The 67723-nt window shown below is 48.8% G+C and overlaps 6 protein-coding genes across 13 annotated transcripts; 3 read left to right on the top strand and 3 right to left on the bottom strand.

Annotated features, from left to right (window-relative positions):
• Positions 1-2949: 2949 nt before the first annotated feature.
• PSMD13 (proteasome 26S subunit, non-ATPase 13) lies at positions 2950-11409 on the bottom strand. Its single transcript, XM_072639592.1, has 13 exons — positions 11278-11409; positions 11107-11185; positions 8448-8482; positions 8312-8367; positions 8112-8155; positions 7818-7904; positions 7033-7204; positions 4378-4457; positions 4167-4292; positions 3960-4022; positions 3791-3871; positions 3595-3711; positions 2950-3326 (listed from the first exon to the last, which is right to left on the bottom strand). Exons 1-13 carry the CDS (start codon positions 11370-11372, stop codon positions 3231-3233), a joined length of 1131 nt encoding a protein of 376 aa, XP_072495693.1. The 5' UTR covers positions 11373-11409; the 3' UTR covers positions 2950-3230.
• A 185-nt stretch (positions 11410-11594) lies between these two features.
• SIRT3 (sirtuin 3) lies at positions 11595-33117 on the top strand. 7 transcript variants are annotated; one of them, XR_011973839.1, is made up of 9 exons: positions 11595-11709; positions 13074-13257; positions 20171-20323; positions 20445-20677; positions 22760-22860; positions 24041-24202; positions 31403-31612; positions 32666-32760; positions 32932-33117. XR_011973839.1 is itself a non-coding variant. In XM_072639589.1 (8 exons), exons 1-8 carry the CDS (start codon positions 11628-11630, stop codon positions 32941-32943), a joined length of 1137 nt encoding a protein of 378 aa, XP_072495690.1. In that variant the 5' UTR covers positions 11595-11627; the 3' UTR covers positions 32944-33117. The 7 variants fall into 7 exon arrangements, 5 of the variants coding, with proteins under 5 accessions (XP_072495690.1, XP_072495688.1, XP_072495689.1 ...); XR_011973840.1 differs by lacking the exon at positions 32666-32760 and having other exon boundaries at positions 24041-24218; XM_072639589.1 differs by lacking the exon at positions 32666-32760.
• Positions 33118-33720: 603 nt separating this feature from the next.
• On the top strand, positions 33721-34767 carry BET1L (Bet1 golgi vesicular membrane trafficking protein like). Its single transcript, XM_072639595.1, has 4 exons — positions 33721-33855; positions 33993-34105; positions 34231-34287; positions 34391-34767. The coding sequence occupies exons 1-4, from the start codon at positions 33837-33839 to the stop codon at positions 34556-34558; spliced, it is 357 nt and encodes a 118-aa protein (XP_072495696.1). The 5' UTR covers positions 33721-33836; the 3' UTR covers positions 34559-34767.
• Positions 34768-39544: 4777 nt separating this feature from the next.
• On the bottom strand, positions 39545-50917 carry CIMAP1A (ciliary microtubule associated protein 1A). Of its 2 annotated transcripts, XM_072639594.1 has the most exons (7): positions 50763-50917; positions 49702-49826; positions 49112-49312; positions 48789-48890; positions 40474-40595; positions 39823-39963; positions 39545-39721 (listed from the first exon to the last, which is right to left on the bottom strand). In XM_072639594.1, exons 2-7 carry the CDS (start codon positions 49808-49810, stop codon positions 39632-39634), a joined length of 765 nt encoding a protein of 254 aa, XP_072495695.1. In that variant the 5' UTR covers positions 49811-49826; positions 50763-50917; the 3' UTR covers positions 39545-39631. The 2 variants fall into 2 exon arrangements, with proteins under 2 accessions (XP_072495695.1, XP_072495694.1); XM_072639593.1 differs by having other exon boundaries at positions 39629-39963.
• A 1791-nt stretch (positions 50918-52708) lies between these two features.
• On the bottom strand, positions 52709-53831 carry SCGB1C1 (secretoglobin family 1C member 1). Its single transcript, XM_072639596.1, has 3 exons — positions 53688-53831; positions 53259-53449; positions 52709-52945 (listed from the first exon to the last, which is right to left on the bottom strand). Exons 1-3 carry the CDS (start codon positions 53746-53748, stop codon positions 52910-52912), a joined length of 288 nt encoding a protein of 95 aa, XP_072495697.1. The 5' UTR covers positions 53749-53831; the 3' UTR covers positions 52709-52909.
• A 12114-nt stretch (positions 53832-65945) lies between these two features.
• Positions 65946-66809, top strand: LOC140522561 (myeloid-associated differentiation marker-like). The gene has a single exon (XM_072637962.1). The coding sequence runs from the start codon at positions 65946-65948 to the stop codon at positions 66807-66809; it is 864 nt and encodes a 287-aa protein (XP_072494063.1).
• Positions 66810-67723: the final 914 nt, after the last annotated feature.

Here is a 67723-nt window from a genome sequence, read left to right on the forward strand (position 1 = left end):
GCGAGCCTGGCCCTGGTCTAGCCCCCATTCTCCTTACGGAAGACATGCCAAAGGGGAGGAGAGAGGGCCAACACCCACTCAGCTCTAGCGCTAATGGATAGTGGCTTGGCGGCTCTTTCACACCCGACTGCGATCCCCCGCTCAGGCAGACGTAATCTTCTAATTGGAAGGCTGAGCCCGGGAGGTGGCCAGACCCTGAGGGAGCGGGCGTGACTCAGATTGTGGGTTTGGACTGTGTTCTCAAGCCAGAAGGGGGCTACGCCCCTGAGGCCCTGACCCTTTCCTTCCCTCAGCCACTGGGCAGAGACCAGAACAGTCCCTTTGTGGTCCAGGCATTGGCTCAGGGTCCTCAAAACAGCCAAGAATCAGGGCCTGAGGAACGTTCCTGGGGGCACCTGGACCTCAGCCCCTTCAGATGATGCCTCCGGGGGTCTCTGTGCTCTAGGCCACCTGGGAGATCTTGCATGTACATTCGTACATAATGTTCACAATTCTCTGGACATGCCGTCTTCCTCCTCTGGAAGGCAGGGATCTCTCTGATGCGTCTCCAGCACCCTGCACAGGGTGTGGAAGGCTTGCGCCACTCTTGGGGATGACAGTGTCTCCTTCTTGACCATGGGGCTGAGTAAACGTCCAGAGTCAGACTGTCACTTGAACTCGGCCATCCTGTCCTCCCGGGTGGACCTAAGCACTGGCCTTCCCCAGTGCAAGTGAATGATACCCACTGAGGGAGGAATGACCAGGGGGAAGGTCCATTCCACGCCTGACCTCACCGGGGAGGAGAGGGTCTGGCTCGCAAATGGGCAGCCAGGCATCCTAAAGTCGCACCTTCCAGTGAATCTGCTTCCCTTCTCCAATGTAGTCTTGTTCTCTATTAAAGGGTTCCATGTTTCTGGATTACTGCTTGAAGGGGCAGCCCTGATTTTACCGGAGGAAACTGAGGCCCAGGACATTTAGTAACTTGACAAGGACAAATGGGTGGTAAACTGTGAAGCTGGCCTTTGACTCCCAGGGAGAGGCTGTGTGACCCTGGGAGAGTCACTGATCCTCTCAGGCTGTTTCTGTCAAATTAGGGGACTGAATTTCTAGGGTCACCCTGAGCTCTAAATCTACACTCCTGATAGATGGAAATTTTAGGGAACGAGGTCAGAGCCAGGATTCCCCTGCTCCCATTCCCAAATTTCCCATTTTCATCTCAGGCAATGCTGTGGGTCTGGGCCTCAAGTCCCCAGAGCCCACTACAGTCTGAGGGCCAGGGGCCTAAGGTGGGCCCTCCTTCGGTGGTGGGGGAAAGGCGACTCCTCTTGGTGTCCTGTAGCCAGGAGGCTGCTATGCCTGGCATTTCCTGCCTCTTAGGCTTTTGTGACAGGGACAGCTGCTGCTTTCTGGCAGCAGGCTGCAGCGAGCACTACCCTCTGAGTGAAGGTCAGACAGGCAAGGAGCCTTTTCCTACGTGGGACGGAGCAGAGCCCACCGAGGACCATGCTGAGCCTGACAAGGGCCCCAAGGCTGCTCCAGGTCTCCCTGAGGAACCAGCTGGTTCCCAGGGCTCACATCACTGGCCGGCCAGCCAGGGATCCGACCAGCACTGCAGTAAGTGACCCCAAGAGGGAGTTGAGGCCCCAGGAAGGTCAGTCGGACAATGCTGAGAGATAGGCCCCGGGAAACTTGAGAGGGTTGGGCTCAAAAACCAAGGGCTCTGTGGCCAGGGTGGCTGTCCTAAAGCCTCCTTTCTCAGTTAGAAAGGGAGTAAACTTTGGTCTGCTGTTTAGAAGGGTTATTTGCACCTATGTCCCAGATCCTAAGGTCATCCCCTGACATTCAATCACCAGCTGGGGGGAGGGTGTGTGGACGGGGCCCCCAGAGAATGCTGAGAGTGAGCTGACATTCTGCTCCCCTCTTGAAGAATCTCCCACGGGTGCCTGGGGCCCAGATAGCTGGTCTCTCCCCAAACCTCACTGCTGATCTGCTCCATTCCTCGGTTTCACCAGAGGCTGGGACAGCAGCAGGAGTCTGAGCCGTCTCCTGCTCATTGGTCTTCCTGCCCCATCTATCTAATGGTGCCGCCACCATGGACACCACTGCAGACATGCCTGGGGAGGCAGCCCTGAGGCCCTCCTCCACCCCCTCCCTGTTTATCAGGATTTACCTGGGCTGACCAGAGGGACTGTCCTCTGACTTTGACTAGTCCTGCAGCATCCTCCTTGGCTTCTGGGCCGTCTTGCTCTTTGGAAGGTCACAGGTTATTTTCTGGGGTGGGGGCTATGTGTAGGAGGCCTGGCTGTGGGGGAACCTTGGAAGGGAGGGGAAGGCAGGATATGGGGAAAGGAGTTGGCCACCTCCCGGGGACCACGCTGAGAGCTGGTTCTTTTCCCAAGCAGCTAGTGAGGCAGCAGACTAACTCCGAGGCAGGAGGACCTGACCTAGGGCAAATCCTGCCTGACACCGCTACCTGCTTCAGCTTCCCCCAACTGAATAACAGGGGTCATAACAGCACCCAAATCTCAGGTTGTTTTGAAGATCAAACAGGATGTCTGAACAGTGTCTGGCATACAGCAAGTGCCTAATCAATGCACTATCTCTCCTCCTCCCCCAGGAGCAGGTGGCCGCCCTGACGATTTTCTTCCTCACTTTCTTCACTCCTTCAGGATGGATACTGTCAAACCTCCACGACTACAAGAGAAGTTAGGGGTAACACAAGTGCCCTGCAACAAGCCCCTACTGATGCCAGACCCCCCCAGCTGCCTCCAGGAGACCCCTCTGAGATCCACTTATTAAAAGTTATCTCCTGCCAAAAGCCGCCTCTCTGATTCTTCTGACCAGTGAGGAACCCCTTCGCAGGTCCCTGGGGCTGTGCCCCACATTCCTCAGTGGTGGCCACGGTTCCCCCTGGGCTTACCAGCCCGCAGCAGGCCAGAGAGCCCCCCTGAACTCAGAGCTGGGCTCAGAGAGGGAGGGTAGAGATCTTTATTTCAGCAATATTCTTGTACCACACCCTAAAACAGACCTGTACAGGTCAGACTCAAGGGGAGAGAAAAACCAACATGCACTGCCTGGAGGGCCCCAAGCTCCCGCCTTTGGGATGGGGTGGATGGACATAGTGGGGACCCCATATCTCATCTAGGACACTTCCCCCAGATCCCAGATGGTAGGTGCTGCTCCAGAATGGCCCAGGATGCAGGCAAGTCTTTCCCTCACACACTGATGAGAACTGCGCCTGCCCAGAGCACCTAGGTCAGGATGTCATGGGCCTGGCGCTCCACCAGCATCTCCATGCTCTTCACATCTGCGCACCAGAACTCCAGGCGGTCTTTCATGCCCTTGATCTGTGGGGGGCAAGCCAGAGCATGGTCACCCTCACCAGGGCCCCCTGCCTGGGCAGCCACTTCCACACTGGTACTTCCCCTGCTGAGTGATTTTCCTCCTCTCCCTTACCTCACTGTTTCTTCTGTTTCTACTCGAGTAATAAATGAGGAGGGGAACCCCCAGGAAGGTGCTTGGAGAAAAGGGGGCTTTCCTCACCTTCCCCACAACCCTGTGGGTCCCTGAAAGCTGGCAGGGCTCACAGGTTCGGGGGTGAAGGTGGTGCCGTACCTGCTGCAGATCCAGCACTCGAGGCTGCACCCAGGTCATGTGTACCCGCTTGTCCACCTCATCAATGCTGCCTTTCACTAGACCCACTGACAGGGCCTTCATCACTAGCAGTTCCACCTACATGGGGACAGCCAAGAATGGGTCAGTGGGGTGGGAGTTGGGGGGTTGGCCCTTGGACCCACGGGCAGGAGCTCACCTCGTTCACCTTCACCTTGGCACTCTGGGCGATCTCCTCAAAGGTTAGCTGCCGGTGGTTGGCCGGGCGTGTGAAAGTCATCTGAAATGCCAAGCTGGGGATGACCACTTCTTCCTAGAACCCCAGCCCACAAGGGGGAACCCTCTGTCCCAGGGGCACCCACACTCACCTCCATGAGGCAGAGCAGCTGAATTTTCTGCAGGAGGAGGGCCTCGTTGGCAGCCAGATCCGGCTGTATGGGGGAAAAGCAGATGAGTGGCCACTCTGCCCACTCTGAAGCCAGAGAAAGCCAACAACAGATAAGGGCAGCTGGCAGTCACTGGAGACCCCCTCCCTTGACCCCCTGGTGGGTGGCGCTCCAGGCCTGGGGTCTCACCTGCTGGCCCCAGGCAGGCTTCAAGGTCTGGAACCTCTCAACGTTCCCGCTGTTGAAGGCGTAAAGTGTGTCGATCAGCCACTGCCTGTCCGTGTTCCTCAGGGAGTCCAGCACAGGGTGCATGAGCTGTGGGCCAAGCAGAGGTGGCTTCAGCCCAAAGAACGCTCGGCTCCTCCCCACAGGATTCGCTACTGGCTCTGGGCCAACTCACCAATTCCCCAAAGTTGTAGACACCTTCCCCGAGAAGTCCTGCCAGGCCTAAGGTAAAAGCTCTCTCCTGCTGCTCGGACACTGCGGTGACAAAAGATCTCTGGTCACATGGCTGCAGGCTGAGGGCCAAACAGACTGCCTGTGGGTGATGCCCAACCCCCTCTGTCCGCTGCACCTCTGACCAGCTCTCCCATCTGTTTCCTTCCATGTTCCACTCCCCACACCTTCCTCCAGGGAAGACCATGGCCCATCCTCTGATACACCTCCTTTTCCAGGAAGCCTTCCCTGATACTAAGTAAGTAACAACAGTTCCCATGTTGGTACCTCTCTGACAAAGTATTGAGATTGCCTCAATGATGCTAACCCTAACCTCCACAGGACTCTGTTCTCCAGTGACTAGTGTCTGCTGTACTTCTGAGGCAAAAGGAGCCTCACTCCTTGAGGGTGGGAAGAGAACCTCAGACTACGGAAGGTAGCCCCATCCCTTGGGCCATGACCAGACAGATCCAAGCCAGGGATCCTGCCAAGCCCACTGAAAACAACCCCATTGGGAGGTGGCACTTCAGGGGCTGCAACTCCGCAAGGAAGATTAGAGAGGAGGACCACAGCCCAAGGAGATGGCAGCAAGCACTTTTTTATAAGATGGGGGCCTGGGTTGAGGAGCAGATAAGAGACTGGAGATGAGAAAAGAAGACAGGGAGAAAACAGGTTGGAGGAGGTGGCTTGGTCTTGGGAAGGAGAAGGCCCCTCTGGCCCTCTGAGCCAAGGAGGAGGGAAGGGATAGGAAGAAAGGGCAGATAGAGGGAGGCCCTGGTGCATGGTGGGGAAGTGGGTAAGCGTAGGAGACATGCTCTCAATGCTGCCCCAGCTATTTCCTTCAGAAAGACAGAAAGGTTGATGAGCAGCAGGAAAGGCTTAGGGAGCAGAGCACCCAGAACCTGTGGGCAGAGGCTCAGCAGTCAGAAGAATAAGAAGCCAAAGACGCCATTGACTCAGCTTGGGATTAGGGAAGAGATAAGATGCTGTCCAAGGCCTGACGAACTCCAGACAAACTGCTGACAGACACCCCTGGTGGGAAATGGATGAAGTAAAGGATGCCAACACAAGATCAAGGTTTTCTGTCCAAGACTAACTTCCATAAAGCAACTACCAAACAGAGGAAGAGAGGAAACCCCTTCATGAAATGCCAGGCTTTGTGCCAGGTGCTCTACGAGTTTGTGACCTCTGACCCACCATAGCCCTGGGAGGTTGGGCCATTCTAATCATCATCACCTCCATTTTACAGTTTAGGAAACAGAGAAACCCAGAGGCTTGGTGCCCAGGCTAGGAAGCTTCTGAGGCAGAATCTGAACTCAGATTCTCCTGGCTCCAGGTCCTCTCCTGTCGTCATGCTGACCACACAAAGCCCCAACATAACAGAGCCTCCTAAATGAGATCCCCTACTGTGCACAAAAATTCAACCTCATGATCCACACAAGAAAAACCAAGTGGATGAAGACTGCCAATTACTCTGACTGGAACTTGCAGCTGGAAAGGCTGCTTATCAGGCTGCCTTGCCAGATCAAAGACCAAACTACAGAGGACAACTGAAAGAAGACAAGATTGCTCCTGGGAAACATGGCAGAACTTTTTGTTTCATCCCTAGCCCCTGCTGGGGATACACTATGGCTGTGAATTTGACCTCTGGAGAATCAAATCTACATGCTGGGGGCAGATGACCCAAAGTGCCACAGGAAGCCTTCAGGTCTTAACTTCCTGTGGCTGTTCATTATCTCCCCATTAGACTGTGGGCCCCTTGAAGTCAGGGGTATCCCCAGGGTTTGGCCCAGTGCTTGGCACTTAGTAGGCACTTAATCTAATGCTTTTCGACTGGACTTGATGCAGGGCAAGAACACAAGTCATCACTGGGGAGACTGCCCAGAACACAGAGTGACCCACAGACAACAGGCTGTGACCTGACAGCCAAAGGGAGGCTGAAGAGCTAGGAGGTCACAGAGATCCTTTGAGAGTCTCTGCAGATGTGGACCACATTCCTATCTAACCTGACGCCTCAAGGGATAATATCTTTTCTAAATGTTCTCTTGCCCTCAGCACCCAGCACAAATAAAAAGCCATTTTAGGGTTAGGGAATGAAGGACTGTTGAATTGCACTTGCCCCAAATTCTCTCCAGGTTTCATGGTTTCTCTCCTACTTTTCTTCTCCTGGTTCTCGATCCAGCTCCCTTCCTGCCCTCGCCCTACCCAATGAAGGGCACCTTTTTGATTCCAACCCCCCCAACAGCAGCCTCCTTATCTCCTTAGCTGTGTGAGCAGCCCTTCTCTCTCTGGAGAAGAAACAAGGGCATCCCTACTGTGGTCTTGGGTGTTCTCAGATCTAGATCACAGGTCCAGAAGGATCCTTAGAGGCTGAGAAGCAGGAAGCAGCAGAGTTGGGGCCCAAGCCTTTAGCCTGTAGAGGGTGAACAGCCAGGCTTCTTATCCCTCTCCTGCCATTCCTGAAGCTGTGGAGGTGCCTCGAGCAGCCTTCTTCCTCACTGGCTCAGTTTCTGACCACCTGACCGCCCTCCATTTTCAGATGAATTCACTGCCCCAGACACTTGAGTAGGAGACACAGTGAGTGTGCCCGCCACCACCCAGCAACCTCACGTTGGGTTACCTGGCAGGTCCTTTACATCAATACAGCCCAGAAAGCGCAGGGCATCCTTGTAGTAGGATGCATGGTTTCCAATGGTCTGATAGTACTTGCTGGAAAGGTCATAGAAACGACTGTGTACAGATGTCACACCCGGAAGGTTATTAAGTAGCTCTTCCACGTCTTCAATTGTCTCCTGCACATGGATAGGAAGCCACCTTAGAGTGTCCTGGGTACATGGCTGTCGGACATTCCTTCCCCCAATCCCAGGAACGAAAGAAAAGAGCCCCAGGACCATGGGGGCAGAGGATACCAGACAGGCCAGCAAATGCCTCCTCTGCTTGCTGGACATGGCTGAGTCTTCTGTTTCCTTTGGGGCTAAAGCTCTGCCTTCCCCTAAGAAGGGGTAGCCCTGTCTATCTTATCTAAGGTCTGGAGATAATGAGGTCGTGTGGCCTGGAATGGACACACACGCTCCACCTCTTCACTGACTTACGTGTCATTACTCTAAAGGGAGCAAACAGATTGTTCAATCCCACCCCAAATGTGACCTAAGGCTCTTGTGCCAAGTCCTGATCAATCTGGGAGTCTCTGGGTGTTAGCTCCCAATCCTCTGCTCTCCTAACACAACAAGAATGGTTAAGCATCTGGTTTCCTTTGCCAGTCAGCTGGCTGTTAGACGCTGACTGTGCTCCAGATCAACTGGGGAAGGGGATGGGGCAGATGGATGAGCTTCTTAAGTCTCCAGGTCAAACAACCTCTCCAAGCTAGGACCCCTCAGGCACCAACAACTGGTCCCCTGCCCTCACCTTGGTCACCTGGAGGTCTCCAATGTTCAGTTTGAGAGCACCTATGGCAGTTTTACACAGGATTACTGCCTCATCACTGCTTTTTACCTGAAGTTGCCAAAAGGAGAAAGAGAAAGATCAGAAACCAGAGAAGCGGGTGACAAAAACTGAGAAACTACCAGGAAAAAGCTCCTGCCTTCCTACAGTCTCCATGTGCACAAGGCAACACAATTAGGAGTGAACCAGGGAGCCGTGGGCAGCCCAAGTGGGGGGCTGCTCTAGCAAGGAAAGGTGCAGCTAAAATGGCAAACCTACCTTTTCCCTAGTCTTTTCCAGAAACGTAAGAGCAACATTAGGATCTGGAGTAAATAAAAAGGTATGAAGTCAGAAGAGGCACCAATGGGCACATCAGGCCGGCATGAGGCTCTTTAAATTGGTAACGTAGTAAGGCCCATGAACTTGGCCTACAGTATCTTTACCCTTTGGGGTTCCTTCTTTGTGAAATTAATGCTCACCTGTCATCTGTCTAACTACATGGAGAATGATTTCCACCAAGGACAGAGGATTCACCCTGAAATGGAAAGATCACCTGGATTTAAAATTTCAACAATGTGCAAATGCAGAAGGTAAGTGATAAACAAGAGTATGTACCTGTGCTCAAACTCACTGATGAAGTTTTCATAGAGCTGCAGGAATAAAGAAATGGAATCCATTAAATCAGGCCAATTCCACCCTGAATTATCCTGCAGACCCCTCCTGAGCCAAATCTAGTTCTTATTCTCAAGTTCGGGGTGGGAAAGACACTAGAGACATGGCCCAGGAGATGCACAATGCCACACAACCAGACAGTTCCTAAACAAAAATTTGAGCTAGCAGTGCCATCCTGAATGGCCTCAATATGAGACTCCCCCCTCCCCCCCACCGAGGAACAGTGGCGTCCTTACGTTTCAGGGGGTGGTGTGTGGCCAGGGCTGATCCCAGGCATGCTTGGGAACTATGGCCGACCTTTGGGACTCTCTCCATTTGTTGACTGTACAAGCATTTTATGCAAGGACACAGTAGGAAGAATCTTGGGAGCAGCAAACGTGAGGCGACAGGCAGATGTGTTCCCTCAAAAGCCACCATAGTACCAAGTCAGAGGCAACCATGACAACAGAAATGTCCAAATTGTAAGGAGGGAGAGGAAACATGCTAGACTATTCTGAAAGGCTGAGGAGGAGCCAGGAGGAAGTGTGCATTCTGTGATGTCTGTGTACGGGGGACATGGGATTCTGTGGGTAAAAAAGCACCCAGTTGGGATATCAGTTATCCTTCTGCTGGAACCCCACTGTGATCGGCAGGGGCTTCATACCCAACACTCACACCACGCACATGGCAAGAATTAGATCAGCGAACACGTCAAGGGCAACATTTTCTCAGTGTCTAGGGAGACTGAAGGAGCTCAGCCCTACAAAGGGGCTGAGTAAAGCCGAGTGGTGAGAGAAGGAGGCTGGAGTCAAGGGAAAGGAGCCATGGTCACCTCCAGGCCTGGATGAGACCCAGATGGGATTGTTAGCTTGGGGGAGCATATTCCCCACTACATACGCACTGCATGAGTGGTATCCTTGCCAGGTTCTTATACAGACACCTCTGGTGTTACTTTCTGCGTCAGAAACCTAAATGACTGCTAGCAAACGAAAGAACGCTTCTGTGTTATCCCTAACCCTGCAAAGACAGGACAGAGGGAGGGCTAGGAGCAGCATATGTTAGCCCAACCAACCCCTTGCTTTTACATCGGTCTCCTGCAAGGATCAATTCCAAATCTTCGGATGCATTCCTGCTTTAACATGTGAAATTACATTACGAAACACGCACCAAATCCAGAAACTTAAGACTTTCTGTTCCTCCTAACGATTTTTTAGTGAATTTCAGATTTATTAACGCCTCTTAAGGAGCTGCTGCTTAAAATAAGCAATACAGCTTGTGAGCCCTGAATTAAAACAAAGCAAAGCAAAAGCCAACATTCAGAGAAACTGGAGCTAGTAAAGGAACCCAGAAAGCCAAAGCTTCTCCAGAGAGAGTTTGAAGGGACAGAGACGAGAAATAAAAGCAAGAGGATGTTTCACAGAAAGAAACCTTAATACTTGAGGCCCTACGGAGTCCAGAACTGGCTACCTGTTTGGAAGAGGTAGATCGCCAAGTGCCCAAGAAGCTCAGCACAGTGCCCAACAGATGGGCACAAAAGGGCAGGAAGCTCCCACGAGACCGAGGGAGATCAGCTGAACTACGGGCAAATACGATATCAGGCGTCTGAGCTAAAACCACCCAAGCTGTAATTATCCGATGATGTCATCGGTGCCCAGGAAAGGAGTTCTGGCTCGGCTGGCCGCATCTGAAAAAGCCTTCGTACACACCAGGAAAAGCTCTCAAAGGCTGACCAACGGACCGGACAACCAAGTGCGCCTCGCTGCGGACGGGCAGGACGCGGTCCGGACAAAAAAGCCGTCCCAAGGGCTAGCGGACCTGCAGGGCAGCCAGCAGCGCCCGCCGGCCAAGGCCACCCGCGCCCCTCGGGGGGCACCGCCAGAGTCGGGGCGCACCGGCCAAGGCCACCCGCGCCCCTCGGGGGGCACTGCCCACCGGCCAAGGCCACCCGCGCCCCTCGGGGGGCACTGCCCACCGGCCAAGGCCACCCGCGCCCCTCGGGGGGCACTGCCCACCGGCCAAGGCCACCCGCGCCCCTCGGGGGGCACCGCCAGAGTCGGGGCCCGCCGGCCAAGGCCACCCGCGCCCCTCGGGGGGCCCTGCCAGAGTCGGGGCCCGTGGGGGGAAGGAGAGCGACGCACCCGGGAACGGGAGCAGGAGACGGCCACCAGCCCAGCGGGAGACGGGCCGGAAAGACCCTCGGGTCCGCCAGAGAACAGGGATGGGTGCGCGCCCAGAGGGGCCGCGTGTCTGAAGCCGGGAGCAGCCTGGCACGTCCCTGGCACATCCCTTACACCGCGTGCCACGGAGGGACGTCAGAGGTCAGAGGGCACGGAGGATAAAGGGGCCAAAAGGCTGGAGAGCTCTCACACGCACCAAAGAAACGCAATCAGAACTAAAGGGACCCAAGTGGGGAAGGAGCCTCTGATAAGGGCTACTGCCCGAGAGAGACGAGCGACGGAGGCAGCGCGGAGCTGCCAACACGCAGGGGAAGGAACTGTTCCCGAAGCCGTCCGAGCTCAAGGACAGAGGGCAGGGATGACCCCGCGCTGCCAAGGACGGAGAGGCTGCCAGGCCCCGGCCCCGCAGGGACCCCCAGGACTTGGGGAGCCGGCCCCCCGCTCACCTTGATGAGCCCGTCGCCCTGGGCGAAGCAGGGATCCTGCACGAAGTCCAGGATCTGGAGCGTGAGCTGGTGCCATAACCTGGGAGACAAGAGGACCCTCAGCGCCCCCCGGGGGGGAGGGGAGCGGGCAGGATCCCGGGCCGGCCCCTCCCCCTCCCCCGCGCCCCTCACTTCTTGGTGTAGAGCTCCTCCAGGCGGTGCCACACGGCGGCCTGGCCGGGCCCGGCGCTCTGGCTCTGCTGCAGGAAGCCCGGCACGTCCTTCATAGCGACGGCGGATCCGGGACGGACGCGGAGAACGCGCGCGGGACTCCGGAGCAGCGACCGGCGCCGACGGAGGGGCCGACGGAAACGCACACTCACTTCCGGTGTCCGCACACTCACTTCCGGCGCACACCCGCACACGTCCGGCGTCTGCACGCTCACTTCCGGCAGGGCGCACGCGCCCTCACCCACTTCCGGCCCCGGTGCAGGTCGGGAGCGGCGCTCGCTTCCTCCGTCCTCCCCGAGGGAGTCGGGGCGATGGGGCCGGGCTGCGCCGCCGCCTGGACCGCCCTGGGTGCGGCGCTGGGGCCCGCGCGAGGAAGGGCCGCGGCAGCGCGCGGTGAGCGTCCCGACGTGCGTGCGCGTGCCCGAGGCCGGACCCCGGCGGGGGCGGAGGAGGGGCTCCAGTGACCTCTGCGGGCTGGGCGCGCGCCTGGGGTGGGGGCTGGGCGGGTGAGCTGCCGGGCCCGGCCCCCAGGGGTGCGGGACGTCCCGGGCCGAGGAAATGGGCGAAGGGGGCGCTGAGGCGGGCTTGGGTGCGTGTGTTCGGACCCCGATTCCGAAGTCGCGTTTCTGTCTAGCCCCCAATCTCTTATCTCGGGCAGTGTCCCTCCCGCCCCGGCAGGAACCATGCCTGCCCCCTGCTGTGCGCTGGGTCGTGGGACGTTCCTGCGTGCCTGAGCCCCCTTTCCATCACTCCTTCCTGCCAGGACATCGATGAGAGAAGCCTGATTGACCCTGGTCAGCCCTGACCTCGGTTGGCGGCCTGAAGCCGCACCTGCACGTGGCCCCTCTTTGCTCATTCCCCGCTGCCTGCCCGGCGGATACCCAGAGGGCGTTTTCTCCGAAGAACTGACCACTTCTTAAGCGCTCCCTGGCCCGGCCAGACCTAGCGGACATGCTGGGCACCCGTCTGACTACGCAGTGACCCGTGCAAACTTCGTGCCTCCTCTAAGTGGCAGGTTCCCTAGGGACCTTGCCCGCCGAGAGGCGCGCTAACGAGCGTCTGTGCCTCCCGCCCTAAGATCGCCGGAGTCCGGGGAATCCTCCCCAGACCGGGCTGCCGGGGCTCCGCGCCTCCGGTCCCTTCGCCGGGGAGATGGTTAGAAGGGAACTGTGTCCAAGATCTTTTGTTCCTTCGGAGCCCAGATATCCCCAGGACGCCGCCTGCTCTCCCACCCGGAGAACCATTCCCTATGACAAAGTGTTTTTAAAGGAGGAGAAGGAAGAGTCAGTGAAGCAAAAACGCTGAAAACGTGGGGAAATGCATGCCGGGTTCCCCGCCTCTGCGCCAGTGGGCGTGGGTGTGGGGAGAGGGGTCTTCTCTTCCTCAGGGTCGTGGGGCGGTCCTGGCTCCGCCTCCCTTCGTGCCAGGCTTTCCGTCTGCGTTCATTCGGGCATGTGCCACGATTTGTTCAGCCAGTCCCTAGTTGATGGGTGTCTATTACCCAAAGGGCTGCCGCCAACGTCTGGGTTCATGTGGGACTTTCTTCTTATCAACAGCCTCCTGAGATATAGACCGGCTCCTGAAATCCCTGGATCAAAGGGATAATGGACATTTCCAAACTGCATTCCAAAATGGTTGTAACAATTCAAAGCCTCACCGAGGGCGCTAATGTGCCAGTCTTCTCACAACCCTGTCACCACTGAGTAGTCTGTTGAATGCTGTCAACAGCTGGACTTTTCCTATCCTTGTTTCCTTAGGGTGGAGGTATCTCTGCCTGTGTGGACAGCCCTCTGTCTTCAGAGTTTGGGGGAGTCTCCGAGCTCTCCACAGATCCAGCTGCATCTCTCTGTGGGAGCAGGTGTTACCAGAGAAGATCCTGAGAGGGGAAGCTGTGAATGTGTCCAGCTCTTGGCAACAAAAGTTAGGTGGTCATTTCTGCAGGTACCCTGGGTGCCAGGGGGTGAGGGAACATAAGAGCTTTGAGTTTGGGAAATAGTGTCAGAGAGCAGGTTTTAAGGAGGGATGCAAATCCTTGTGCATAATAACTTAATAAGGGCTTATTAATTAAAGTTAGAAGGACGAGAAGAAGGAATTGTGGGAGACATCCGGGTCTTGGGAGATACATGGAATCATGATATCACAGAGTTGAAGGAGACTTTTAATATGGGGCTGATTTCCTAAACTGGGGAGAGCCAAAACAGAAAGGAAATCATAGACTAATTTCCCTAATGAATATAGATGCAAAAATTTTAAATAAAATATTAGCAAAGAGATTATAGCAACTTATCTCAAGGATAACACACCTGGTCGTAACCAGGTAGACTTTCTACCAGGAATGCAGGGCTGGTTCAACATTGGGAAAACTATCAGCATAATTGACCATATCAACCACAAAACTAACAGAAATCATATGATTAGCGCAATAGATGCAGAAAAAGCTTTCGACAAAATACAGCACCCATTCCTATTAAAAACTAGAGAACATAGGAGTAAATGGAGTCTTCCTTAAAATGGTAGGTAGCATCTACCTAAAACCACCAGCAAGTATTGCATGTAATGGGGATAAGCTAGAAGCATTTCCCAAAAGATCAGGGGTGAAAAAAGGATGTCCATTATCGCGGTTTTTCAATATTGTACTAGAAATGTTGGTTTTAGCAATAAGAGAAGAACAAGAAATTGAAGGAATTAGAACAGGCGAAGAAGAAACAAAGCTATCACTCTTTGCAGATGATATGATGGTATACTTAGAGAATCCTAGAGAAACAAGTAAAAAATTACTTGAAGAATGGACAATTTTAGCAAAGTTGCACAATGTAAAATAAACCCACATAGAATCATATATGTAACTAACAGAAACCAGTAGCAAGAGATAGAGAAGTTCCATTTAAAGTTATTGTAGACGTTACAAAATATTTGAGAATCTACCTGCCAAAACAATCCCAGGAACTGTATGAGCAGAATTATAAAAGACTTTTCACACAAATAAAGTCAGATCTAAATAATTGGAAAAATATCAGTTGCTCATAGGGAGGCTGAGCTAATATAATTTAAACGATAATTCTACCAAAATTAAATTACTTATTCAGTGCCATGCCAGTCAAACTACCAAAAATTATTTTATGGTGCTAGAAATAACAATCATAAAATTCATCTGAAAGAAGAAAAGATCCAGAATATCAAGGAAATTAATGAAAAGAAATGCAAGGGAAGATGGCCTAGCTTTACCAGATCTTAAATTGTATTATAAAGAAGCAGTCATCCAAACTACTTGGTACTAGGTAAGAAATAGAGTGGTGGATCAGTGGAATAGGTTAAGTATGCAAGACACAACAGTCAATGACTATAGTAATCTATTTGATAAATCCAAAGACTTCAGCTTCTGGAATAAGAACTCGCTAACAAAAACTACTGGAAAATAGTATGGCAAAAACTAGGCATAGACCAACATCTTACACCCTATATCAAGATGAAATCAAAATGGGCACTTGATTTAGTTATAAAAACTGATTCCATAAACAAACTCGGAAAGCAAGGAATAGTTTCCCTGTCAGATCTACAGAGAAGGGAGGAATTTACTACCAAACGAGATAGAGAAGATTATGAAATGTAAATTGGGTGATCTTGATTACATTAAATTGAAAAATTTTTGCACAAACAAAGCCAGTGCAACCAAGATTAGAAGGGAAGCAGAAAGCTGGGAAAGAATTTTTACAACCAGTGTCTGTGATAAAGGTCTCATTTCTAAAATATGTAGAGAACTGAATCAAATTTATAAGAACACAAGTCATTCCCCACTTGATAAATGATCAAAGGATAAAAACAGGAAGTTTTCAAAGGAAGAAATTAAAGCCATCTAGTTATATGAAAAATGACTATTCTAAATCATTGATTAGAGAAATGTAAATCAAAACAACTCTGAGGTACCACACCACACCTATCAGATAGGCTAACATGACAAAACAGAAAAATGATAAATGTTGGAGAAGATGTGGGATAATTGGAACACTAATGCATTGCTGGTGGAGTTGTGAACTATGCCTAAAGGGCTATCAAACTGTGCATAGTCTTTGATTCAGCAATCCCACTACTAGGTCTGTATCACAAAGAGATCAAAGGAAAAGGAAAAGGTCCTATTTGTATAACAGCTTTTATAGCAGCTCTTTTTGTTGTGGTGAAGAATTGAAAATTCAGGATATGCCCATCAACTGTGGAATGGCTGAAGAAGTTGTGGCATGTGAATGTAATGGAATACTATTGTAATATAAGAAATGGTGTGCAAGCAGACTTCAGAAAAATCTGGAAAGACGTAGATGAACTGAAGCTGAGTGAAGTGAGCAGAGCCAGAAGAACATTGTACATAGTAACAGCCACATTATGTGGATGTCTGACTTTGATAGACTTAGCTCTTCTCAGCAACGCAAGGATCTAAGACAGCTCCAAAAGACTCACAATGGAAAATGCTATCCACGTCAGAGAAAGAACTTTGGAGTCTGAATGCAGATGGAAGCAAACTATTTGCTCTCCTTTTGTTTCTTCTTCCTCGTGGTTCCACCCATTAGTTCTAATTCTACTTTACATCATGCCTAATGTGAAAATATGTTTAATATGAATGTATTTTTAGAGCCTATATTAGATTGCATGCTATTGTGGGGAGAGGTGGGGAGAGGATAGGAGAGAAAATTCAAAACTCAAAATCTTATGGAAGTGAATGCTGAAAACTAAAAGTAAATTAATTAATTACACAATAAAAAAAAAGATTAAAAAAAGAGACTTTTAAGACCCGACCTGAAGCATAAATTCTATCTAAAGTATTTCCAATGAGTGGTGGGTTCAGCTTGAGAAAAACAATCAGCCTACCATATTAAACATCCTAAACCACAGGATCATCCCAATAGATGCAGACAAAGTACAGCACTCATTTATACTAAAAACCCTATAAAGTGTAGGGATACAGGGGCATTTATAAAATGTATCCATCTGTAACCAAAAGCAAGCATAGACGTGTTCCCAGTATATACAGAAATGAAGGAAGAATGTCTACTCTCCCCACTATTATTTCATGTAATTCTAGACATCCTAGCAATAGCCGTAAGAGAAGAGGAAGAAATCAAAGGCATAAAGAGACGTAAAAAAAAGAAAAGTGCTTATTTGCTCATAACATTGTTTACTTAGAAAATCCTAGAGAATCCCTAAAGATACTAATTGAGATGACATCTTTGATAGAATTATAACGCATCTTCAAAAATCAGCAATGTTTCTTTTTAAAAGTAGCATCCAAGAGGCAAGAATAGGAAGGGACATCTCATTTCAAGTGGCTACAAAATGTGAAGACTACAGATCCACTTGCATAGTGCTTAAGTAAAGAACAACTTAAAGAGCGAGTGGAATAGTCAGTGTTCATGACTGGGCCATGCCAATATGATAAAAGTTACAGTACTAACCAAGTTCATTTACACTTGTAATACTAGGCCAATCAAATTACCAAGGGGATACTAACGCTTGAAATAATAACAAAATTATTTTGGAAAAATAAAATACCCAGATTATCAAGGGAAATGATGAAAAGTCCAGGGACAAAGGGAGTAATAGCCTTTCTTCCATACCTCAGACTATATTAAAGAGTAACAGTCTTCAAAACCACGTGGTATTGGCAAAAAAAAAAAAAAATAGAGATACGGAACAGATCAGACAATCAGAAACAATAGGAACTCAATAACTCAGTGTTAGAAAGAGCAAAAACCATAAAATACTTGATCAAGAACTGCCTGTTGGATAAAAACTACTGAGAAAACAGAATTATGTTTGGTCGTTCAGACTTTGCCTCAAGGTCTATTCATCTAATCCAGTCAGCATTTGTTCAGTGCCTACAAAGGGAGCTAAAAGAGCCAGGCTGGGCTGGGCGGGACTGCTGTTCCTCTAGTTTCTGGCTGTCTCCATCAGACTCAGTGTCAGCAAAGCTGCCTCCAGCCTCCCTCTGGTTGTGCTGTTCTGGGCTGCCTGGGCGTTCTGACATGGGCTCCTCTCCTCCTCCCTCTTAGCTTCCTTTCTCCTTTGGGTGCTGTGAGAGGGAAGGTTTGATTTGCCCATGAGCACCTTTCTGTGAGGCTGCGAGTCTCCTTTTCTTTTCATAACCCTTTTTCTTTCAGCTTTTTTAATTTAGCATTTCAATTTATGACTTATTTTCAAGATTCTTTTCTCTTTTAATTTTGAGTTCCAAATTCTCTCCCTCTTTCCCACCATCTTCCATATCCACTGAGAAGGCAAGCAAATGATATCAAGTATATATGTGAAATAACGCAAAACATTTCAGTATCAGCCATATCTAAAAAAAAAAGCCCAAAAATTAAAATGGGAAAATCACACTTCCTTCTGCACTCAGAGTTCCTTCCTTCTCTCTCTGCGGGTGGGTAGCACTTTTTTCATCATGAGCCCCTTGAAATTATCTTGGAGCATTCTATCGATCAGGGTAGCCAACATCTTTCAGTTGACCTTTAGTAGAGCCTTGCTGTTACTGCACGCAGTGATCTCCTGGTTCTTCTCACTTTACCTTGCATCAGTTCGTATAGGTCTTGCCATGTTTTTCTGAAGCAACCCCCCCCCCCCCCCCGCCCCGCTTGCCATCTAGTATTCCCTCACAATCATATACCGCAACGTCTTCAGCCATTCCCCAATTGATGGGCATCCCCTTAACGTCCAGTTCTTTGCCACCACAAAAAGAGCTGCCACGCATGGTACAGGGGAAGAATACTAGCTCTAAAGTTGGAGGACCTGGGTTTAGAGACTGCCTCTGACCTTTTTATTGTTATTATTGTCATCATGATTGTTAATAACAATAACAGCTAGCATCTGTATAGCACTTGGAGGCTTGCAAAGTACTTTACAAACGTTATCTCTGTTTGACCATCGTGACAAACCTGGGAGGTAGGTGCTCTTATTATCTCCATCTTATAGATAAGGAAACTAGAGCACAGAGAGAGAAGCTGTACAGCTAGCGAGTGTCTGCGGCAGGGTCCGAATCCACCTTTTCCTGACTCTCCTTAATACTTTATTCACTGCTTTACCTAGGTGCCTTCCTTAACAAAATGTATCACTCCAGGAAAGTAATTTAATTTCCATGGGCCTGAGTTCACCTCAATTGTAAAATAAGGAGGTTGGATCAGATGGGTTCTGGAATCCATCCCTAGATCTGTGGTCCTATAATCTGTTAAAGGAGACTAAAAATAAAAGTATAATAATGCAAAAAAACAAAAAAAACCCAAAAGTTTTTGTACAAATAGGACCTTATCCTTTGATCTCTGGGATACAGACCTAGTAGTGGTATTGCAGGATGCCTTTTGGGTATAATTCCAAATTGTTCTCTAGAATGGTCAGATCAGTTCACAACTCCACCAACGATGCATTAGCGTTCCAATTTTCCCATGTCTCCAAAATTTATCATTTTCCTGTTTTGCCATGTTAGCTAATCTGGTAGGTGTGATGTGGTACCTCAGAGTTGTTTTAATTTGTATTTCTCTAATCAATAGTGATTTAGAGCATTTTTTTCATATGACTATAGATAACTTTAATTTCTTCCTCTGAAAACATCCTGTTCATATCCTTTGGTCATTTATCAATTGGGGAATGACCCATAATCTTATAAATTTGACTGAGCTCTGTACTTGGTATGTATTTAAGACATAAGATCTTCATCAGAGAAACTTGCTATAAACATTTTTGGTATTATGCCATTGTCCATGGAACCTTAAATCTGTTTGTTTACTTTTGTTTTGTCTGAGATCAGGGTTGCTGCTCCTGTCTTTTTTACTTCAGCTAAAGCATATTAGATCCTAATGCACTGATGACAGTTATCAACTGGCCTAGCCATCCTGAAAAACAATTTGAAGGGATGGCGGAAAAGTTACTAAAATATGCTTGCATATCCTTTGCCCCAGTTCCTAGTCTGATGCCCCAAAGAAACTAAGGGAAAGGGCCTATGTGTACAAAAAGCATAGCAGTCCTATTCACAGCCATCCAGAGCTGGAAAGTGAGCTGATGCTCTCCCACTGGGGGAATCGCTAAATAGATTGTGGTACATGAATGTAATAAATCCTAAGAAATGATGAAAAATACAGCTTCAGAGGAAACTAGGAAAAGGTCTGTGAGCTGATGTAAAGTGAAGTGAGCAGGGCTAGGAGAATAATTTATTTATTGACAACATTATAGAGAAAAGCAATTTTGAAAAATTTTAGAACTCTGATTAACGCAATGATGAATCATGAGTCCAAAAAAGTTGAAATAATTCAGTCATCTCCTGACGAGAGAAGTGGTGAACAAATGTATAAAAATACATCCATTTTCAGAGAGGTCAATGTGGGAATTTGTTTTCCTGGACTTTGCAGCTAGGTTTTGAGGGCTTCCTATTTATTTTTAAACTTCCTGATTTGGCTGTGGGGGTTAGTCAATGAATAGGTTTATTAAGTGCCTACTATGGCACTGTGCTTACCAGAAGATGTACAAAAAAAGACCAGAGACAGTCTGCCTTCGAGAAGCTCACAGTCTCATGGGGAGGCATCTGTGGAATTCTGTTCTACTATAACCCATGGAAATGACTGCCCCATCCAGGCAGGCGGGAACCTTCTGTCCCTTGCATCTGTTTACCCATCCATGAGCCCTGGTCTGGAAGAGAGGACAGACAGGCTATATCGTGAGGGTCACATATAGTGAGGGTCACATAGCCACCAACCTTGGAAAAGTCGGGCAAGACTGTTGGAGATGGAGGTTGGTGGGGGAGAGAGAAGGGGGGAATGTATGGCATGAGCTCTCATTTTGTTGCTCCCAGCTCCCGGGGTGAGAAATGCGATTGCTTCTTTGCTAGGTCCTTTGGTGGCCGTGGAACTGGAGGTGGCCATGGAGGAGAGAAACTCTCCTTGCAGGACATAGCAGAAATGATCCAGACCAAAGCCTGCCAGAGGGTGGTGGTCATGGTGGGTGCTGGGATCAGCACCCCCAGTGGGATCCCGGACTTCAGGTAAGGAATGCCTTCGCCCTCCTTTCGCCCTGCCTCCTTCCTTCCCTGGCTTTCACCTGGGGCCCTCTGCCTCTGGGTGGGGGTCTTGCTATGGGAGACTGAGGCTCTTTTCCCTCCTCAGGTCTCCAGGGAGTGGCCTCTATAGCAACTTGGAACAGTATGACCTTCCCTACCCTGAAGCCATATTTGAACTGGACTACTTTTCCCACAACCCCAAGCCTTTCTTTACTTTGGCTAAAGAGCTCTATCCTGGTAACTACAAACCCAACCTGGCCCACTACTTCCTTCGCCTGCTTCATGACAAGGGGCTGCTTCTGCGGCTCTACACTCAGAACATCGATGGGCTTGAGAGAGGTGAGTGTGGGTCTTCCCAGTGCTCTCCAGGCAGCTTTTCTCTTGGCTCAGTGTGGTCTTTACAGAAGGGCCTGACCCCTCGTCCATTCCCTGGTTTTCTTCTCTGTTGTGTACCCAAGACAGGAACAGTGAATGGTTAATGGGATCTGGCAGAGGGAAAAAAACTCAGGGCCCAGTTACTTCTCAATTCTCATGGACAGACTTAGGAATTCTGGAAAAAGAGAAATCCCCCAAAAGAGCCATTGAGACTGTGGCCAGACTGTGAGTGAAATCACTGGTAAAGATGGCCTCTGGGCCTCCACATCCTTTGTGGGAAGTTCCCTAGACACACTCAGGCCAGTTTTTCAGTCTGCTCAGCTCCCCTGATGTACGTGCAGGGATGGTCAGGTGGCTCTCGCCATCCCTCAGAAGTCCCCTCATCCTTCCACTCCTCCTGCAGCATTTCTTCCTGTCCTCCTTGTTCTGTCAGCCTTCATCTTGGGGTCATCCCCACCACTGACCTCTGCTTCTACCAGGGCATGGCCATGAACCAGTGCTGTATGTTAAGTTATATAAGCTTGTCTGGGCCCTCAGTTGAAGTGACCATATTCCTTTTATTCTCCCCTGCTCACTTTCCAGTCTGGCTCACTCCACTCTCCTCAAACCCCCTGTGTCGCCTGCTACCCTCAGCCAAGGACCTGGCCAAGAAAACAGACCATTTGCCTTGAGTATCTTCTCCCAGTTCTGTCCCATCACCGTCACCCCGGGCTCTACTTTGCTATTGTCTTTGTGGAACGAGGGAGCATTTTGCACTTAGGCTAGCTTCTCCTTCTGTGTCTGTGAGCTCATCTCTTTCCAACTCCTCTAGGGTGGAGCCTGCAAAGCATCAGCCTCTCTTTATCCCCCAAATCCCTTGCCTTCTCCTGTGTCTTTTCTCCCTTTCACAGACTCCTGATCACCTCTCCACCCCTCACAATCTGACTCATTCTGACCCATTGCTGGACCAAGACCACATTCTCTAGGGTCACCAGGGAGCCCAGTGCCCCCGTTGCCTCTTGCTCCTGGATAGTATCTCCTCCCTCACCCCTCTTCTCTGTTTGCTTTGCTGGTTCATCCTCCTCTTGACCTCTGGACATCTGGTCTCTCTTCCCTATCTCCTGCTACACTTTCTCCCATGGTGATCCAAGCAGCACATTCCCAAATCCATAGATGTGTCTCCAACATCTCTTGCCTTCAGGACTCTGCCTGGAGGCTCCCGCCTCCCACCAGTCTACTCCACTTGGTGAGCAAGGATTTGTTTTTTACAGTTTTATCCCCCATACCTAGCATAGTGTTTGGCACACAGTAGGCACTTAATAAATGCTCATGGACAGGTTGACCAGGTTTGTCACCTCTGAGCTGGCCCTACTGCTTCCCTCTTCTTCAACTCCCATACCTAGTAGGCTGCTGAGTCTTGTCCTTTGGCCACAACAGTTTAGGATTAGAGGTCACACAGCCAGCTCTCTCAGGACCCCTGCTGCCTGATGGCCTTTCTCTTCCTTGGTCCATCTTTGATATAGCTGGCACAGTATTTTCCCCAAATCAGTTAAAAATCTCAACTTGTTCTCTTTGCACAAGGTCAAGGCCTGTCTTGTTACCCTTCTGCCACACTGTTTCCCTTTACTCACTCTGTCTTCCAGCCAGACTGGTCCGCAGAATGGTGCCCAGACTCACCATTTCATCTCCTGTTCTTGCTTTTTCCCAGGCTGGCATCCATGCTTGGAATACTCTCCCTTTTCTAGAACCTCAGGTGCCCCTCTTTGTTCAAATTATGGGGAATGACAGTGAGTGAGTAGTGAATTCCATCTGCCTTTTGTCCCTATGTCTCTTCAATCAGGTTAAACTTTGGCAGTAAATTCTCCTTATGTCCTCTGTGGTTGCCCATGTCAGTTCCTTACTGTCTTGTACAGACACCAAACCATCCGGGTGTAGCAGAATGTCTGGCATAGGGAGGGTCACCTGGCCCTTCCTGGCCAATGTAGCCAGGCTTAGAGATAGCAGCAGTGACTCTGGGCTACTGTGTGGATGGACTTGCCTCACCTCCTCTTTGCATTTGGATTGCAGCAGCTGGCATCCCTGCTACAAAACTGGTGGAAGCCCATGGTACCTTTGCCACTGCCACCTGCACTGTGTGCCGGCAGTCATTTCAAGGGGAAGAATTTCACGTGAGTGACTGTAGTGCCTTAGTGTGGGCTAAAGGAAGAGGGCTATATGAGATAGAATTGGGTACTGGGCTGTTCTATGGAGGGGAATGCCATGCTCCAGGGATAGCCTTTGGCCCATTGGCTAGGAAAATGGAAGCTGTGAAGGCATCTCTAGGATGGACTTCTGGAGGTGGGGCTGAGTGGGGCCCTCTGGCCAAGAGGTGAAGCCACATAGGGGTGTTTTGTGCTAGGGGAACTAGCCACCATGCAATCAGACTGTGACTGGGGGAATGGGATTGTGTTCCCAGGAGAGCGCATCAACACGAATTAGGAAAGCAATGAGATGCATAATCCATAAGAAGCCTGGGAGTCCAGGATAACCATCACCCTTTCTACCCACAAGCTTCCAAATTTGTCCTCATTTCAAGTCAGTCCTTCCTTCAGCGTGTCTCTGGTCTCCATGGCTTAGTAACAGATTCTACCTGACAGGCTTGTTGCAAGGCTAAAACAAAGTAGTAGCATATCTGGAAAGCACTTAATAATCTTAAAGGGCCCCATACAACCTTTATTATCCCTGCTTCTTCCCCTCCTCCCTTGGGCTGACCCTGGGCCTCCAGTTGTCCAGGTTGGAGACTTTGTGCCAGAATCCCACTGATAGCCTGCCTTGGAGATCAGCCTCTAAGCTTCTGGCCCAGTGGTTTTGGTAAAATTAGTGGTTTTGATTTTATAGAAGGAAAACCTTCCTAACAGTTAGATCACCCTACCTGGGGAAGCAGGGGAGGGGATTTCAAGCAGTCTGGTGTGCTGCTTGCCATGAGTTGGAGGGAATGGTTCTTTCCAACTCTGAGATTCTGTGGTCAGGTGTGGGGTGTGGGGGAGGAGGACCAGGAGAAGGGTGGGGAAGTAGAAAGATTCCCATGAGGTTTGAGGTCAGGAAGAACTTCTAACAGAGAGGTTTCCAAGAACAACGGAGGGTCCTGATGAGCAGTCCTCAAGAAATGTCAGATTGACCATGGTTTGGTCTCATGCTAGGCCTTGGATGCTTGTTAGTGGACATTCTAGGGATGGGAACTTTTTATTCAGATGTGGGTTGAAATGGCATTTTTAGAACTGAATGCTGTCTCAAACACAAGATTGAGAATAAGCTGTCTCTGGAAAGAGTTGGTCATGCTGACTACTCTCTTGCTGAGTTTTCTTTCAGGTGGATGTGATGGCAGACAGGATCCCCCACTGCCCCATCTGCACAGGGGTCATCAAACCTGACATCGTCTTCTTTGGGGAGCAGCTCCCACAAAGGTTCTTCCTTCACATGGTTGACTTCCCCATGGCAGATCTGCTCATCATCATTGGGACCTCTCTGGAGGTCTGGAGACCCTGGGGTAATGGGATTCAGGAGAGGGGTATGACAGGGAGGGAGAGGGAAGGGGGAAGGACCAGTAGGTGCGTCAAATACCAGGAACTTTGTTTGACACTAGAGACCCATAGGTAGAAAGTTTGTGCTAGACTGGGGGATCACAGGCTAGAAGGTGATCATGGGAAAGAAGCGATGAGAGATTGGGGGGAGGAGAATCTCTCATCTAGCACTTGGAGAAGTTCAGACATCCTGGTACCTCCCTCACTGGAGGCCAGACCTGCCTCACTCACCAGTTTGGGCAGGTTAGGTGATCAGGAAATATGTTTGGGAATGTAAGCTAGATCTGCTATGCCAATGAAATTTAGGCACTGTGGTAGTAGCAATGAGTAGATTCTGAGTAGGTTCAGCATCCCTGGCCAAAGGGTGTTGACCTGGAGAAAAGTCTCTTGTTTACCCTGTGCCAGACAGCATTTCAGTATGATTGAGATGAAAAAAGGGCAGATACCTTGGTGATCCTCCCCAGTCAGCCCACTTCTCAGTAGAATCAAGCAGCAAGTCCTGAGGGTTCTATGTTCTGTCCTTGTCCCTGTTCTTGCTACCCTTTCAGAGATCAGCCCCCATAGGTTCAGTGATTACCTCTGTACAGATGGTGCTGCGATCTGTTGATATGGCCCTAGTGTCTCTGCTGAGCTCCAGTCTCGTCTGTCATCTTGGTCATCTTGAATGTGACGCATCCAAAATGGTGGTCCCCACCTTTCTCCCCAAACTCTCCTGTCCTTCAGACTTCCTTGTTACTGTTGAGGGTGCAGGCTCCTCGCAGTCCTTCAGTCCTCATATCCCTGTTGTTACTGGGGTTCAGTGGAGCCATGGGAATTCAAGTTAACTGGGAGGTCAGGATGTCTATTCTGGTCTCCAAGTATGAAGTCAAGGCTTGTTGCCTCCCCCCAAATTAGCCCATATTTAGTTTGTACATGTTAGCTCCCCCTGTTGTATGTAAGGCCCTTGAGAGGAGAGAACGTGCCAGAGTATGTGTCATTTTTTGCATTCTCAGGACATAGCCCAGAGTCTAGGACTGGTGTGAGGAGAGCCAGGGAGACATGAGAAAGGCTGCAACCAGTGATTGGGTGTTGGGTCAGGAAGGGGGAATGAGTTAGAGGAGTTTGGGAGATGGGGAGGACAGTGGGGCCCAGGACAGAAACAAGTTTGGAGGAAGAAGGAAATAAGGCCCAAGGTAAATCCAGAAGTCATGAATGGAGAGAGCTCCAAACCCTATTCTTTCCAACACCCAAACTCCTCATCCATTCCTGCTGACCCAGGCGGTCTCACCTCCATTCCCATGTTATCCCTTTTCCTTCTCCCCACCCCTCCCCCTGTGCATCTCACCCCAAGTGCTCTGGCTCCTAGATATGTTCTTGGGGAATAACCCTGCTTTGCTTCCCTTTCTATTTATCCTACTCATTTAAAAAAGGTAGATTTCCCCCCCCGTATATTTTTATTTGTTTCATTAAATGTTCCCCAATTACATGTACCAAATTTTTAGCATTCATTTTTTTTTAAATTTTGAGTTCTGAATTCTCTCCCTCCCTCTATTCCCTCCCCTCCTTGAGAAGGCAAACAATTCAATCTCAATTATAGGAATGCAAAACATATTTCTATGTTAGCCATGTTGCAAAAGAAACACAGACCAAACAAAAACCCCAAGAAAAATAAAGAAGGAAAAAAGTTTCCTCCAGTCTGTACGAGTTCCTCAGTTCTCTCTGGAGGTGGAGAGCATTTTCCATCATGAATTGTTTGGATTGTCTTGGATCATCATCTTGATCAAAAAGGGTGGAAGTTTTCCTAGTCTGACCTTGACAAGAATCCACAGACAGTGGATTGTTGATCCAGCCGTGAATCCCGGCTACATGTTCTGAGTTTTTCTAAAAGTAGACAATGAGCTCAGTGTGTTTGTCCCAAAGCCCTTCTGCTTTTCTCTCAGAACTATTCCTCAGCAGTTCACTCATCAGTATTCATGTTGGTCTGTAGTTATCCTTCCCTACTTTGGTTTCTTCCTGATTTATTCTCCTTCTAGGAGTTTGGATAGATCCTTGATTGTGAGGAAAGGAGTGAGGTGTAACGTCTGGAAAGGTGGATTGAGGGCAGGTGAGGAGCATATTTGTTTCATAGCAGGAATTTATGTAATATTGGAATGAATTGTTCTTTGAATATTTGCCCCAGTTAATTTTTTAAAAATAAATTTTTGGAGATATCTTTTTGTAAGGCTGAGGATTGATTGAGCCGACAATAACCTTCCCACTTACCCTGATGCATCTATAAGATGAGGGTACAGCTTGCTTGGGTCAGTCAGTCAGAGGTGTGAGACCGATATGTACAAGTACTTTCCCCTATCTCTTTAAATTGCTTGGTGGTTCTGAAGCCTCTCTGAATTTTGTATAAAATCAGAATTGGAGATTGAAGGATGTGTTAGGAGAGAGGAAGGAGTCCGAATCCCAAGAACAGACCTGCAAAGAGAAGGGCCAGCAGATGAGAAGAGAAAGAAAGGTAGGATTGATTTTTGGTAGGGAAGAGAGGTAGAAGGAGGCCATTGGCCCTCCAGGCTTCTCAGGCTCAAGGCAGTAGTTGCCCTGCCTCCCCAGGGACTGAGGTGGGGTCCCAAGAAATGGCTGGCCCTTTCGAGCAAACATTTCCAGTATCCTGAATTCTGAATTTGCCTCAGCCCCCAAAAAGGCCATGGATTAGCTGGAAATAAAGAGAAATTCAAATTAAGACTGGCAACCAAATCTCTGCCCCAATATTAGGAATTTTACTGGGGGCTTTTATTCCTAAGGAAATAATAGAATTTCATTTAATAGAATTCCCTAAGGAAGCTGAGGAGGGAACCCCCTGAGTCTGAGTGGCCATTATATTTCCCCTAAACATCAGCATCAAATTAGCTAATTATTGTAACTGGCTGGCTGATTACCTCTTCAGAGGCAAAGTGGGATAGGAAGGAAAGATAGATGAAAACTATTGCTGCTTGCCCAAACTCACCCGAGTGATATTTATGGAACCCAACTTTTGCAAAGGAGTAGGAGGCAGGAAGGCATCTCTTCATATCTTTAGAGCCAAGCTGGGTGCCTGATTCATTCGGGGTTTTTTCTTTTTAAAAATGTCTGATTTTCTTTCTTCTTTTTTAATTTTTAACACTCATTTTTAAGATTTTGAGTTCCAAATTATCTTCCTCCCTACCACCCTTTTCCCACCACTTGAAAAGGCAAGCAATCTGATATCATTTGAACAGGGGAAGTCATGCAAAACATATTTCCTTATTAGATGTGTTTGGGGGGTAAAAAGCAAGAAGAATAGAGAGTGAAAAAAGTCTGCTTCCACTCTGCATTCCAAGTCCGTCAGTTCTTTAGAGGTGGGCAGCATTTTCCATCACGGGTCCTTTGGATTTGTCTTGATCAGAGCAGAGAAGTATTTCATGGTCAGTCACCCTTACAATGGTGCTGTTTCTGTGCAGTGTCCCCCTGGTTCTGCTCACTTCATTTGTATCAGTTCATGTAAGTCTCTCCAGGCTTTTCTGAAGTCTGCCTGCATCACAGTGATAGACCCAAACTTAGCCTTTGGTATTGATTGTTTTATGCTGTTGGTTTTTTCCATTTACATTGTTGCAGTCAATGCATATGTAGCAAGAAACAATGGTTTTACCAAGAACTCCAGGGAATTCAGGAAAAAAGATTTTCATTTTACAACCTGTCTGACAGGTGACCTGGCCAATATCCTGCTATGGTGAAAGGGTAACCAGACCCAGCAAAGGCACAGGCTTTAAGATGATTACAAAGCCTTTAATTTCTATCCCCATTCTCATTTCCTTCCTCTCTTCCCCATTGGCTGGGTATTTCAGGATTCATAGCCTAATGGAAAATGTAGGTCTGCACCCAGCTTACATTTCAGTGCCCTCACCCCCCATGCTCTTTTTCTTTTTACTTTATTTAGTAAAGGAATGACAAGCCATAAATACTTTTAGAAGTATTCCAACTCAGGATGTCTGCATGATTCAGATTTTATGTTTCCATAGCATGAGGAAGGAATTTTCTCAATTTCTAAGAAAGTTAACAAAAGTATGAGTTGAAGATTCAATCCTGGGTATCCATAAGAAAAATCCCATTATCCAAAATAGCCTCTTGGATTAATGGGCCTCATCCTTTATGGAACTTCACCTGCCCTGGCAGTTTTTAACATCGGAAAAAGACTTTCTCAGAAAACAAAGGCTACGTCCCCTGCCACAATTTTTATTTCCTGAAGTGAGACTTTCTGACAAATGTGACTCCTTAGGTTTTGAAAGTTGTGTCATATGATTTCTGTGGAAACAAAATTCAGTCATCCCTTACATGTATTATTCTCACTTTTAGAGCTATTTTATCTTGGATTCTCCTTTTTTTCCCTCTCCATCTTTGGGCATTTATTTTTGACTTGTTTGATATTTTTCCCCTGAGATTGGACTGCTTAAATTCTGTGTTTCTAATTCTTCCAACAAGGACATTTTTCTGTTTCTGTAAATATTCCTACATATCATTTAAGCTGTTGCTTTTACTGCCATATCATCGGGCAAAATTGTTTCTCATAATTTATTTTTTCTTCCTCTTCTTTTGTTCTGAATTTGTTTCCATTTTTGATAGGACAGTTTTGTTTTCCTTTCTTTTTTCCTTTCCTATTAGGTAATGGTTTCTCTTGTTAATTTCTCCCCCCCCCCCAAATTCAGCTCCTAGTTTTATTAATTTTATTAATTCATGTTTTGGCATTCAGTCTTGCATATCTAATTCATTGATGTGTTCTTTCTCTTTTGTTGGTGAACGTGTTTAGAGATATCCTTTCCCCCCTGTTACTCCTGTGAGTGCAGCCCACAATTTTTGGCACATTGGCTCCTTGTCACTTTCTCTGATGGAATTATTGGTTGTTCTTGATCTGTTCTGTGACTCTCCAAAGGCTGAGCCTTTATTTGCATTTGAATCCTTTCTGCAAATATCCTTTGTGGGTGATCATTTTTATTATGTTAGCAGAAAATGTGTGCATCATTTCTGCTTTTTGGAGTTCGTGAGGTTTTTATGTTTCAGTACATGGTCAGTTTTTTTGAAGGTCCTGAGCATCACTGAGAATGAGGTATATGTGAGGTGGATGGAGGAGTCAGGGTGAGACCTGCCCACCCCCAGAGAGGGGAGGGAGTCTTTCTTGTGCTATGTCTGCATGTACAGATCAGCATGGATTAAGTATCTTCTTCATGCCAGGCAAAGAGGTGCAAGAGGGCCCCTGCTCTCAAGGAGCTCTCTGTTTACTTAGGGAGACTAGAGACAAAGCAAATTTGTATGGGAAGACACTGGACTTCAGAGGGGTGGGGGAGGGTTTGGAGTGGAAGTGGGGTTTTAGCTGGGACTTAAAGGGAGGCAGGGAGAACATTACAGGTCTGGGGGACAGCCAGAGAGAATGCCTGGAGCTGAGAGATGGACCACCAGGAGAGCTAGGGGAATGACCAAGGGCATGAAAGCTAGTGATGCTGTGGAGACATTGGATGGCTGGGAAGATGGTGGTGCTCTGGATAGAGGATGGAAGGTTGGACAGAGGGGGATGGGTGGGGACAGTGGACCACATGCAAGTAGAGGTGTCCAGGGCACTTTGGGAATTGTCTGCATAAAGGTCACAAGCCTATGGGAGTTGATGAGGCCACCAGGTGAGAGAGGAGAGAGAGAAGGGCCAGGACAGATCCCCCCCACAGGTAGGGAGCAGGACCTGGGGGAGGATCCAGCCAAGGAGAAAGAGGAGGAGGAGCAGAAGAGAGGCCAGGTGGGTGGGAGGAGAGGGTCTGATCCAGGACAGTGAGGCAGGCGGGGCCAATTTGGATGATTCCTTGGTCTTTTTGGAGGGGGCAGTTTGAAGCCCAGGGGTGAAAGATACCAGATGTGGACAAGTTTTTCTAGGACTCTGGCTGAGGAAAGAGGAAGAAGTACTGGGGGTGGTGACCAGGGAGGGATTTTGTAGGCCCCTCACCTGCATTTCCCAACACATCCCCTTTCCCCCACCTACAATACAGGTATCATTCACAAGAAAGATCAGAAAACAGTTTAACAAAACAAGCTGACCTAGTGAGATCTTTTCAAAGATGGGAAACCTGGGTGTTTTTGCTGCCATTGGTGAAAGAGCCAGGAAACCCTGAGAGATTGGAGAAGAAGTAGGGGTGGGACTGAGTCCAGGAAGAAAGGCTGGCCTTGGGGAGTGGGGCAGAGGGCTCTGCATGAGTCCAGGGGTGTGAGGTGAAAGGAAAGGAAGGAACCAGCAGTAAATGGCCTTGGTCAAGTGAGAGGCTGAGGGAGAAGGGAAGACCTCGGAGGAACCTTCTTCTGCCCTTTTCACTGGGTTCACTACTTCCTGTCAACAAGCATTTATTAAGCACCTACAGTGTGCTAGCACTGTCTGGGGATACAAAGGAAGGCAAAGCCAGGCCCTGCCCTCAGGGAGCTCACATTCAGAAGGGGGAGTGACAGGTCAGTGACTAGGCATGTACAATATAGAGGGAAGGCTTCAGTGTTGGGAGATGGTGGGCATGGGGCCAGGAAAGGCCATAGGGATCCATGGGAGTTGTCAGGAAGAGTCCTTCCGTGGCTGATAGAGCCTGGGGGCAGAGGGTTTTCCCCAAAGCTGAGGGCTACCAAACCCTTTGGTCTTCCCTGTTTTTGACTTATCACCTTTTCCTCTCGAATACCCTGCCTTCCCTCTGTCTACCCAGTCTTTGTAACAAGTCAGCAGAGTCAAGCCAAACCAATTCCTCCCATGAGGGCAGAGACTTTGGTTTTGTCTCTTTTTTCTTTGTTTTTGTCTTACCCACAATTCAGTTAGGCCAGCTTTTATTAAGTGAGGGGAAATGAAGAATGTCCTCTTGAGCTGGGGAGTTCCCAGGCTTCCAGAGTAAGCTGGAAAGGAATGGAGGGAGGGAATGGCATTTGTACATTGGAAGGTACTTGAAGCCTCAGGGGAAGCCCCCCATCCCTGGGGGCAGAACCAGGAGCCCCTGGGAGGCTGCACACCCCATTCCTGGAGATCTCTGGAGACGTTCTGAGACATGTTGGATGAGATGATGCTGGCTGGGGGAGCAGTCTCTGTATAGCAAGCAGCTCCCAGGGCTTTGGGAGCCTCTGAAAGATGGCTGGGTGATGTGGGCTTTTGCCACTCTTTCAGGTGGAGCCTTTCGCTAGCCTGTCCCAAGCATCAAGAAGGTCTGTCCCTCGGGTGTTGATCAACAGAGAGCTGGTGGGACCGTTTGCCTGGCAGCCTCGTCATAATGATGTGGTCCAGCTGGGAGACATCATCAGCGGGGTGGAGATTCTGGTGAAGGCCCTGGGCTGGACGGAGGAGATAGAAGCCCTTCTCCAAAGAGAGACTGCCAAGGTAGGGGAGGCCTGGGAGGCTAGCATGGGAGCGTCTCAGCTTGCGTATGGCTGAGGCGCCCTCTCCTGGGGTGGTCTGAGGCAGAATAAAGAAGCATTAGAGATAGAGATAAGGGCTGATGTGTATGTGCGGCACCTCCTGTGTGCCCAGCACTGTGCCCAGCTGTTTACAGTGATCATCTTGTAACATTCCTGAGGAGGAGGGGCTGTTACGATCCCCATCTTACACATGAGGAAGCTGAGACACACAGCACAGAAGTGACTTCAGCTGGATTTGAACTGGGGACTCCCTGACTCCAGACTCCTCTAGTGTCCTTTAGTTGTCCCTAATATATCAGAAGCCTTGTTTTTATCTTTTTTTTTCACACTCTGGACTGTGAGGACTATTAGACTGACCTCTGTATTGGGGTCAGAATCCTGCAAGAAGTAGGCCCGATGCTGCTGGCTGTGGCTGTCCTGTGGAGGATGTGGTCGGCCAGCTGTTGTCACCTTCCCTGGGGATGCGCATGGGAAATGGACAGCCCTTGAGGAGGTGGGGAGGGTAGAATGAGGAAACCAAGGAGGTGTCCTGCACTGCTGGGGGCAGGGGAAGCTTCCTGGTCACTCAGGCTTGGAAGCACTGGGTCATGGGTGGGGGGTGGTGGTGGAGAGCCTGGTGCTTCCTGGTCACTCAGGCTCGGAAGCACTGGGTCATGGGTGGGGGGGGGTGGTGGAGAGCCTGGTGCCAGCCACAGCAGTGAAGCCATGAAGGGTTGAGGCTGGGAGGAGTGAACTGGAACACCGGTGCTTTCAGCAGTGTAGACTTGGGAAACTGTACTGGGAGCTAGGAGCCCTTAGTGAGGCAAGAAAAGGGGAGACAGATGTGACAGCCATCGCCCCCCATCTGACTCCTCTCTCTCCCCTTCCTTCCCTGACTCCTCCCCCCTTTCCCTTTCTCCTTTGTTACTTTCTCCCTCCCTTTCTCCTCTGTCCTCTCACCTTCCCTCTTTCTCTATCCTTTATCCCCTCTCTCCCTTCTCCCTCACTCTCCTATGTATCTTTTCTCTCTCCAAAGTGAACACGTGATCGTGTTCCCCATTTGAACTTGAAAGCAGTTCCCATGTTCCCCCCAGACTCTCTCCAGACAACAAATGCCTCTCTCACCAAGAGGTTAGTTAGGTGACATTCATGTGAGAGGGTGGACTCCCTTTGCTGTGGCATGGGCCCTGGGTATCTTCAGCATTCCCCAAGGGGCACAGCAGGTGCCAGACGGTGGGCAGTGGGGTGGGGGAGAGGTGGGAGGGCTAGAGTCCAGGCCTCAACCCTCATTTTCCTTCACAGGATGCTCTCTGAGAGGTGGTGGAGGTGGACCAGGACCCAGGGCAGGTCTGGTGCAGTGCCTGGGGCTGCCCCTTCTCAGCCCTGTGTCTGATCTCACCTCTTCCTTCACGCGAGCCATGAATTCAAGATCTCTTGTGGAAGCTTGGTCTCTCAAGAGTCAATAAACATTTATTAATCACCTACTAATTGCCAGGCACCCTGCCCTCAATCTGACAGGAAGACTGCACCCCCCCCCAAAAGCTTCTGAAAAGAATGTGTGGGGGGCATCCCCAAGGGCTGCAGCCAGGCCACGTCAGGGGGGATGGCAGGCTCGTTGCCCTCCTTCAGTGGGGCTCCAGTCGGATGCCCCGTTCCTGGAGGTGGCTTCCTCAGGAGCTGGACTCCGGGGGCCGCCGGGAGGACGTGAGTGACCAGGCTAAGCTGGGACTCGATCCTGCTGGAACAGAAGGTGCCCGGGCCCCCTAGGACAAGGCCGGACGGGCGCCGTCCCTTTGGTGCCCGCTGCGGGCAAGGCCAACGGGGCAGCAAAGGCGCACCGCCCCGAACGTCTCTGCCCGCCTGGCTCCACGTGCCCCCCGTGATGTGGCGGAGCGCGGCCACAGTAGGGGGCCTGGGGACGGCCAGGGGCGAGGCCCCAGCAAAGCGGTCAGACGGGCGTGGCTTCGTTACGCGGTCCCGCACACAGTGGGCCCTTCACACATGCGCACTGGATCTAACCGGACCCAGGGCCGGGCCTGACCGGGAACCTGACCCCCCCCGCCCCCCCCGCCTCGGAGCGCTCACGGCGCGGGCGGGGCCAGCGGCCCGGAAGCTCGGGGGCGGGCCCGGAAGGGGCGGGCCCGGCGTGCACGCACGCACGCGCGTCGCACTGCCTTCGGCTCCTGCGGCACCGGGAGGTGGCGGCCATGGCGAGCTGGGCGCGGGGTGAGGCGGGGGCGGCGCTGGGGGGAGGGGGCGCTGGGGGGAGGCGGCGCTGGGGGGAGGGGCGGGGGGCGGGGCCGAGGGCCCCCCTCGCTCCCTCCCCGACCCCCTTGATCCTTGTCCCCTCCCGCTCCGCGCAGGCCCAGGCCCGGGGGGCGGCGCCGTCGCGGACACGGACACGGACACGCTCCTGGACGGCGAGAACCAGCGCCTGACGGACGGGCTGGCGGCCAAGGTCACGCGCCTTAAGGCCGTGCGTGTCCGCGGGGCGGCGTGGGGCGGGCGGCCGCGGGGGTGGGGCGGGCTGAGGGGGTGGGCGTGGGGAGGGCCGGGGGAGGGGCAGCGCCGACTGAGCCCCGGCGCTGCCCCTCCCCCCAGCTGGCCTTGGACATGGACCGGGACGCGGAGGAGCAGAACCGCTACCTGGACGGCATGGTGAGGGGCGCGTGCGCGGGAGGAGGGCCGGGCCGGCGTGCGCGTGCCCGCGCGTGCCCGCGCGCGCCCCCGCCGGCCGCTCACCCCGCCCTCTGTGCCCCAGGACTCGGACTTCTCGAGCGTGACCAGCCTGCTGACCGGCAGCGTGAAGCGCTTCTCCGGCATGACCCGCTCGGGCCGGGACCACCGGCGGCTGCTCCTGGGCGTGGCCGTGGGGCTCGTCATCCTCTTCTTCTTCCTTTCCTACCTGTTGTCGAAAGCGCGGACCTGAGTGGGCCCGTGGAGCGCTTCCCGGACCCTATTTTTGTACCAGCCCCCTGCCCTCCTTGGCGAGAATAAAAGGGAAAAGCCATCCCAACCACGCGGTCCCAGGGCTCGCATCGCCCCACCTGTGCCCCCGTGGGCACGGCTGCCAGGCCTGCCGGGCCGGGCGTGGGGCCGGAGGCAGCCCTGGACTCGGGGACTTGGCGTCCAAGCGGCCACGCGTCTGGTTCTTAACTTTCGGACTGTGAATTTCAAGTTCTCTTCCCCAGCCCCGCCCCCACGGAGAAGGCCCGCAGCGTCTGCGTGAAGTCCCACGAAGCGTGAAATGGGAGGGCCCAGGAAGGAAGGGGAGGGAGAGCGGGCCCCAGGCCCGGGCTCCTAGGCAGGTCTTTGTTGTCTCTGGCGTTAGCACAGCTGACCGGGGATCCCAGATTTTCCCGCCATGCTGGCACCTTGTGGGCGGGGAGGTTGGCCTGAAGAATCTGAGGGTGCAGACGAGGAGAACCCATGTTAGCCCTAAGAGCAGCACGCGGAGGATGTGGGGAAAAGAGACTGGGGTCTCCCCAGTGTAGCCCGTGGGCCCCCAGAGAACAAACGAGCCTCTGCTCGTTCCGGGCCGCTCCCACGCGCAGAGATCGAACTGTGACTAGGGAGGGTTTCAGCGCTGCCCCGGGGCTGCGGGCTTGGGTGCGGACAGACGGCCGCCTCAGGAGGAGTCACTGGAGCTCTGCAGGGGTTTTCTTGCTGGAGAGACCCCAGGGGTTCAGGTGCACGTGGGCCCACGTGGTGTGTGCAGTGGGGGGTGGAGGGCTGAGGGGAGGAGTGATATAGTAACGTGAACTAGGGAGATAGGTGGGTGAGGGCATGGTACCCCAACCACAAACATTTCACAGGCCATACGGCATCCTCTGCAAAGGGGACACAAAGCCAGAAACGAGCTGCCCTCAAGGAGTTTACGTTCTAGAGAAAAACTGGACGTGCACCTGAGAGAATGTCGAACCTCTAGCAAGTGATTCCCAGGGAGGATGTGCCTTGAGAGACAGGAGTCCCCAAAGCGGGCCTGGGCACTGAGGTGGGAGGCGGGCAAAAGGTGGAGCAGCAAGTGGGCCACGTGCAGGAACCTGAGTGTGTGACGAGTCGGTCAGGGCCATGCTTTGACCACCTTCAGGCACTGTCAACAGGAGCTTCCTACGTAGACGTGGCGGGAGTGATGAGGGAGTGGGGCTTCGGTAATCCAGACACTTTCTGGAGCTCTCCAAGGTAGACTAGGCGGTGGAACTTTGACTCACAAGGAGGAGGAACTTGTGCAAGAGGTAGAAGCTTTGGTGTAGAAGTGGCCATCTGAGTTTAGGGTGAAGGAAAGGTAGGAGGAGTCTGACATGGACCCTTGGTTTGGGCACAACAAAGGGTTCAACACAGCCTTAAGAGGAGGTTCTTCATTGGAGGCCTTTGATCTTGGTGGAGGCATGTCATGATGTTTATAGCTGCTACTCCCTAACCCTAACCCTCTGACTAGCTTCTGAGGTGCTTTCTTCTGTTTCTGAAAAAGTTCTGTGAAAATTTTGAAGCTGTAAACGGTTCTGATCAGAGAGACAGGGGAATGGGAATTATCTGACGAGGCTGATGTGGTTGATTGCTCAGGGGACTTGCCTATCAAGTTGAACTTCAAAATGGGATGTCCAGAAGATGGAAGTCAAGGCAGTTAAGAGGATGAACCCAGAAGCCTAGCCTGCTCCTGCAAGAATGTCTAGTGCTAAAACTCAGAGTAAATAAGACTGATGAGGAAATGTAAGGACAACAGAAAAAGGAGTTTTCCTCCCTCACGCTGGTGGATCTTTGATGTTAATGACAGAGAAGCTGGAGGGACTCAAGGAGTCTTTGTGGTCACTGAGAATGATCTTTGGGTTTGGGAGTTAAAATCCAAAAGAAGGCAGGCTAATAAGAGAGCACCTGGCAGTCTTTGGTGAACTTGTCTACTGACTTAAATTATCCAACTTCAGGTATAGAAAGAATTAGCAGATCTGTTGCTCATCTTCAAGGGATCATGAGGTTGGGAGAAGTACTGGTACAGAGAATGGCCAACTTTCAGAAAAAGGAGGGGAATATAGTGGAGCCTTCCAGTTATAGACCAGTGAGTGACTGAGTCCTGGCAAAATTCTAGGACATTATTAAAGACATGCTTTAGAAAGTGAAGCAGTGTCTACACAACACACAGTCCTCTCTAAGAGTAACAAGTCCTTTGTAGCATGAATTTTCCCCTGTTTTTGGCAGTTAACCACGCTGGTTGGTCGGGAGCATGATGAAGGTAGAATTACCTACCTTTTGGCAAAGTATGTTTACAAAGTTTCATTCTGTCCTTTTGGGAAAGATCTAGAGATGTGATTTCAGAACTGAATCCAAAGAGTATTTGGTGGCATATGCTATATATCTCTGCGTGGCCCTGTGCAGTTTTCACATTTTTCAGTGGCTTGGATAAAGGTCTGGTTGGACTGTAAGTTTATCAAATTTGTGGATGACATAAAACTGGGAGAGTTATCGCACTGGTTGAACTTGAATTAGAGCCCTAGGCTGAATCTAATCAAATGAAATATATTTTAAATGTTTCCAAAAATCATTTTCACAATTACAAGGTGGAAACGAAAAGGCTAGCTTTGTTAGCAGTTTGCAGAGAAGATCTTGGGGTTGAAGTGGACTGCAAGATTGGTATAAAACATAGTAATATGGCTGTCCCAGGCTGCATCTTGGGATTCGTGTTTTCCTGGGTTAAATTGAATAGAGATCCTAGCTAGCCTCTTGTTCTCACAATGATCACCAATATATGGTCTTCTGTTTGGATGTTTGGAAATACATAGACATTTGAGTTCTCAGAGTGGAATATGACTCCTCGCTGGAAGGAGGTCTTTTGAGCAGAGGCTGGTTGGAAGCTTGTCAGGGTTGTTTAATGAGGATTCCTGTTCAGATGTGGGTTGGACTAGATACCTCTGAAAATCCATTACAGCCCTGTGATTCCAAGCATAACAAATGCCCAAAGGGATTTCCTTAACAGAAGGATAAGCCCTCCTGCCCAAGGTAGATGGAATAGTGTCAATGGATGAACTAGATAACAAGCCCCTTTTCTAGATTGTTTCCGCTCCTCCCACAGAGAATCATTTCTGAATGGGCAGAAATGGCTAATGGGGAGTTGAAATCCAAGGTAAATAAGGAAGTGGTCAGGACCCAACTTCTTTTGATGAGTTTAGATTACTACCTGGCCCAGATGAGCTACACCCTCGGGGCTCAAGACAACTGGGAGCTGTGATTTCCAAGTTGCTTGGCAAAACTTGGCATGATAGGGCTTGATTTGGAGTGATTTGAGTTTGAATCACATTGACCAATGTCTGGAGTGTCTGTGAGGATAGTCAGATTGCGTAAGTTCTTGGATTCTCAGTTTCCTCATCCATAAAATTTAGAATACTTTTACTGATGACCTGACCTTGTGAGGAAAGAGACAAACCTGAAAGTGGTGGTGGTGATATGGTAACCCTGGAGAGTGAGAGGGGACAAAGGTTATGTTATTGTCCTAAGAAAATAGAATCTTCAAACCTTGGAGAAGGTATCATTAAAGGGACGGCTAATGAACTTTCAGAGAAGAAAGCAGCGATCGCAAAGAAACTGCCATGGTCACAAACTGATAGATTGTGGGAATGTTAATGATAGCCTTTACCTAGATTTTGACTTGAGTACTTGACATGAATCAGGTGAAGAGATTGGGGTTCAGCACTGGCTGAGTGACCAGACCTAAAGAGTAGTCAACTTGGAAAGTCAACTTGAAAAGAGGTCTCCAGTGAAGAGCCCCCAGGGGTCTGTGCTTGGCCCTGTTGGATAGATGTATCAGTGACTTGGAAAAAGGCAGAGATGATACTTTCATCCAATTTGCAGTTGGTCCACATAAAGCTAGGAGGCATAACTAACAAGTTGGATTTAACAGACATAAATTTAAGGTCTTACAGGTTCAAAAAATCCACTCTGTCACTTTAAAATAGAGATGGAGAGCAGGTCATCTGAAAAAGTAGGAGAGAGATTTGGTGGAACATGAGCTGAGGATGAATCAGTGTGAGGAGTGGGCAGATCCGAGGTCCTAAGAACTAACATGAGGGTTGCTCTGTGCTTGGCCCTGCATTCAGGTTAATGAAGGAAGCAGGGGTGGGGACCATTCCTTATGGGGCCTGGCTGAAGGGACTGCAGGAACATCTCCCTGGAAGTTACCTTCAAGTATTTGAAAGGCTGCCACATGGAAGAGGAATTTGACTCTCTGTCTCACCCTAAAGGCTGGACTATGACAGATGCCAGCTTAATGAGAGGAAAAAGCTTGATGAGCGTCCAAAAGGTCAGCGGTGGCCTCAGGAAGGAGGGGGTTCCTCTCTGCTGGACCATTAATGGCCAGTTCTGGGTTGAGTCCCTTCCAATTCTGGCACTGTGGGATGCCCTTTGAGGACTCTCCAGGGGGTTTACACAAGGGCCAAGGAGAAGGGAGGGTTGGTTCACGCCATTCAACCAACTCCTGGCTTCTCTTGCACTTGTTAATCCAGAGCTTTGCCTAGGTGTAGGTCTCCAGTCATGCTTCCCCCTCTCTCTGGGAACAGCATTTAGGGATACCTGGGTCATCTTGGGGTCCAGCAGTTTGGTCAGGGTACCCTGCCCTTAGAGCCCTCTTTTTCTCAGACTTGAGGCAAAAGTTCTGGCAGGTGGGAAGTTGGAGGTGAAACCTGACAAGGGACCCTTCTTTTCATATCAGCAGACTGGGCCCCCATAGCAGATATAATGGGTGATTTATTAAACATCCAGGCACAGCAGGAAACAAGATTAATAAACATAAACTCCGTCATAGAAAAAAATAAATGCATTCACTGTTTCTGAGCATGCATGGCCCTATCCCAGGGTGTGTAGCATGGCCAAAACTATCACTTGATTGAAAGAAGGAGAACTCTCTGATCACCTGCAGAGGGTCTCCCTCAGAGAAAAGGCAAATTTGTTGTCAGAAGGATCATGATGGAGCCTGGGAGGTGGCCAGAGCAACTTGTCCCCAGGCAAGGGGAAGGGCTTACTCCACATCCAGGATGAGAGGAGTCATGTAGTCGGAATGCTTGATTCCAAAACTGAGGAAAGGGGCACTGGGTTTGTTCATCGTCACCTGGGAGGAGACAGAGAAAGAAGTCCTGGCTTGTGAGGTCTTGACTTTCCTAGCCCACACCATCCCAGTCTGCTAGTCCTGCCCATGCCCAGCCCCCAAACCTTCTCTGGGCTGTGAGCGCCTGGGCCTGGCTTCAACGTTTTATCTCCAAAGTTCTCAATTCGGGCAGCCATGGTATATTGTGGGGCCTTGTACTTCACCACCTGGATATCAGTCTGTCGGTATGCAGCAGGGCCTGGGGTCTGTGGGAAAAATCAGAACTCAGTCAGATTGGTAGCCCGAACGCTCCTGCCCTCTGTCTGGGTGCTGTGGTCTGTGGAGAGCAACCCCAGAGGACCTTGGCTGTGGTCCCCCCCAGTCGTCTCTCTTTGTGGGGGCTGTGTTGTTGCTGTACGACTGGAGGAGGGTTTGAGACCCTGAAGTGCTGCTGGTGTTGTGTGTGTGTGTGTGTGTGTGTGTGTGTGTGTGTGTGTGTATGTATGTAGCCATTCCAAGTCTAACAAACTGGGGAGCAGAATGCCCAGGAAGAGATAGACAGAAAGATCCCTCCAGAGAGATTCTCTCACTGTGACTGGATCCCATTTTCCCTGACATGGGGACACAACTCAGTATTTCTGGTCATGTGTTTGCACATAAAATGTAACTGAGAAATGAGAGGAGTGGCGTTTGGGCCTGCTGAGCCCCTGTCAGGAGACCCGAGGTGTCAGGGGACTCAAGGGACCCTGGGGAGAAATTCTGAGGGGACCACTTACCTTGTGAAGGTCCTGGCTGAATCCACCCAGCTTGCTCCTGCCCTTGATGGAGAAGGAGGGCTGGGAGACTTTGCCCACAGTATGTGGTCCCATCACCATTGGCAGCATATATGCTGCTGGTCCTGGGGGAGTGGAGATCAAATACTAGCCTATCTGAATACAGACAGACTCAACTGTCCCCATTTCAGAGCCATCTCCTAGGGTTCTCCTCTGATGTACTGAGCCCCACTCTTCTGACGGCCACTCCTCCCACACTCCCTTGTCAGGCCACCAGTCCTCTGTCCATATCACTCAACTGGAACTTCTCTGAAAAAACCTTTCACTGTACATGAGCATCCAGCCTTTGAGACTGATGCCTTGTTTGTAAGGAGCCCATGAGGAGAAAGTCAGCATCTGCTTCTCATGCACAAAATGGGAACCTCATAAAGTTTGTGATCAGGGAGAGAGAGAGATGAGCCGGGCATGGTCTGACGTGTTCTCTGGATCTTGGGGGAGGATTTTGGAGAAAGCCTTAAAATTCTATAGCACAGGGCAGTCTAAGAGGGATGGGTAAGGATCAAGAATAAAATTCTGGTCAGTCAGTCAATAAACAAGAATTCAGTGCCTACTATGTGGAAGGCACTGTGCTAATCTTCAGGGATACAAAGAAAGGCAAAAGACAGCCCCTACCCTCCAGGAGCTTCCAGTCTAATGGGGGAGACAACTTGGAGATAATCAACAGAGGCCAGGCTCTGATCCTGATCGGATCCCTCAGGGGATCAGGAAAGCTTCCTGTAGAAGGTGGGCTGGAAGGAAGCTATGAAGTGGAGATAAGGAGGGAGAGCATTCCAGTCATGGGAGGGCAGCCAGAGAAGGTGCCCAGGGCCCAGAGATGGAGCACGTTATTTGAGGAACAGCATGTACATATAGAGGGGCTGGATCCTGTCACTGGCTCCAACAGTATGTGCAAGAAGTGGGTGGTATGAGGTGTAAGGAGACTAGAAAGGTATGTGTGTGTGAGGGGTTGGTGATGAAAGACTTTGATCCTGGAGTAATAGGGAGCCACAGGCTGTTATGGCAATAGCCCAGGCACCAGGAGATGAGGGCTGATGAGAAGGATGACTCCTATGTTGGGAGCCTGAGGGTCTGACAGGACAGTGATAGGGAAAGTAGGAATAGGGGAGCATGTCTAGTTCAGTTTTGGACAAGGCGAATTGTTGTTTATGGGATGTCCAATAGCTAATTGGAGAAGTGAGATTGGAGGTCATCAGAGATGACTGGATAAGTAGATTTGAGAATCCTCAGCATAGAGATGGTTATTAAATCCATGGGAGCTCATGATATCACCAGAAATAGTAGTCTAGAGGGAGAAGAGCAGAGAGCCCAGAGCAGCCACACCACCTATGTTGTTAGCAGGCATGACCTGGATGAGGATTCAGAAAAGGGGACTCTGCATCAATTCATGTCTTTCCAGGTTTTCCTGAAATCATCCTGTTTATCATTTTATATAGCACAAGAGTGCTGTATATCAGTGATGTTCAGTCATTCTCCCATTGAGGGGGCATCTTCTCAATTGGCAGTTCTTTGTCATCACAAAAAGAGTTGCTATAAAAATTTTTGTACATATGGAATCTTTTCCCTTTCTTATGATCTCTTTGGGATACAGACCTAGTAGTGGTGTTGCTGGATCACAAAGAATGCAGTTTGATAGCTCTTTGGGCACAGTTCTAAATTACTCTTCAGAAGGGTTGGATCAGTTCGCAACTCCACCAATAGGGCATTAGTGTCCAGTTTTCCCATATCCCCTCTAATATTTGTCATTTTCCTTTTCTGTCATATTAGCCAATCTGATCAGTGTGAGGTGGTACCTTAGAGTTGTTATACTTTGCATTTCTCTAATCAATAGTGATTTAGAGCATTTTTTCCTATGGTTATAGAGAGCTTTGATTTCTTTGTCTGAAAACTGCCTGTTCATACTCTTTGACCATTACTCAATTGGAGAATGACTTGTATTCTTATAGATTTGACTCATATATGTCATTTGAGAAATGAAGCTTTTATCAGAGAAACTTGCTGTAAAATTTCCTACCCTCCCATCCCTGCCCCCAATTTCCTGCTTTCCTTCTAATCTTGACTGAATTGGTTTTGTTTGTATAAAATCTTTTAAATGTCATGTAATCATAATTATGTGTTTTTATCTTACAATGCTCTCTATCTCTTATTTGATCATAAATTCTTCCCTTATTCATAGATCTGACATGTAAAAATTTTTCATGCTCCCCTAACTTGCTTACGGCTTCACTATTTATGTCTGAATTGTGTACCTTTTGACCTTATCTTTGTAGATGGCATGAAATGCTGGTGTATGCCTAGTTTCTGCCATAATGTTTTCTAGTTTTCCTAGCAATTTTTGTCATATGGTGAGTACTTGACCCAAAAGCTGGGATGTTTAGGTTTATCAAACACTAGATTGCAATGATCATTTTACTAAAGTGAATTGTGTGCCTAATCTAGGGTACTAATTCACTATTTTATTTCTTAACCAGTACTAGATTATTTGGATGATTACTGTTTTAAAATACAGTTTGAGATCTGGTATGACTGTACTACCTTTCTTCACATTTAAAAAGATTAATTCCCTTGGTATCCTTAACCTTTTGTTCTCTGAGATGAATTTTGTTATTATTTTTTTCTAGCTCTATAAAACAACTTTTGATAGTTTGATTGGTATGGCTCTGAATAAGTAAATTAGTTTAGACAGAATTGTCATTTTTATTATATTTATATTATATATTTATTATCCTGGCTTGAACTGGCCTTAAACAATTGCTGTTTTTCCAATTGTTTAGATCTGACTTTATTTGTGTGGAAAGTGTTTTGGAATTGTGTTCATAATTCCAGGTTTGTTTTGGCAGGTAGACTCCCAAAAATTTTGTATTGTGCACAGTTATTTTAAATAGAATTTCTTCTCCTACCTCTTGCTGCTGAACTTTGTTGGTAACCTATAGAAATGCTGATGATTTATGTGCATTTATTTCATATCCTGCAACTTTACTAAATGTAACTTTGTTAATGATTTTTAGTTGATTCTCTAGGGTTTTCTAAGTATATCATCGTATCATTTGCAAAGAGGGACAGTTTTGACTCCTCATTGCTTTTTCTAATTTCTTCAACTTCTTTTTCTTCTATTATTGCCAAAACTAACATTTCTAGTACAATATTGGATAATAGCGATGATAATGGGCATCTCTTGTGTTTTTAATAGGAAGCTTTTCCTGCATCTATTGAGATAATCATATGATTTTTGTTGGTTTTGTTATTGATATGATCAATTATGCTGATAGTTTTCCTAATATTGAACCAACCCTGCATTCCTAGTAAAAATCCCACCTGATGATAATGGGCGATCCCTGTATTGTGGTAATTTCTTTGCTAGTATGTTATTTAAAATTTTTGCAGCAATGTTCATTAAGAAAATTGGGCTATAGCTTTTCTTTCTCTGTTTTGGCTCTTCCTTTTTAGGTGTTAGTACCCTACTTATGTTGTAAAAGTAATTTGGTAGGACTCTTTCTTTGCCTATTTTTCCAAATATTTTATATAGTATTAGAATTAATAGTTCTTTAAAGGTTTCATAGAATTCACTTGTGGATACAGCTAGTCCTGGGTTTCTTAGAAGACTCATTTTAAGGCTTGTTCATTTTTCCCCCTAAGATGGGGTTATTTAGGCATTCTGTATCCTCTTCTGTTAATCTGGACAATTTATAGATTTGTAAATATTCATCCATTTCATTTTGATTGTCAGATAGTTGGGCAAATAACCTCTAATAATTGCTTTAACATCATCTTCATTGGTAGTGAATTCACCCTTTTCATTTTTGATACTGGTAAATTTTGTATTTTTTCATAAAGCCAGATCCTAGTTTTATTTATTAGTTAGATGGTTTTCTTACTTGCAATTTTATTAATCTATTTTGAGATTAAGGATTAATGAGACACTGAAGACAATAGAGGGGGCAATGTGCTGGAGGAGACAGGTTGAGATGGGAGCAGGGGCTGTCTCTGCTTTTTCATGGGTATTTACAGAGCTCATTATATGGTACTCACTTCATTCATATTCATTCATTCAATCATTCATTCATTCATTCAATACAAATCAACAGAGTGATATAGCAGGCTAACCCTGCCAAGAGGCCAAGGGTCTAGGAACAAGAGACTTATTGCTCAGACCACTAAAGAGCTCAGACCACACCTAGATTCCTGCTTCCAGTTTTGGGCATCTTGGGTCAAGAAAGGCATTGATCAGCTTTGGCATTTCCAGCAGAAGGTGACCGGATACAGAAGGACGTGGAGTCCACGTCACGAAAATGGATAAAGTAATGGAGATGTTGAGTTTGGAAAAGATTCAGGAGGACAATGGGAGCTGATCCAAATATATGGCAGGCTCTTGAATGGAGGACAGAGCCAGGAACCTCAAAGGAGGATATGCCTGTCCTAGGATGGGGCAGGTTTCAGTGACCTCCAGAGTCCCTTCCAAGGTAAGTTTTAAAGAGGTTGAATTAGGCTGGTTATCAGGAAAAACTTCATTTCAAAGAGAGCTGTCACAGAGCAGAAGGGATTGTTTTTGGAGGTAGAGAGGGAGACAGGGAGAGAGAGGAAGGGAGAAAGCCTGCCAGCTAGATGGACACAGAGAGACAAAAAGTGACAAATACAGAGACAGATAGAGGGTAGAGAGAAGATGGCCTGGGAGAGAGCTCATTGCTTACTCCTGGCACAGGATCTGGGGCTACAGTGAGAATTCTGATTCCAAAGAGTGAGCAGGCAGGTAGGAAGAGGAGAGAACAATGTTTAGGGAGGGAGGGCCTATGACCCAAAGTCCCACGTGCTACAGAGAGGTCTAGGAAGATGAGGGCTGAGACCAAGGTCATGGTCTTTTAGCTATGAAGAGAAAATGTCTACTCCCTGCTCAGGTGAACTCAGTGTGCCCATTGTGTAGATGGCAGTGTGTGTTCATCATCATCAAATAAACAGTCATTAAGTAGCTACTCTGTGCTAGGCACTGTGCTAAGTCCTGGAGATACAAAAAGGGAGAAAAAAAAGACAGTCCCTGCCCTCAAGAAGCTTATAATTCAATGGGGAAGCCAACACACAAATAACCATGTGCAAACACGCCACAGACAGGTTAAATAGGAAATAACAGAGAGAAGACACTGGAGTTTAGAGAGTTTGGGAAAGGCTTCCAATTAAAGATGGGGTTTTAGTTGGGACTTAAAGGAAGCCAAGGAAGAGGAGACAGAGCCTTCCAATCGCGAAGGAGCTGAGAGATGGAATCTATTGTTCCTGAAGTAGCCCAAAGGCCAGGGTCACTAGATTGAAGAGTATGGTCAGGGAAGAAGGCATATGAAGATTGGAAAGGTGGGAGGGGGCTGGTTATGAAGGAGCTTTGAATACCTTTGCTCCTGGAGGTAATAGGGAGCCACTGGAGTTTATTGGGTAGGGGGAGGTAACATGATCAGATTTGTATTGTAGGAAAATGGTTTTGGTGGCTGAATGGAAGATGGACTGAAGAGGGGAGAGATTTGAGGCAGGCAGACTCCTGGATCTATTACATGGTCCAGGATCTGCACCTTGGTGGGGGCAATGTCAGAGGAGAGAAGGCGGAGTAGATGAGAGATGATGCAGAGGTGAAATCTACAAGAAATACGTAGAAGTGAAATTGAGAGACTTTGGCACCATTTTACATCTGGATGTCTGCTACAGTGAGGAATACAGGATGACTCTTATATTAGGAGCCTGAGGTGCCTTCCCTACACAGAAACAGAGAGGGGTGGGGAGGGGTTAGGGGGAATGATCATGAGTTCTATTCTGGATATGATGAGTTTAGGATGTCCACTGGACTCCCAGCTTGGGGTGTCTGAAAGGCAGTTGGGTTTTACATTTATCCTTAGGGAAGGACACATTACTATGTTCTAGTCTTGAATGGAGACTGTGGGTCAGCTGCCCCCAGACACCCAGCAGTGAGTGACCAAACCTAGCTCTTCCTTTTGGGCATCCTTTTTCCCCAACGTCACCCTACCTTGAAACTCCAGTCACCTGACTCTCCCCCATCCTTGCTTGTTCCCAACATCCCAACCCTGTCCACTCTATCTGTAGAGCATCACTCCTTTGCCCCACCCTCCAGCTGAACACCCCCCTACAGTTCTGGCTGTCAAAATATTTTGGAGACATCCTGTTTTCCAGAGCTAAGGCCCAGCAAGAAGGTTGTGCCTTGAGTTTGGCATAACAATAATCCTTTGCACCCTGGAATGATCTCACCCTCTGGCAAAGTGCATTGTTTGGACCAGCACCAGTGTTGTCTAAGGAATTAAGCTCCCCTTATTTTCCAGAGTCATTCATCACATGTTCACAATCCCTGTTCCTTGTCACTGACAAGTATTGCAGTGCTGTTCCCATCCCATAGCTCTGATTCTGTGCCTTGCAGGGTAGCCACAACCTTGAAGATTTGAGTCAATCCTCACCTCACCTTACCACAGGACCTCGAAACACTGTACTGTCCCAAGAAATGCTAACCATGAGAACTAACTCAAGATCTAAGAATGATTGTGTTGTGGGTCAACCCCTTTCATGTATATAAGTGGCCCAGGGCTTAGCAGTCTTTATAAGCCCTCCTTCTTGGGGGGGGGGAGGGAGCATTTCCATTTAAAAACATCATTTTCCTCATCTGAAGTTAATTATACTTCTGCTTGTGTCCTGACTCTGTAGTCTCTAGGCTGCTCTGTTTTGTCTCCAGTCACTACTGGCTTAGAGGCCAGTTCTAGTCTGATTGACATGGCCATGTCACTGCCCTGTTCAACAAGGCCTTTCTCAGTGCCCTATGTCTTAAAGAGTTGAGGACCTTGGCTGTCTGTATAGTCCTCTCTCCATCCTTATTCACCCCACCCTTTTCCTCCCCTTGTTCCCACATTACACAAATTCTCCATGATCTCCTCACTATTCTCTTAACAAGCTGCATATGTTCCCACCTCCATGCTGTCTCCCATGCTGTTCCTCCTGCCCAGAATGCCCTCTTTCTCTTCTCCCCTTTTCTGAGACCCTTTAAAACCAAATTTGAAGCTTCCTCCCTCCATGAAGCCTTTTGGGCTTCCTTTCTCCTTTCTTAGAACAGGAAAGACATGTGAAGTGATAGGATGTGAATGTCACACATGACATTACATTATTCTAATAAGGACTCATCAAACCTGCATCTCCTGTGCAGAAGGAGGCCCCTGCTCCCAGCTCTGAGGCCTGTGGGTCTAGCGTATGATTCCTTATCTAGACTGCTCCTTGAGGGTGGGCTCCATGTTGTCTTCTTCATGTTAGTTTATCCAGTGCTCACCAGCCACAGGGCTTGGTATACAGCAGGTGCTTAATCAATGCTTGTTGAATGAAATGTCATCTCTCCCCTTCCCCACCCCTTGTATTTTCTTCTTGTCTTGCGCACTCACTCTCACACACTTGCTCATTCATCCTCATTGTCTCAGACTTGGATTCTTTCCCCCAGCACACTGGAATAGCCCTAGTCCTTCCTCTGCCCACACTGAACTTTCTACTCTGACTTCTGGGTCCTTTGTTCCTCCCCTCCCTCTCTAGGAGGCCCAACCTTAGCCAGTATCTTCAGGGCTATTTGAAAGCACTTAATACGATTTCCTTTGCCCCCTTCTCTCTCTCCATGCCTAAGGCCCCACTATTTCTGTTGACCCCAAGGAGGCTGTATCCTAGGCTCCAGGGAACGATCTGTGTGTGTGTGTGTGTCTCTGCCTCTCTGTGTCCGTGTCCAGGTCTCTCTCTATTGATGGTAGGTGGCAAAGTGGATAGAGTGCTGGAATTGGAGTCAGGAAGACCTTTGCTCAAATCTGGCCTCAGACACAGACTAGCTGTGTGATCCTGGGCAAGTCACTTCCTCTCTGTCTGCCTCAGTTTCCTTCACTGTAAAATGGAATTAATAACCTCACCTCCCAGGGTTGTGAGGACAAAACCAAGTGTTTGTAAAGTCCCTTTCAATCCTTCAAGCTTTATATAAATTTTAGCTAATATTATCTTTCTTCTGTCTCTGTCTCCTTCCCCCTTCCCTCCCCTTTTATCTCGTCCTCGCTTCCCTCCCTCTTCTGTCCTCTCCTGTATCTCCCCTCCTCTGTCCTCTCTTGTCTGTCTCCCTTCCCTTTTCATATCTGTCTCCTTCCCTTCCCTCCTCCTTCCTCTCTATCTGTTTCTTCTCCCTTCCGATGCTTCCCTCCCCCCTCTTCTTTGCTCTGTCTCTGCCTCAGTTTTCAGGGTTCCTTCCTCTGGGCTCCGGTGCTGACCTGGGGTGCTGTCCACACGGAAGGACTTGGTCCTGGCAGAGATGGAGTGGCTGGGCGCTGAGTTGAATACATATTTGATGGATTTCTCTGGGGAGTATTCTCCTGTGAGGGAAAAAGAGGGAAAATGGCCCATGTTCGTATAGCACCTTGAGGCTGTCAAGGACCTTCCTCTGGGACCCCAAATAAGCCACCGAGAAGGTAGGGAGGTGAAGGTCAGGGCCAGCACTTGAACCTAAGTATCCTGACTCAGATGGAGAGAGGGCAGGCTCTGGCAAGGCAGAGGGAGAAGGGTTAGAGTTAGTCATTCCCTTTGGGTCACTCACCAGGGCCTGGTGTTGTGACAGTCTTGGTCTGGTAGCGTCCCAGGATAGAGAAGGCAGGGCCCATGTCCTTGCCCGTCCGGAGTATCTTGGGATTCACACTGTAGCGGGGCCCAGGGGAGTAGTTCTGTGTCAGGAGCATGGGAGCCCCACGGAAGCTGTAGGCTGGGGCCCTCGGCTTGGTTGGGGTGTGCTTCACGAAACCTGCAAATTGGGGAGGGGAGAGGAGCTTTACACCCAGTTAGCCTGTGGCCCCTCTATTGATGTCCCCCTGGCCTTGAGAAGGCCCAGCTGGACTTTGCCCTGCAAGGCTGAGTTTAGAGACTGTCCTGGGCTTGGGGGGCCTGGGGAGGGCTCTGACTTCAGGACCTCTTAAATCCTAACCAGCAGAGGAGCAGGCCTCTGTGCCTGGGAGGGAGCATTCCCATGACAGGGCTCCCTTGAGGGCTGGAAGGGTTGAAGCCTGTGAGATCTGGGTCCTTCTTCTCATGGGGATGCAGTTTCCTGGCCAGGTCCCTTCCCTGGCCCTTATTCCAGCTCCCTCCCCACCACAGGTGGGCCCCATGAGCCAGAGTTGGCTTGCTTCTGGGTACCTGTGGTTCCTGGGATCATGTACTTGGGGCCTGGGCTGGTGTATAGGGCCATGATGGGCCCCCGAGGGTGGTGGGGCCTCCAGGAGCCCACCCATATATCTTCAGTCATGTCGTCTGTAGGGTTTCTGAGAGAAGAAAGCAGAGGGTGAGTGGTTGCCCCCAGAGCTGGGAGTGAGCCCAAGGGGTCTCAGCATCATGAATAACTCTAAGAGTACCCTGGACATTTCCAGGGGGAAGGAGACCTAGCGTGAGGTCCTGGAGGTGATGGACTGAGTAGGGGATGGCATGATCCCACTTGCATCATTGCTTTCACAACTGAGGAGACTGAGGCCACCAGCTAACAGCTATCAGACTGTCACTGCAGAGCAGCTAGGAGGCAGGAGGGAAGGAGAGCCTGCCCCAAAGGAGAGAAGGGGGTTCATGGCAGATTGGACATGAGGATGACAGAGCGGGAGGTGATGATGCAGGCCATGCCCCATTCTCTTCTTATTATCCTATCCAGAATTAAAAGAGGGGCAGCTGGCCTAGAAACTGGGATACTGGAAGCCAGTGCACACTGTGGAGGGAGGGGGGCAGGTACTGGTTAGAGGCTGCCAAAGGAGAAAAGCAGAAGGTGCCTGGCCTAGTGCTGGTTGTGGGAGTGGGGGAGCCTCTGCTGCCATGGCCTGGCCCCCTACTGTTCCCCACCCGCCTCTCCAGTCATCTAGTGCTTGGACTTTTGGTGCCTTGCTGAGCTCACTCCTGCTCCTTCTGCAGGAACCAGAGTTGTAGAGTGGAGGGTGCTCAGAAAATGCCCGAAAAGGAACCTGCCCATCCCATCTCAAAAGCCTCCCACCAGCACCAGGAGGTAAGAATGTGCCGCGAGCACAGATAGAATGAAGGGGTTGGACTCCTATGGTCCCATCCAGCTCTTGGTCTGTTGTCCTCTGGTCCCAGCTCTAACCCTGACCCTGACCCCCACCCCGATGGCTGGCTCTGTGCCTCTTGGAAGATGCCTAGCCTTACTAGCTGGGGAGAGAAGACCTCCAGCAGTCACTGCGTATGATAGGGCTGGACCTCACCTCTCTGGTCCCAGGGAAGGTTAGGGATTTGGCAGCTCTAGTCACATACAGGGCAATCACACCCAGGTCTCGTCACTCAGCTCCCCCTCCAGTATTCACCAACTGGGACATCCAGCCCCCTCCCTCTCTGCCACCTGGGGACCTCAGAACAATCTAGCGCTAGGTAATGCTTCTGAGTTCTAGAACCTCTCTTTGTGTGATGGAGACAATTGCTTCCTGGGGAGAGTTCCTGGCACCCAAGTCCCAAGGGCCTTGAGTGGGCAGCAGCTCAGCTCTCTGAAGGCCAGCCTCCCTTCAATACCTTCTCATCTCTCCTTAGGCTCCAAGTAGACAGAGGGAAGGGGGAGGGCAAAGTCTAAGGAGAGCATGGGAGGGAATGGGCCAGCCTGTCTAGACCAGCCATCCCAGCCCAACCAATCCAGTCTAGCCAAATTCAGCTTAGCCCAGTTCAGCCTAGCTTAGCCTAGCCAGGACAAGCTAGGTCAGCCAAACCAGCCCAGTCCAACCCTTCCCTGGCTTAGCCAAGCTCAGCTTAGCCCACTTTAGCCTAGTCGGGCTAAGCTAGGCCAGGCCAGCCAGTCAAGAGAGTCCAGCCAAGTCCAGTCCAGCCCAGGCCAGCCCAGAATGGCTTTAGGGACAAAGAGAGTGGCTATTCAAAGAAGATTTAGGCAGTGAAAGGGAGAAAAAGGAGCCAGGACTCAAAACCTGGGTTGTGAAAAGATGGCAGCTACTGGGCAGAGTTGTGGCATCATCCAACCCTTGCCTTTGGCCAGCTTGTGCAGTCTTCGCTGGCATCTTGGTCCTCACCTTGGCAAGTGAAGCTGCCCCCAGGGACCATCTAAACCCCGTGACTTAGCCCTCTGGTCCTGGGATTATTGGACTCTGTCTTGGCTGTAACTTGGATAAGTGCTCTCGTTTCTGTTCCCAAGCTCAGGGCCCCTGGGATAGGAAGGCCCAGCTGCCTTCTGGGCCCTCCCCAAGCCAAAGCCCCTCTTCCTTCCTCCTGGAAAGTGTTGGCTGGGGCAGGGGACAGGAGGGCTGGGTAAGTGTCTGCCCTCTGATGGGGAGCCCAGTTTAGAGACTGCCTCCTGCCTGACCCGAAGACTGAGTTCGGGAGCTGTCTCAGTTCTCAAGGTGCCTCTGTTACTCTAAGACTCCTGATTAAGGCCTCTTCTGTGTTCCTGCCTCTTCCTTTGGACTTTTGAACCCTACATCCCCATCTCTCTGAGATTTCTCTCTTCCTGGGTTTTGCTTCCCTTTGTGTGGGCTATCCCTCTCCACCCCAACTCTTGATGCTTGGAGCCTGAGAAGGAGACTTGAGTGCACCCATTCTTCTGGCATAAACTTCTTTTCTTTTTTTGTTTTCATAAATTTCTTTGCAAAGGAGGGTTCTCTTTTGCCAGGGAAGGTGAGACTGAGCAGGGAGTCCGTGTACATTTGGGGGCTCAGAATGTGAAGGGATTCATGTAAAAAGTGGAGCTGAGAGCCCTGAACAGAATTCATCACTGCCCTTGGGCTTGGGCCCCAGATCCTGATCCTTCCCCAAACCCATTTCCTTTGATGTCCCACCGTCTAGGAGTTTTCCTTAAGGCCTTGGACAGTTTGAAATAGCAGCTGGCTTTGGGTTACTCTCTTCTGGGAGGAGCGGGGGACTCTGCAGTGCCAGTTTCCTTGTCTCCAATGCTCCTCTGGACAGGTGTGCTCTCGTGTCTGTCTGTGTACCTGAGGGTCTCAGACAGAGCTAATGGACTGGGAGATTGATTTCAGTGTAGATATCTTAGGGAGCAGGAGGAGGATGAGGGGGCCCTACATTTTATTTTCCATTCTCTTCCCTTGGCCTCTAAAGAGGACCTTGGACAGGCTAGGGCAACATGCCCCCTTCTCTCCCTCCACCCCAGACCCTTCGGTTCCACAGCTAGGCTGGACACAAGGGGACACAAGGCAAGAACAGCCCGCTGAGACTTTATTGACAAAGTAGTTTGGGACAGGTTTGTCTGGAGAGGGATGGAGATGGGTGGTGATAGCCCAGGGACATCAGGAGAAAGGGAGGAGGGTCTGGTGAGGATATGGGCAGGGAGCAGCCAGGAAGAAAGGGGCAGAGGCAGGGCAGATGTCTTTCAGTGCTGACTTGGTCTTCTCAGTCATGTCTAGTCATCACCCCCATGACTGTCCAATACAACCACCTAAAATACAGATGTGGAAGTTGGGGGGGATGCTTCCTAATGTGAGAAGCCCACCCAAACCTGCTGTGGGAGGGCCCTAGGAGGGTCACTGAAAACCTTACCCCCTCCATTCCTATAGATGGACAAACTGAAACCAAGAGATTTGGTCAAAGATGACATTAGTGAGCTCTTGACCTGGGATGTGTGGGTGGGGGAGCCAGGGAGCCACAGAAACAGGAAATCTGGGGCCTGGCATCGAGGCAATGTCAGGAGCCACACTAAGGGTCTGGGGCCTGGGGGATTGAGGAGCTGGGAGGGGGATTGGGGCTCATACCAGCAGCTTGACCAATTCAGCCTTGTGCATGGGAGCTAGGTTATCGATGCATGATTTGAGTTCAGACATGGCACCCTTGGCATCGGGATTGATATCGTAGGGGGCCAGTGGCCCTTCATAGAGCTCATCCAGGGACCCGGCCAGCAGTGTCTGGAGAAACTCCAAGAAAAATTCATTGTCCGAAGCCATCCCTGGAGGTAGGGAGGGGAAGGGGGGATGTAACAAGGGGTCTCCTTGGATCCAGGAGATTGCTGTGCCCAGACCCTGCTCGTTGGACCCTTTGGACCCCCTGCACCTCGATGACCACCATATGTGGAGAGGAGGATTTGGAGCACCAGCCCCTTCTCCTAACGATTGTGGTCCAGGGTCCACCAACCCTACTGCCCTTCACTTTCATCCTATAGCCCTAATCATGGGAGACACACTCACCCAAAGACCAGCAAAGTGCAAAGGAGAGGAGAAGCAGCATCATGGTGGTGGGCCCTTTCATGGTGCAGAGAGGGCTGATCAGCCCTGGATGTCACACCCAGCTGCTCCCTCTCCTGCCCTGAGGTCCAGAACTGGGAGTTCCAGTCAGCTTGTTTCCTGGGCTTTATGCAGATGGGACCGCCCACTCCCTACCTTCCCTGCCCATGGCTCTGGTGACATCGGATTATTCTGTGGTTTGGCTAAAGCACTCCTGGGCAGGGGAGAGGGGTAGGGGAAAGGTGGGATGATGGAGCCTTTGGGACAGCTTGGGAGGCCCGGTGCAGGCCTGGTCCCAAACTGGGCAAGATCCCAGGACAGTGAGGCAAATGGAGCCAGGGCCCCTGATCCAGCTCTGTGGGCTGAGAGTCCAGCCTGCCAGCATCCAGCTGTTGGAATAAACAGGTGGAGGGTGGAGCTGGAGGCGAGCATGAGGCCAGGTGGGTGGGGTCCTTGCACTCCTTGCAGGGCTAGCCTCAGAGGCATGTTCATCATTCCTGATGGCTGTGCTTGGCTGTATATACAGTCAGATACAGATATGTATAGGTGACATGTCCTGGGAAATATAAGATACTTGTGTTACTGAGAGTGTGGAAGGATGGATGAAGATGCTGGGAGTATGAGTGGGGCCTTGTTCCTAAGTGCTCTGGGTTCAGGCTACTTGGCTTGCCCTTGGTCCCAGAAGCCTTTATCCCTTGGTGCCTCCTCTGGCCTTCTCCGTCTCAGAGTTGGGTGTCTCTCTCCGCCCCTTCAGCCTTCTTTTGTGTGGGACCTTCATCATTAGAACGTAAGTGCTTAATAAAAGCTGCATTATGCTCCTCCAGGTTGCCCCCCCACAATCTGGAGGCACAGTGGCAAGAGTGCTGGGCCTGATGTCAGAGAGATCCAATTTCAAATTCCGCTTCTGATGCTGGGCAGGTCACTTCACCAACATCTACCTAAGTATCCCCAACTGTAAAATGGGAAAAGCAGCATTCCCTCCTCCTTCCTGGCCATTGTGAGGGTTGAAGTTACCATGAGAGCATGTAGCCCAGTATCCTGCACATAGTAGGTGCTTAAGGAGTGCTTGTTCCATCCTCCCCTTCCCTTTTCTTCTCCCTGTTCCTTCCACTGTGGTTTCTGGGACCCTTTGCTGCCCATGTGACTGTCCAGGGGTTCCACTACTTTGGACCCCAGGATGTGTTGCCAAGGGCACAGATCAAGGTCTTGGGCACAAAGAAGACCATGAATCTTGCAAGGTCATTGGCCATAGCCTCTCTGGCAGCCTCTGAAAAGCCCTCATCTTTCCCTCAGGTGCATCTTGTGAAGTGCGGTTGGGTGAAAATGGTTGCCCAATTCTTTCTTCAAGAGCAGTCTGAGTCTGACTTTCCCTGGCCTCAGGGACTCTCCAAGAGGCTGGTGGGGAACCTGAGCACCCAGGGCTGGACACTGGCTCCTTGGGCAGGCTTGTCTGGGAGTTCCAGGGGCCTGGAGGCTGCTCAACTTTCCTCACTGCCTTGGGGGTCCTTCGGTCTGTAGTCTTGGCTTAGCTGGTTAGGACTTACAAGGACAAAGGGCACCAACTGGCCCAGCCAGGTCAGTGAAGAACATTATGTTTATCCTGATGCTATACTTCTGGGGCATCATCTTAGACTAGTGCTCAGAGCAGAAAGGCCAGTGAGTCACTGACTTCCCTTACTAATAATTATGTCCTTTGATGAGGGATAAATTTTCTCCTGGTTCTGGTTCCTCCTTGATAGGGAGGCTAGGTGGCTAGGGTGGAAGGATGGGAAAGCAGGTGGGAAGGAGTGGAGAAGAGAGAAAAACCTGGCATAGTCTGGCTGGCTTTCTGGGAATATCTCCCCTTCTTCTAAGGGGAGTATCCTGTGAACTAAAATTTAAGAGGGAAAGTGGAACCATTAGGACTGTCAAGACCCAAGGGAAGTCATTCTACCAAGAAGGAAAAAGGGGGAGCTGTCGCACGAAGCTGATGCCTGTGCACAGGGAGCTTGTTGAGTAGTTCAGATCTTGAAAAGATGTTAACTGAGGTTGAGAATGAACCAGTAACAGAGGATGAACAGAAGTGGGTGGCAAAGTCCTGCACAAATAGTAGCAGGCATGCTAAGGTTTAGAAGGCGCTGAGGCCATTGAAGGAACATATGGAAACCACAGTACTATTTCTGGCCCCAAAGGGCTGGGGTGCTCTGTCTTCTTCTGTTGCTTTGGAGCCATACATGTGGTGATCACATGCAGTCCTGGTGGAACCTGGCCTCTAAAGAGAGGGAATAGGCTCCTTTTCTCATACTCTGGCTGTAGTCCACAGGAAAATTACTTAAAGCTTAGCTTTGATTCATATCTAGGGTCTCCCCAAAAGGGGAGGAGCGCAGAAATCTATGGAATGCAAAACATGAATCTGATGTGGGACAGCTATTTATTTCCTCCACACAAAAAGAACCCTAACAGACAAGCACATATTGACAGACTCAAAGCAGGATTCAGTAACATAAATACTGGGAGGTTGAGGGATAAAACCATCAAGAAATAAAGTAGTTTGCAGAACTGATAAATTATCTTCTCACATTCAATCATGACATATTTAAAATGATAAACACAGGGGCTAGGGAAGGTGTTTTTTTCCTACTTTGAGGGTCTTAGGATAGGAAAGAAATACTAGTGAAGAAGGGGGTAGAGCTTGCTAGTTTTCTTAGTTGGATTATGAAAGAAGAAAAGTGTAGAAACATAGAGAAAGGAGTTGGGAGAGTGGGCATCACATGAACTTTTTTCTGAACTGGACAAAGGAGGATTGAGCACATGCCTAAACATATGAAAGAACTGTTTGGTATAGAAATACACTAACCTAAACCAACAAATGGTAGTTGGGAGAGATTTGAGGCACAGAAACAGGAAGAGTGTAGCCCAAGATTTAAGAGCAAGGGAAGAGAATGGTTACAAACAAGACAGGATGGGTCACAAGCAGGGAGATTAATAGGAAAAAAAAGAAAGGGTAGGAGCAAGAGATTGAGGTCTCAGGATGAGGTATGAGGGAGTGTCATGGAAGCAGTCATAAATCACTAACATCATATAACATAAATCACACAACTTTTCTCCTTTTTCAGTGTCTTCTTTGCAGAAAAGGAACAAAGAGGAGAAGATATGATGGAGGGAAATACACAATAAACAGTCACGGGCAGGAATGTGAATGAGACATCAGAAGAAGTGAGAGACTTGAATCCAACCAGATGTTGTATATAGGAAAGGCACCCACGATGTCAAGATTCACATGGAGTTAATATGAAGAGACCAGGGCAGAACCGATTGTATTTTGGGTGAACTCAAAAAATCAGGGGTAACAATCATGATTTCAGACAAGGCAATGAAAAAATCGGCATAGTTAAAAGAGATTTGCAGAGAAACTACATAGACAATGAAATAATATCTGCACCCAATTTTGTAGCATCTAAGTACTCAGAAAAAGCACATCAAAATCAGAGAGAAATGGATTTGTTGTTGTTTAGTTGTGTTCAACTTTTCATGACCCCATTTTGGGTTTTTGTGGCAGAGATCCTAAAGTGGTTTGCCATTTCTTCTCCAGCTCATTGTACATATGAGGATATTGAGGCAAACAGGGTTAAGTGATTTGCCCAGGGTCACACAGCTAGTAAGCATCTGAGGCTTTGGACTTAGGTTTTCCAGACTCCAGGTCCAGTGTTCTACCTGCTTCTCCACTGAGCTGCCCTTATATGTTAGGAGTAGACTCAGCTAAAATGGCACATTTACAAAACGACTATATGTGAGGGCATAAAATACTCATAAGCAAGTGCATAAAATCAGAAATATTGAATAATTTTTGACTTTACACAATTCAATAAAATCATAATCAGTAAAGAATCTTTGGGGAAAGAATTTAAACTTAAATAGAGATTAATTCAGTCCTAAAGAATTGGTAGATCAAGGAACAAAACACAGACAAGACAATTTCATGAAAGAAAATAGCATCAGTGAGACAGACAACACATCCAAACTTTTGTAGTGCAGCCAAAACAGTCCTAAGTACTTTATATCTCTTTATACTTGCATTAACGAAAGAGAGAAAGAAGAGATTGATGAATTGGGCATGAAGCTAAGAAAAATAGAAAAGCAAAATATCTTCTCCACCTTCCTCCCCCCCTCCAATCCCTAACCAACAACATAGAAATTCTGAAAATAAAAGAGGTGAACAAAATTCAAAGCAAAATTGACATTGAATTTATAAATTAACTGAAAGGTGTTGTTTCGGTTCTCATGAGATAGATAAAGCTAATGCTAATCTGATAAAAATGCCACTATCAAAAAGAAATTCATAAGAAATGAGAAGAGACAATGGAGATTTTTAGAAATACCAATGCCAAATATATGCCAACAAAATCTTTAACAAATTGAATGTGAGAATATTTACAAAAATGTAAAATACTCCAAAGAACTAAAACTAGACAGCCAACCCCCCCAAAAAACCAGACAACAACCAAATCTAGAAAAAGAGATGAAATAAGTTGTAAATGAATGAATGTTAAAAAGCAGATTCATTGAGTGCTACTCTGTGTCAAAAACTCTGTTATGTGCTAAGGGTACAAACACAAAAGTGAAGACTGTTTATACCCTCCTGGTACTTACATGAAGGTGAATCCAACCTCCAACTGCCTATTGGACATGTCCATCTGGGTGTCCTGTAAACATCTTAAACTCAACATGTCATTTTTCCTTACAAGCCTTTTCCTCTTCCAAACATTCTTATTACCATAGAAAGCACCTCTATTCTCCTGGTCCCTCAGGCTCAAACCTCGGGTTGACCCTGGATTCTTTTCTTACTCATCATATCCACCTGTTGTCAAAGCCTGTTGGTTTTACCTTCATAATATTTCTTGTACTTAGTGTTGTACCAATCAAACGACCAAAGAGTTACTTCACAAAGCTAGGAAAAAAAAAGGTATGGTTGTAATGTTAATGGGATTTAAGAACTTCCCTGCCCATTAAGAGGCCTCAGGTGGCATCCATTAAGGGAAGCTTGCTTAGGGGAGGCCTGCTTGTAGGAAGGTTTTTCCTAATTTCTAATTAGGCACTGAGTCAGGAGGGTTGTGATGCCTTCTGACTCTGAGAAGTGTATATATACTCTGAGTTGGTATTTTACTTGGGGGGCTTGCTTATGAGAAGGACCTGTGATTCCCTGGTCGAGACTCCAAATAGCCATATGTTCAGACCTGCCCCCTCTCCCCCCACATTGTTCAGATGTGAAGGTTCTCTCGATCCAAGTGGTGTATGTGAAGTGTATAGGAATATTACTTTGATTCAGGCAGTCAGAGCCCTGCCTGTTGGTGTTTTTGCTAACTTCTCTACTTGTATTTTCTCTGATGTTTAGGGTGCTGACTTGTCCCCTGAACTAGTGAATGTAATTAAAGTAAATTGTTGACCCTTTTAAAAGTTGCCTTTTCTTTAAGAAAAGCTGATCAGAGAACCTCTGTTAGTAGGTTGTCCTGGGTGTGGCAGGATGCTTGTTGTTATAACAGTCAATAAGCTAAGTCAACAAGTCAAGCCATTTGATTTGAATAAAGATGGAGAGAAATCTTTGAGGGAAGGTGTTAGTAACTGGGGAGACTGGGAAGGACTTCCTGCAGAAGGTGGGATGTGAAGTCAGTCTTGAAGGTCTTGAACAACCAGACCAAGAAGTGGAGAAGTAGGGGCAGAGCATTCCAGTAATGGAAGACACAGTGTCTAAAGATGGAGTGTGGTATGTGAGGAACAGGAAATAGGTCAGTATCTTTCACATGACTCTTAGTTCTAACCCAAAAACCAATACAAAACCTTGTTATCACTATGAATAAATCGACCAGACACAGTCAGAGAATACCAGCCCAGCTTTTGAATCAGGGGCACGATTTCCATCATGATTTCCAATTAGATGCTCATTGAGCCACTACCTATGTTGATACCAGGCTGAGAATATTATGAATGCTCTAAGAACTGGGCTCTTATTGATCATTCTCCCCCATCACAAGAGAATAGGTTAATGAAGTTGGCGACATTCAGCTTGAAAAGACTCAGAGGAAACAGGAAAGCTGTCTTCAAGTGTCTGATTGAATTTGTTTTTCTTGACCCCAGAGGGCAAGGGGAGCAGTGAATAGGGGTAGAGACTAAGAGGTTACCTTGTGCTTAATGCCAGCTGGACTTTCCTCTGCCTCAGTAAGTGGGGGCTCACTCTCCCCAGAGATCTCCAGGCTTCAGCTGGAAGGTCATTGGCTGGGGATGAATGTGGTAGGAAAAGAAATTCTTGGTGGCATGTGGGCTAGACTAGAAGTCCCTTCTAACCCTGGGATTCTCCTCTCATTCTGTCTCAGCTGCTGTGAGTCAATCAGCGGAACATGTTTCTACATTCCTTCTCATCCTTTGAAAGACCAAACCTTCCTTCCATTTCCCCTCTGTACCAGCTCTCATGTCTGCTGACCTCCAGTGGCCACAACCTGCCAGTCTCCCTGGTGCTCTGCTGTCCTCTAGTGGCCACTTGCCCTCTAATCAAAGTTCCAGTCCCAAGAGGAATGTTTTGGATGATCCACGCTCACATACCATACTCTTGTCCACTTTCCCCCACTGAGGGGTACTCTTTAATTTCCAGTTCTTTGTCACGACAAAAGCTGCTTTTGATATATTTGGGTCTGTTTCCTCTTTCTTTTGATCTTTTTGGCCTGTGGTTATTGTTGGGCCAGATGGAATGCACAGTTTACTCATTTTTTTGGTCATGGTTCCACATTGCTTTCTAGCTGGGAGTTAGCTCCATCTACAATGCACTGATGTGCCCGTTTTCCTGAAACTTTTCCAACATTTGCCATTTTCCTTTTTTGTCAACTTTTTGATCTACTAGGAATGAGATGGAATCTCTGAGTTACTTAATGTGCATTTCTCTAATTCTTAGTAACATGGAACATATTTTCACTTTGCTGTGGGTAGCTTGGATTTCTTCCTTTGAGAATTGTCTATTCATTTCTTTTGACCACTTGTCAATTTGGAATCAGCTCTTAACCTTAATAAATTTGAGTCAGTTAATTGTACATCTTGGAAGTGAAATGCTTATTAGAGAAACTCCCTGCAAAAACTTCCCCCAGCTTATTGTTTCCCTTCTAACCTTAGCTGTGTTGGTTTTATTTGAGCAAAAATACTTTTAATTTTATACAATTAAAATGGACTATTTTGTTGGGGATGTAAGCTCAGTTCCATGTGGACAGTCTCGGGCAGGTAAAGGTGAGGACTTCTAAACCTTAGAGTTCTCATGAGGCCCCCCCAGGGAACAGCAGGGAATTGAGGTGTGAGACCGAGCTATCTTGTGCATTTCCGCCTCTTCCCGTGGGAAACGTGCTGGGAGAGAGCATCCCCGCCCTCGAGAGATTGGCCCGGGGTCTGAGCACACCTATTATTGTCTAACAGGCATGGTATTCAGGTGCAAACTATGTGGCAGGAGAGCTTAAGTAGGGTCAGGAAAGCCTGAAGGCGCTCTTAGCGCTGAGGGGCCCTTAGAGGACAGAAGGCCCCTCTTCCCTCTCTCCCCTCTTCCCTCTCCCCTCTCCCCTCTCCCTCTTCCACTTCTGCTTCCATTCTCTTACTGTAAGATCTTTGCCTCCTTGGGAGATTTCTCTCTCCTCAGGAAGAGTTCCCCTGCACATGTAACTAAGACCCTGAATAAAGCCTAACCCTTGTTCGACTCTGGAAAGTCTCTTCTCTCATACGTTTATCCAGTTTGGCCAGCTGAAGACCTGCCATAGGTAAGGTAAGACTCGGGTGGCCCTTAGGCCTCTAGGCCTGACACTATTTTATGTTTCAAGATCTTCTTTATCTATTGTGTAGACTTGAATTCTTCTCCTGACCACAGATCTGAAAGGTAATTTTTTCCTTTCTTCTCTAATTTAATTATAATGCTGTCTCTTCTATCTAGGTCAAGGGTGGGGAAACTGTGGCCTCAAGGTCCTTAGATGCAGCCCTTTGACTTAGTCCAAGTTTTACAGAAGAAATCCTTTTATTAAGCGAATTTGTTCTGTGAAGTTTGGATTCAGTCAAAGGGCCAAACTTGAGCACCTAGAGGGCTACATGTGGCTTTGAGGCCACAGGCTCCTCACTCCTGATCTAGGTCCTGTATCCATTTGATGCTAATTTTGCTGAGAAACCTTGAGGGTGTTCTCCTTCCAGATTGATATGTATATGTATTGTTTTGACTGAGTAAAACTAGGTAAAAAAATGACTGCCTCATTTCCTACCTAGCCTTAATCACTGAATGGGCATTGATTCAATCAAACTGAGACTTGTTAAAGATGCTAGCTTAAAAAGGCCCAGGTCTCCCACTGCATCTAGGGCCATCTCCAGTCATCCTGATGCACATCTGGCCACTGGATCCAGATGGTCCCAGAGGAGAAAGTGAGGCTGGTGACGTTGCACAACACTGCCTCACTTAAATTCAATTCACTTGCTTGTTATGACCTACTTCCCTGATGCCATGGTCCTCTTTGAGAACAAAAAACAAACAACAGCTAAGTTCTTGGTAAGTGGTGTGAGCTGCTGGTCTAAACCCAGTTTCTATCAGATTCCTGTCCCGTTTTTCCAGCAGTTTTTATCAAATATCAATTCTTATCCCAGGATCTTAGGTCTTTGGCTTTATCAAACACTAGGCAAACACTAGGTTTGCTATGTACCTTATTCCATTAATTGACCTCTATTTCTTACCTTGTACCAAATCAATGGGTAATTACTGCTCTGTAGTAGAGTTTGAGGCCTGGTATTGCTAGGTCCCTTCCTTCCCTCTAGTTTTCATCATTGCCCTTGTCATTCTTGAAATTTTATTTCTACTGATCAATTTTGTTATTATTTTTTCTAGCTTTAGATAGTAATCCTTTGGTACTTTGATATGGCTACCAAAATATGGCTCTGAATACATAAATTAATTTAAGGAGTATTGTCATCTTTATTGTATTGACTCAGCCTACGCAGGAACAATTAGTATTTTCTCACTTATTTAGGTTGTTTTTATTATCATAAACAGTGTTTTTAGTAGCTATGTTCATATAATTCCTGAGTTTATTTTGGCAAGTAGACACCCAAATATTTTAACCATTCTGTAGTTATTTTAAATGGAGTTTCGTTTTCTTCTTTACTCTCTTCATGATGGATTTTGTTGATAATATGTATGAAAATGCAGATGATTGGTGCTAGTTTATATCCTGCAGTTTTGCCCCAAACAGTTCCTTGATTATCACTTCTAGTTTCAATCAATCATCTACTGAAGGAGGCAATATGCAAACCAATCTATACAAAGCAAGCTACCTGCAGGATAAAATAGGAAGTAATTATCAGAGGGAAGATGTTACAAGTAAGATGGGTCTGAGAAGGCTTTGAGCATCAAAGGAAGCCAGGGAATTCAGTGGTCAGAGCAGAAGAGGGAGAGCATCCTAGGCACAGGGGAAGGTCAGAGACAATGCCCAGAGCAGAGAGATGGAGGATCTAGATTCTGGAACATCCAGGAAGTCAGGTCACTGAGTGTAAGTGTATGAGTAAGGTGTAAGGAGACTAGAAAGCGAGGAGCGGTTGGGTTATAAAGACCAAACAGAACATTTTGTATTTCCTCCTGGAGGAAATAAAAAGCCATTGGTGTTTATTACAACAAATTTATTATTGTCAGACCTGGGTTGTAGGAAAATCATTTTAGTGACTGAATGGAGGAAGGAATAGTAGGAGAGGCAGATCCCCCAGCAGTATTCAGTCAATCAATCAGTTAACATTTTAGTAAGGGCCTGCTGTCTGTCAGGTACAACATGTACAGAGAACTAGAGTAATAAGCCTTGTCCCAAGGCTGGTCGGTATGTAGCTCTCTATTGGTAGAGATGAATGCCGTGCCTTCTGTGAGTTGGAAAGAGAGAGAGAGAGAGAGCTCCAGGCTTCCATGAGTCTCATCCTTGTTGAGTCCCCTTTGGGACCCCTCCTTCTGGGACCAATCTTTCTGGGGAACTTCAGGCAGGTGTCCCTCTCTGGGATTAGCCAAGCTTCCAGTCTTCCTTGTACGTGAAGTCACTTTGGACACTTCCAGAGAGAAGATGGAGGAGGCTGACCCTACTTCAGGTTGCTGAAGGAAAAGACTGGAAGACATGGGAGAAGCTGGTGGTTTCCATCATATCCCTACCCCCAGCTGGCTACTCTAGAGACTTTGGGGAGTTTCCCTTTGGGGGATACCCAGAACCCTCTCTCTTTGATGAACTGAGTTGCCTCATGCCCAGTGGGATGACTCCTCTCTGTATTATCTGGTACATATTCCCTTCTGTAGTCCTCTGATTTCTGTTTTGCTACAGTTTGGTTAAGTGTGTGTGCATATGTGTGTGTGTGTGTGTTTCCATTTGCTATACGTGTGCATTGTGGAACTGGTATTAATTAAGTGGGGAAGGAGTCAAGCCTTGAATATAGAGCTTGGAGTCTCCTTTCCCCCCAAATCACAGAGCCATCAAAAGTTAGATGGAATCTGATCATGTCCCCTAGACAAACAATATTTAAGGGAGCAGACAGGTATACTTCTAGCCTTGTCTCCCTGGGAGGAGGGTAGGGGGAGAAAAAGCTAGAGATGCCTATTCTGCCTTGAATCCTTTGAGCCGCACACATGATGACAAGCCTCCTTGCCACATGTAGCCTTCTCAACAAATGGAGTCCTCACTACCCATGTGGGGACCCCTCCTCATTTGCTACACAAAGAAAGGCAAAAGAAATCCTGCCCCAAGGAGCTCACGATCTAGTAGGGAGAAATACCATGTACAAACAAGCTACAGACTGGACAAAGGGAAGGCATTCACCAGAGAGAAAGTGCTGGTATCACAAGGGAGTTGGGAAAGGCCACCTGTCAATTTTATCTGAGACTTGAAAGAAGAAAGGTCACCAGGAGATGGTGAGAAGAGATAGCATTCTAGGGTTTGGGGAAAATACCCAGTCTTGTTCCAGGAACAGCAGGGAGGGAGGCCAGCGCCCTAGGATGGAAGAGAAGGAGCAAGGTGTATCAGGGGGTATAAGAAGACTAGAAAGTGAGGAGGTGTAGGGAGAGATCGATGGAAAATCAATCAAGGCTGGTGTCCTCGAAGTGTCAGGGAACCTTGACACGTCAGCACACCTGATGGCTTTTGTCCATTTCTAGTGGGAACAAATAATACTGCCTGAAGAAGCCTAGAAGTGGTCTCAAAGGTTATGACTTCCTGCATTAGAGATGGAAACCCTCAGGGATTACAGATGGTCTCTTCCAGGAAAGACAGCCCAGTGTACAGAGAGCCAGGGCTTGAATCAGAAAGACACTCCCTTCACTTCTTACAACCCCAGACAGCTCTCTGGCAATTGTCTCTTGACAACCGGGAATTTCCTCTCTGGCTGTTAACTTAAACCACTAAAATGAGGCCCAACCTCCCACCTCCCTTCCACAGACATCTGCTTATAGGTCTCAAGGTGAGGAGGTGAAGGTCCATAGGTCTGCAGGTAGAACAAGAAGGGAGGTGGCTTTCTGAGTACCCTGCTCTTGGAGGACTTGGCAAGGTACCCATGGAGGTAGGAGTTTCTGGTACTTTCCACCCACCCCCAGCTGAGCAAATGAAGAGACAAAGAAAGGGAGTGGGAGCAAAGACCAAAGGCAAATTGGAGGGTTAGTCATTAACACCTCTTTGTCAATGATTACCCAGCTCTGGTGCCTAGTGACTATTTACTCCCAGGAGGTAATATCCCTGGGTCTAACTACATGAGGGACGACCCAAGGGACTGATCATTCCCAAGAGGGATGAGCCAAGGGGTTGAGCACCCCTAGGAAGGACCACCCAAGGGACTGGCCATTCCCAAGAGGGATGAGCCAAGGGATTGAGCACCTCTAGGAGAGACCATCCAAGGGACTGAGCACCTCTAGGAGGGACCACCCAAGGGACTGAGCACTCCTAGGATAGATCACCTAAAGGCTTGACTATTCCCAAGAGGGTGAGCCAAGGGACTGAGCACCCCTAGGAGGGACCACTCCCAGATGAGTTTAGAGATCAGCATCAAGGCTGCAATTCCCTCCTCCCCTTTTTCCAAGGTGACTTATTTGCCCAGCTCCACCCTCTTCCACCTGGGATCTGCCCAAGGTAATGACTTCTACTTCCTCATGGACCTTCCCTTTGTCCTTTGGGCCCTGGTGACTGCATAGCTCCTCAGAGCACATGGGAGGACGGTAAGGTGGGCACCATGGCACAGCTGAAACTGGTGCCCCGGGCTGTCCTCTCCCTGGTGGGCCTGCTCCGTCTGCTCCAGGTGGTCCTGTGCTGCATCACCTTCAGTCTGGCTGCCTCCGGTCCCAGCCTGGACTCTCCGTATGGTGTGTGGTGTATGTTTTCTTGGTGTCTCTGTTTCTTGCTGTCACTGACCATCTTGGGGCTGGAGTTCCTGGGTCTGGACCAACAACTGCCCTTGTCCTGGGACAACTTTACTTCAGCAGCAGCCATGTTGGCCACCTTGCTGACATTCACTGCATCCATCATGTACCCCATCATCTTTGTGCCAAGGAATGCAAGGGGCTGGCCCTACCAGGCAGCGGCCACAGCCACGGCCCTGTCCTGTGTGTGCTTTGTGATTTATGCGGTCGAGGTGGGATTGACCCGGGCCCGGCCAGGGCAGCTCCGGGGCGTCCTCTCCACTGTGCCTGGCTTGCTGAAGGTGTTTGAAGCCTATGTGGCATGTGTGATCCTAGCCTTGGTGGATGTTGACCACCTGTATGCCTACAATGTGGGGTGCCAGTGGTGTATGGCTGTGTTTTGTCTCTGCTTTATAGGCACGCTTCTCATCATAGGGCTCAGCATAGGACAACAGCTGGGTACCTTGCCTTTGCCCATGGACAAAGTGCTGGTGGCCTTTACAGGCATGGCCTCACTGCTCTATCTCTCAGCTGCTGTCATGTGGCCCATCTTCATCTTCAAGGAAAGTCTTCCAAACCCTTCCAAACAGTTCAGCTCAGCAGTAGGAGCCACGGTCCTCACCTACATCAACCTGGTGGCCTACACTGCTGACCTCGTCTTCTCCAGCCGCATGGTGTTCTTTGTGGAGTCCACGTAGCCCTCCTGCTGTCTCACTCCATCCAGGAGAAGCGCTAGGACTGGGGTTTGGACCTGGGAATTCAGGGATACCCCCAGTGCTGCCTCCCTACTGGGGAGGTAAGAGTCCCCAAACAGCCTAATTTATCCTTCTCTTGTCTCTTCCTCCATGTTCTAGAGGTGGATAGGAGGGGAGGGGTTGTTGGTTGTCTTTTCTGGGGGGTGGTGTATTTCAGGACACTGTCTTTGAGAGGGGGGCACAGGGATCTAGGCACAGGGGTGATGGAACTGGGACCATGTCATCTGAACCATCTCCAGGTGATACCAAATCTAGGGAGGGGGAGCAGGGCTAGTGAAAGTCACACAGGGGTCCCTCTCCCTCCCGGGTGACACATAGTAAGGTAGCCTTGAAAGGAAAAAGAAATCTCCAAGGTGGTGGGGGAAGGGCAGGAACTTTGCTGGGTAATAGTTGCCAACCATGTTGGCAGAGAGACAGCTACTTTTTACTAGATTCCTGGTTGTTCCCTGTGTCCCCCCCATGGGACCATGTCTCAAAGGAGGTGGGAGCCAGCAAATTCTGGACATTCTGCGGCTCTGGGGTGGGGCAAGGATACAGACAGGGGAGTTTAGAGGGACTGTGTAGACAGTGGGCTAGACCCTTTGGAGCAATGGCCCTGGGGGATACATTTCCTTCCCCTGTCCCTAGGCCCCCACCCTAAAGCAGCTGTAGTCAATCTTTGGCCAGGAGGCAGTGAAAATACCATTTGGGAAGGGGGATACCTCCATCCTGTTAACATCTTGGGGGATGGGAGGGGTATAGTCTGTTCCAAGGGCCACAGTGGCCAAGGCAGGCCTTGCAGGATCTCTGTGAGCAAGGCTGGGCATCCTGCCAGAGCCAGTTCAAGTTCTTCTACCCTGTGTGACTGCTGAGTGATG

Source organism: Notamacropus eugenii, chromosome 2 (genome assembly GCF_028372415.1).
Source record: "Notamacropus eugenii isolate mMacEug1 chromosome 2, mMacEug1.pri_v2, whole genome shotgun sequence".
Classification (NCBI taxonomy): Eukaryota; Metazoa; Chordata; class Mammalia; order Diprotodontia; family Macropodidae; genus Notamacropus; species Notamacropus eugenii.

What these genes read in the sequence shown, in the direction of transcription:
- PSMD13 (XM_072639592.1), bottom strand. Translation starts at nt 11,372, where the DNA reads ATGAAGGACGTGCCGGGCTTCCTGCAGCAGAGCCAGAGCGCCGGGCCC. An exon ending in TGATGTAAAGGACCTGCCAG is followed by an intron (nt 4,458 to 7,032) that starts GTAACCCAACGT and finishes TTGTCACCGCAG; the next exon opens with TGTCCGAGCAGCAGGAGAGA. An exon ending in TCTACAACTTTGGGGAATTG is followed by an intron (nt 4,293 to 4,377) that starts GTGAGTTGGCCC and finishes CTTGGCCCACAG; the next exon opens with CTCATGCACCCTGTGCTGGA.
- SCGB1C1 (XM_072639596.1), bottom strand. Translation starts at nt 53,748, where the DNA reads ATGAAAGGGCCCACCACCATGATGCTGCTTCTCCTCTCCTTTGCACTT. An exon ending in TGCACTTTGCTGGTCTTTGG is followed by an intron (nt 53,450 to 53,687) that starts GTGAGTGTGTCT and finishes CCCTACCTCCAG; the next exon opens with GGATGGCTTCGGACAATGAA. An exon ending in CTGAATTGGTCAAGCTGCTG is followed by an intron (nt 52,946 to 53,258) that starts GTATGAGCCCCA and finishes TCTGTATTTTAG; the next exon opens with GTGGTTGTATTGGACAGTCA.
- BET1L (XM_072639595.1), top strand. An exon ending in AGGTCACGCGCCTTAAGGCC is followed by an intron (nt 34,106 to 34,230) that starts GTGCGTGTCCGC and finishes CCCTCCCCCCAG; the next exon opens with CTGGCCTTGGACATGGACCG. An exon ending in ACCGCTACCTGGACGGCATG is followed by an intron (nt 34,288 to 34,390) that starts GTGAGGGGCGCG and finishes TCTGTGCCCCAG; the next exon opens with GACTCGGACTTCTCGAGCGT.
- CIMAP1A (XM_072639593.1), bottom strand. Translation starts at nt 49,810, where the DNA reads ATGACTGAAGATATATGGGTGGGCTCCTGGAGGCCCCACCACCCTCGG. An exon ending in TGTCACAACACCAGGCCCTG is followed by an intron (nt 48,891 to 49,111) that starts GTGAGTGACCCA and finishes TTTCCCTCACAG; the next exon opens with GAGAATACTCCCCAGAGAAA. An exon ending in CCGTGTGGACAGCACCCCAG is followed by an intron (nt 40,596 to 48,788) that starts GTCAGCACCGGA and finishes CCACTCCCCCAG; the next exon opens with GACCAGCAGCATATATGCTG.
- LOC140522561 (XM_072637962.1), top strand. Translation starts at nt 65,946, where the DNA reads ATGGCACAGCTGAAACTGGTGCCCCGGGCTGTCCTCTCCCTGGTGGGC.
- SIRT3 (XM_072639589.1), top strand. Translation starts at nt 11,628, where the DNA reads ATGGGGCCGGGCTGCGCCGCCGCCTGGACCGCCCTGGGTGCGGCGCTG. An exon ending in AGTGGGATCCCGGACTTCAG is followed by an intron (nt 20,324 to 20,444) that starts GTAAGGAATGCC and finishes TTCCCTCCTCAG; the next exon opens with GTCTCCAGGGAGTGGCCTCT. An exon ending in CATCGATGGGCTTGAGAGAG is followed by an intron (nt 20,678 to 22,759) that starts GTGAGTGTGGGT and finishes TTTGGATTGCAG; the next exon opens with CAGCTGGCATCCCTGCTACA.